The sequence below is a fragment of the Macaca thibetana genome, chromosome 11, assembly GCF_024542745.1.
Source record: "Macaca thibetana thibetana isolate TM-01 chromosome 11, ASM2454274v1, whole genome shotgun sequence".
Classification (NCBI taxonomy): domain Eukaryota; kingdom Metazoa; phylum Chordata; class Mammalia; order Primates; family Cercopithecidae; genus Macaca; species Macaca thibetana.
The window spans coordinates 124,126,791-124,198,879 of NC_065588.1; the positions used below are offsets into that span (position 1 = coordinate 124,126,791).

The window sequence follows — 72,089 nt, forward strand, 5'->3', positions numbered from 1 at the left end:
GTCCAAAATGCTCCAAATTTGTGAAATTTTGAGTACCTACATGATACCACAAGTCAAAAAATTCATACGTGACCTCATGTCCAAAACCTTTGTTTCATGCACAAAATTATTGGAAATACATAATTATCTTCAGGCTATGCATATAAGGTGCATATGAAGGACAAATAAATTTTGTGTTTAGACTTAGGTCCTGCCCCCAAGATATCTCATTACGTATATGCAAATATTCTAAAATCCCCACAAATCTGAAATCTGAAACAATTCTAATCCTGAACATTTCAGGCAAGGAATCAACCTGTACTATTAATTAATTATCATTAATGTTTTAGAGGCCATAATTCCATTGCAATTGTGTCAAAACGCCATTATTTGTTAGATTTATATGCTAAAACATTTATTATTTAAAATAGAATGGTGTCTGTAATTTGTTTTAAAATACACCAGGAAACGAATGGGTGCATCTATAGATTAAACAAGATGATAATTTAAAAAGTAATTAGCATGTGGGGATTTGTTATACTTTTATCTCAACTTGCAACATTTGCATAATAAATGTCTTAAAATGTGTAAAAAGATATAAAATATTCAATTTCTATTTTAATTGTTTTCTTTTCTTATCTGGGTTGATTTTTCTTCTAGTCACTTCTCACTTCCTGCTGTATAATATAGCTGTTTTTGTTTGTTTGTTTGTTTATATTTTTTCCTTCATAATGTAAGCCCATGGAGACTAGTGCTTGTTTGACGTTCTCACTGTTGAATCAATCTTCAGTACTGAGACCAGGTCCTGGAGCATGGTAGGGGCTTGCCGAGTGTTGTCATTGTTTATTTATTTATTTATTACTTATTTTATTTATTTATTTGAGATAGAGTCTCACTGTTGCCCAGACCAGAGTGCAGTGGCACGATTTTGACTCACTGCAATCTCTGCCTCCCGGGTTCAAACGATTCTCGTGCCTCAGCCTCCGGAGTAGCTGGGGTTACAGGTGTGTGCCACCACTCCCTGATCATTTTTGTATTTTTAGTAGAGACAGATTTTCACCACGTTGGCCAGGCTGGTCTCCAACTCCTGACACCAACTGATCTACCTGCCTCGGCCTCCCAAAATTCTGGGATTACAGGCATGAGCCACCGCGCCTGGCCTGGCATTGTTTATTATTGTGAGTACAAAGTTCTAGTCCAACTCCTGGAGACAGTCTCCAGGTAGCCAACGACTTTGGAGAAACTTGCACTTCATCCCTTCCTCTTAAACACTCGCAAAGCACGTTAATATATTGACATCTCCTTGAAACATCACCTTAAATAAAAATTTGCTTATTTTTGAGGAATAGATTTCTTCTGCCGGAACACTAACATCTCCCAGGATTTGTCTTCACAGAAGACGCTGTGGGGGACGCTGGCTTCCAGCATGAATGCGGTGCTTTGAGAGTCAAGCAGCGGGATCCAGGCTGAGCTGAGGAAGGGGTGGGTGGGGAGCTGGGAAGTGGAGCTTCAGTAAAGTGAGCCTGACTCCCGTTTCTCACGGTCCCCACTCACGAACGTGCGAGTGATTCCTCCAGAGAAACCCCAGCGCCCTCTGACTTCAGGGAGAGAGTGGAGAGGACCCGTGGGACACGAGGGCTGGGAAGAGAACGCTCACGGATAAAGGAGGTCTCTGCGGGGGAAGGCCTGCTGGTGCTCTCAAGGGAGGATCTTCAGACCAAATTCTGCCTGCCTGGGGATGGATTCCAGAGACGCTTTTTAAAAGTCACCACCAGATCCGGAAGATTGTCTCTCTGAAGCTCACACAGAGGTGTCAGATCGAAAGACTCTTTGCCTTGTGTTTCTAGCTCCCCCTGAAATATCCAGAAGTGCTTCCAGAAATGCCTGAATTGGGAAGCTTTTCCATTCCCTAGCCTCCAACCCTGTGCTTACCTCTGGCCTATAGGGAACTCACCTGGAGAAGACAATAAAAAAAGAAAAAAAAGGAAGAAAAACCAAAAGTACAAACAACAGCAAGCAAACACATTAATAGCCGAGCTAGTCTCTCTTAAAATAATAATTTTAAAATTTAATCAATTCATTGCGTTATCTGCTGGTCCCCTTTTAAATATGTTTGAGGGAGAACTCTGCTCAGAAAAACGATACAGATATCTACATTTTCACTGCTGAAGAAATTAAGCGGAATCTCCCCAAAGCGTGGGGTGAATGCAAGCCATCGCACTGTTATGTAATATACAGGCAGGACCACAGAAAAGCAGCGGCTCCATCTCCATGGTATCAACCCACGGCTGCAGAATGTCACTTTCCATTTGCAAGAGCTGGGACATGCAATGCTCCGGACAACTTGGGGGGCGGGGGGATGATACCAAACACTTCCCAAACCAGGGCCCCACCTCTCATCCTGTCCAATGGCTTTCTGAGATTAGTCCCCACCTGTGAGCAAGAACACGTGGTTAGAAATCAGGCTCTCATTAAGCACCGTTGTCCTTGGCTCACCTTCAAAGCCTGGGTTCCTTCTATCTTGGGTCGTTTGCAAGACATCCCTATTTCTTCCTGGGAAACAAGCTTAATTGATATATTTCCCAGTGTGTCGACTCAGTCCTGCAGGAACCCATGGTACTAAATTAAAAGCTAGGTTTCACATTTTGAATGAGATGTTAGTCATGTCTGTATTAAAATTAATGAAAGCAGCAGCCCAAGCCGCAAACTACAGTTTCTTCAAGGCAGCCTGAACATCCTGTCCAAAGTGCCAAAGGAGAAAATGCTGTTTGAGTCAATGACCATATTTTAAACTTTAATAACATTTTGTTTGAAAATAAATAATACAGGTCCCATATGATTTGAATCTTTATATTACATTACATTTTTTTCATTTTGAAAATTATTATCCTGTAATAGCTAATAACTAACCTCACATAGCACTTATTCTTTGCCAAGCGCCCCTCTCAGGACTTTACAATTGTCAAAGTATTTAATTCCCTGAACTGCCCTATGAGGTAGGTGCTATGCTGATCCCTCTTTTACAGACCAGGAAACTGAGGCCAGGCATGTTAAACAACTTGCCCAGTGTTCCATGGTCAATAAGAGGTTTATCCAGGATGCAGATGAAGGCAGATTTACTTGAGTCCAATTTTTTAACTTTATAGCAATGGCCCCCAATTGGTTGTGTGTTTCAGGAGACACCTGGAACACCTTTTAAAAACACCTATACTGAGGCTGATTCCAGAACAATTGTGTAAGAACTTTAAGACCAGGCTGTCACTCTCGAACCCTGGGGTGGGAGTGGGAGTACGGGTATTTAGGTAAAGCATTTAACTTCTCTAACCCTCAGAGGCCTCAGCATTTAACTTCTCTAACCCTCAGAGGCCTCATCTGTAAAATGGGCTAGTACTGGCCCCACCTGGTAAGGTTGTGGTAAGCATTAAATGTGCGGCGTTCACCTGTCCTAGTTTACTTAAACTGAGAGGTTTCCTGGGACTTGGGACCTTCAGTGTTTAAACGGAGACAGGGACAAATGGGGACTATTTGGACACCTTAATTAGATGAGCTGATGCTGTCATATCAATGCACACTTTACCTAGCATGCCTAAGCATAGAGTCAGCAGTCGTGATCCGATTAATGTTTTACACACTTCTATAGTACTTTAAAGCCACCCTTCATGCATACAAAGGGTTTTTAAGACAGGAACAAGCAGTCACGCTTGAAGGTCTGAAGAAGGCAGTGTGGGTGGAGCACATACAACAGGAAGTTGCTTTTGTCAATCTCAGTAGTAAGAAGACAATAAAAAGCCAGAAAACAATGTACAGTGGTGGGGATCCAGTCTGGTCTCATTACTTGCACCACAGCACTGGAGAGTTTGAGATGGGAAGAGTTTGAGATGGGAAGAGGTCGAAATCATTACCACAGAGCAGCCAGTACAAATCACAAGTGTGAGTCCCACTAATGACACCACTTATGAGGACACAGACTCCAAATGCAGTGCTCAGCACACAGAAAGACAGCCCTAACCGGCACTGACTGCAGCTCTGTTCAACCCTAATGAACACAGTCATGGAAGAGAGGTGCAAAGATAAGGTCAGCATTGGAGGGCAAAGGTGCTAACTTCTGACACTTGGCCTTTACTGATCCTTAAAATGTTATCGGTGTGTCTTTACCTTAGTACTACTAGTGGAGTCAGGACATTTCTAAAGAGTGCTGGGACTGTTACTTGATTGTTTCATGTCTTGTGGGTCAAAATTCTTAGGGCGGAAGTTCAAAACCAACAAACAAAAATGCTTACCTTTTGCTCATGGCTTTTGTTCCGTTTCTTTTGTATTTCCTTTTATGAATTTATCTGTCACATTCAATAATAAGTAAATTTGAAAAAAGTTATAACACTGAAATTCTGGCAGAGAGCTAATTTCTCGTAAGTTGAACATCATATGAATGAGGGGGGCTTTTTGAAACAGCAAGCGGGAAGCAATGCAAAATCCCTTCACTCCCAGATGTCTTTGCCTCTTGCATGTCTACTGTTTTCCATTGACCCTGGGATTGCAAAACCCAGAGCCTTCACTGACCAGGCAGGTAATAGACATGAGCAATGTAGGCCTGGACCAGGAAAACCAAGAGTGCCGATGGGACCATGAAGGGCCTGTTACACCCTTATGAGTGTTAGAGCCAGGAGAGGGAGGCCATCCTCTTACAATGTAGCTCAGACTCCAGAATCATCAGCCTGGTCCCCCCTCTCAGAGTAAAGACCAAAGTTCTTATGGCCATGAATGATCGCACCTCCCTTCCCCGCTGCCCAGACCTTCCTCCATTCGTTTTAGATCTCTGCTCCTGTTTCCTGTGCTCCAGCCAAGCTGGCCTCTGAGCTGAACTTGGGAGATACGAGGTGGGTCTCAGCCTCAGGACCTTTGCCCACGCTGTTTCCAGAGAACCATGTCACTGAATCCCTTCCCTTTTTCAGATCTTCACCGAAATGTGAGTTTCTCAGTGAGATTTTCCTTGGCCATTCTTTTAAAGATTGCATCTCTTATCTCCTGCATTGTTGCTCTTCCTTGTTTTGGTTTTTCTTTTGAGCATTTGCCATTGCCTGACACAGGACATATTTAATTATTTTATTTGCTGCCTCTCCCATTCAAAAATGTAAGCTCCATAAGGGCAGGGATTCTGTTATTTTACACACATATAATTACACATATATATTTTTAATATATATGTTTTACACATAATATATAACATATTATATTTAATATTTTTAATATATATTATATATGTTATATATTATATATGTTTTATGTACTATATAATATGTATGTTTTATATATAATATATACTATATATTTAATATGTATTTTAAATATATATTAAATATATATTATATATATATGTTATGTTATTATTCAGTATATATATTAAATATATTAAAATTCAGTGCCTAGAATACTTGGCAATATAGCACTTGACAAATATTTGTTGAATAATGCACAAATTAAAGATGAATCCTCAAACAAGAACTACACCTCTGCTTAAAGGGAGAGAGTATAGTGAGGATGTGGCGAATAAAATACGTTGGTGGGTAGAGTGGATCCTGGTGGCAGCCAGTTTGCCAAGTTTCCATCACCATTTCATTGAGTCAATTTATTTTTTTTTGAGATGGAGTCTCGATCTGTCACCCAGGCTGGAATGCAGTGGCACCATCTCGGCTCACTGCAACCTCTGCCTCCTGGGTTCAAGCAATTTTCCTGCCTCAGCCTTCCAAGTGGCTGGGATTACAGGTGTCCACAACCACACCCAGCTAATTTTTGTAGTTTTAGTAGAGATGGGGTTTTGCCATGTTTCCCAGGCTGGTCTTGAACTCCTGACCTCAGGTGATCCACCTGCCTCGGCCTCCCAAAGTGCTGGGATTACAGATGTGTCTGGCCCAATTTACTTTTTTATTAGCACACAGGACCTTTCTATACCTTGTCATGGAGAGAAGTGCATGAGAAGTAGAGACAGGAAATAAAGGCAAAGGTGAGGAAACAGAAAGAAACGCAAGAGACTTTTAGACTAAGTCGGGCATGATGACATGGTGGCCCAAAGACTAGTTGGCATCAAGAAACAACTTTGGTGGACTCATATAGGATTAAAACAAAAATAAAAACTTTTTCTTTTTTTGAGACGGAGTTTCGCTCTTTTTGCCCAGGCTGGAGTGCAATGGCACTATCTCAGCTCACCGCAACCTCTGCCACCCGGGTTCAAGCGATTCTCCTGCCTCAGCCTCTCGAGTAGCTGGGATTACAGGCATGCGACACCACACCTGGCTAATTTTTGTGTTTTTAGTAGAGACTGGGTTTCTCCATGTTGGTCAGGCTGGTCTTGAACTCCCGACCTCAGGTGATCCACCCGCCTCAGCCTCCCAAAGTGCTGGGATTACAGGCGTGAGCCACCGCGCCCAGCCAAAAAAGAAACATCTTAAAACTAAGGATACTTCAGTTTAAAACAGAGATATCTGGCTTCTCTAGAACAATTGGAGACCTGTCAAAGGAGACCCTCTGTTTCTGCAGGACAAGGATTGGCCGACCCTGAGAGACACCTGTTCCATTTCTTTTCCATTCCCTATAGAGGCCCTGGAGACCCTGAAGCTCATCTGTAGGGTTAGCACATGCAGATGAGGAGAAATAAGGGCCAGGGTGGTCTGCAGTGGTCAGGGAGGGCTGCCTGCAGGAGGAGAAAGTGGAGGAAACAGAGCTGAGCCTGGAGGCATAGGCAATGCTCCCTTCAAAGCATCCTTTGGCTACAGGAATCCTGTCCTTCAACCAGTTACAAAGTTGGAATTTTGATTCAGGAAACTTTGTAGGGAACTGAAATTTTCATTAATTAGAATTCACTTATCGTTTACTTTAAAATTGCAACTGGTATTGTAGGAAAATGTTAATTCCTTTAAGCTGTATATTGTGTGTGATTTTTTCTTATTAATTTGCTTTTCTGATTTCACTTATTTCAAGGACCTGATTGCAGAAAATACAATTGTTCTTTGGCCTCATGGATCTGTGTTCAAACATTTGCCAGTGGAAACCCAGTGCTGCATCCTGCTCTCAATGACCTCCAGCCAAAGCCAGAAGAAGGTACCTGAAGTTGAACAGGCCACACTGATTTCTCTTTGCACTTCATGGGGAACTGAGGAGCTTTCTTATTCAAAGGATGTTAGAAAGAGCCTAGTATAGGATTCAGAGACAGGCATTGGGTGATTTGGGAGGGTTCAAAGAAGCAGGGATTTAAAAAAAAATTGTGGATACATAGTAGGTGTATGTGTTTCTGAATAAAGTACATGAGATGTTTTGATACAGGCATGCAATGTGAAATAAGCACATCATGGAGAATGGGGTATCCATTCCCCCAAGGATTTGTCCTTTGTGTTACAAACAATTCAATTTTACTCTTTTAGTAATTTTTAAATGTGCGATTCAGTTATAATTGACTATAGTCACTCTGTTGTGCTATCAAATAGTAGGTCTTAGTCATTCTTTTTTCTTTTTCCACCCATTAGAAGCAAGAATTTAAGCTTCAGTCACTCCTATTACCTGGGGCAAGAAAATGTTTGGAATTTTGTATTTCGGCAAATGTTTTTGTCTTGCCTGTGTTCAGACAAGATTGTGGGATGATCCTACCGTTGTCTTAATCCATCATGGTCACAAAGTGGGCTTCTATGATATCGATATTCTATGAAAATATTCCTATTTTATAAGAGAATAGCAAGGCCTAGCCTATCTCAGATATCAGGGACAACTTTTCTTCTTTCTCACTGGGTTATTACAAAACAAACGAAGGTCCCACCTTACCCTCATTGAGCTTACAATCAGGAAACACAGACAGGGATTAAGCAAAAAGTTAGTCATACAATTAGTTAATTCCTTAACCTTGTGGTAAGGCCAGTGAAGAGTAAATTCTACAAAAGTCTGTGCACTAAGCTCAGCAAACTTATTGTGGGAGAAATGGGTGGTGTGGGATAATGAGCCCCAGAGAACACAGGCTTTTCAGAGGTTGAGAATTATCTATGTCCATGTATACTTTATTTCTATTTGTATGTGGAAAAATAAAGCAAGCATACATAAATTTTTGTATTTTAATGCTTACTATTAAAACACCAATTACACACTCAGGTATAAGGACTGATTTTGAGATAAAGTTGCACGTTCACAAGGGAGCCCCCATATGGGTTTGAAGCCAGAGGTCAAATGCTCCTTTAGCCACCTTCTTATGCTGCTAATCTCATAATATCCCCTGAACACTCCAGTGGCAAGTGGATGTCAACTCAGAAACTTTCAGTGAAAGGGAAATATAAAGGAAGTAAGTCATTGTTAAACACTGGCATCTCCGTCTTCATCCAGGAACTGAAGGGCACAACGGGAGCTGCTGCTTTAAAGATGCTTCCAGGGCTGACTCACAAATGAATCAAAAGGAGTGTGGCTGGCCTCTTCCTTATCCCATGCAAGGGTGAATGGGAATAAATATCCATGCCATTATCACTTTCCATGGTGCACCTTCCTGTCATGCAACTTGGCTTGCCAGTTTCAGGACTGGCCTCAGAATCAATTAACAGTGAATTATTTATATCAGCAGCTGCTGCAAAGTGTTTCCAGCTGTTGTTTTAGGAAAGCCATCTTGTTCTTTTCAAATTGTGCCCTTACCTTTTGTACGTGACCAAATCCATCATCAAAAATGAATGCAGTTTTCTTTTCCTTTTCCAGATACAAAGACACGCTCCCACGCAGCGTCCCTCAGCTCACTCTTGGAAAGTTACGTCAGTCCTTGCTGTGTAATTTTCACTGTCATCTTGCTCGATGGGACTCTTAACGACCACTGTGTTTGATATAATCTGATATGGTTACACATGAGTCCACCAAGTGCAGACACTTGAGAGTCATTTGTAGGTTACCATGCACCACTTCACAAGGGAGAAATTGCAGGATGGTGCCCCACAAGGACCTGCCCCCTTTCTTCCATCATCAAGCACTGCTCAGAAACATAGCTCTCTTTCCCAGTAACAGAGCAAAAGGACATCAGCAAGACAAAATCATAACAACTTCCAAAGTAGTTCATTGAAACCATATGGTCCTTCTATTGCTTTTCATATATACGCAAGTCCATTTCCTTTAGGAAGTTCTTTCACTCTCATGGAAGCAACCAGTCAATAGAGAAACTAATTTGGGAAAATACATTCAGTAAATATTAACATGCTAACCAGATTCAGAAGGGAGGATTTCATTTCTTTATGAGTCTTCTGGGAATTTATAAGGGGTTCTGATGTAAGGATGTCTTGAGGAGCCAGGAGAAGACCTAGAATTAAAGTCTGCATGGGATTAAATTTGCTGACAACTTCGGAGGAGCGATTGCAGGAATTTGGGATGGGGAAGGCTGTCATGAACCCCAAGCGATAAAGCGAGGAGCAGAGTTGAGGAGAGGATTATTTTTTCTCCTAAAGAAGAAAATGCTGGTAATGACTCTAACCCACCAAGGACTGGTGATTTTAACATTATTACGAGATAGCAGCATTGACATGGAATTTGCAGTTCTCTCCATGGGCTGTTAGCAGGGGTAGTGACAGTGCTCTGCTGTGTGACTGTTCGGGTATCAGAACTGGGGGAGATAAAGGCGGAACCTGGCAGTGAACAAGGACTAGCAAGTTGGTGTGTAGGTACCAGGGAGCCTTCTACTTGGGGTTCTGCAGAAAACTAACAATAAACAAAACAAACAAACAAACAGGAAGATGCTTTGAGGACAGCTGGGTTCTTCTTTTAGTAAGTAGAGAGGTAGAATTCATGGAATTTGTGAATAAACAATACTGAATAAACAATACTGAGTACCCTGAATTTGTCACAACTGAGTTGAAAGGGAAAATCGGTATCTGTGTGTATCTGTGTGTGTGTGCATAGCACAAACTCGCCTGTTCCCTACTTTGCAGATGAAAGGTATAAAGGAAATAATTTTAAAATTTTTACTTTCACTGGTTATTTCTAGGAGTTGGGATGATGGACAATTTCTCTTTTCTTATTTACATATTTCTTAAATAAGGTACCAGGAAAACTGAAATTGTAAGGAGTTAAAGATGAACTTTTTTTGAGAGAGTCAACAGAACATAACGTAAAGAATATTGTCTTATGTGGGTTCAGATCCTAGCTCTGCTCCTTGCCATTATAAACCTCAATTTCTTCTCACTTTTAAAGATATTATACTTAATATTGTAAGTGTAATTTAAGATGTCATTTTGTATGTGATAGAGACGTTTTTGTCTGCGACTGACAGAAAACCTGACCACATTAGCTTAAACAAATAAAGATATTTTTAAGAATATAACACAAATTCCAGGAGTAGATAATTTGGACAATTGGTTTAGAAGCTCAGTGCTATCTGGGCCAAGGGCTTTGATTTTTCTGGGCTGCTCTCTCATAGTCACAAGATGCCTGCAGTAGCTCTAGCCATCACAGCTTTGTTCAAAGAAGAAAAAGAGGAGGAGACTGGGTGCAGTGACTCATGCTTGTAATTCTAGCACTTTGGGAGCCTGAGGCAGACAGAATGCCTGAGCCCAGGAGTTTGAGACCATCCTGGGCAACACAGTGAAACTTTGTCTCTACTAAAAATAAAAATAAAAAATGTTAAAATTAGCAGGGCATGGTGGAGCGTGCCTGGAGTCCCAGCTACTGGGGAGGCTGAGGCAAGAGAATTGCTTGAAGCCGGGAGGAGGAGGTTGCAGTGAGCCAAGATTGTGCCATTGCACTGCATGCAGCCTGGGCGACAGAGCAAGACTCTGTCTCAAAAAAAAATAAAATAAATAAAAATTTAAATTTAAAAAAATGTTTAATGAGGAGGAAAGTAGAGGAGAAGATGGTGTATTTCACAAGCAAATGTATTTTCCCCAACCCCGTGGCTGACTTCTGCTTCTGTCTCCCTGGGTAGAATGTGGCAGTGGCATCTGGAAAGCAACCAGGAAAAGCCTGGTTAGAAGGCCGCCAGGAAGAGTGTGGTTAGAAGGCCGCCAGGAGGATCGTGGTTGGAATGCGGCCAGGAGGAGCCTGGTTAGAAGGCCGCGAGGAAAAGCGTGGTTAGAGATTGCGCATCAGGTCATCCAAAGAGCGTGTGATCATCAGAGCCCTGTGCCTGACACACAACGGACAATTATTAATGCCACTCTTATTCTTATCACATTTTTACAGGAATGATCTTTTTTCTTTTTCACAAAGTTTCCTGGAAGTGCCATGCACATCCCTAAGGCATACTTGCACCATCTATCCTTTCCCAGTCGTCAATACACAATGATGAGTAGAGTCACTTGCAACCTGCTCACACAGCAGCTTTTATCAGCTGAAGCCATTTTTCCTAGTCTTGTCTGGCAACGCTGGACATTAGGGATCATTTACTTGGGTCCAAAATGGTTATCAAGGGCTCCCTGGAGAAACACATCCTAGAAAAGCTTCCCTAACCCCAGAGGACTGACCTACCTATGAACAGCGGCTCTCACAGACCCCAGAGGGATGCAGACTGCCTGGAGACTCACCTTCAGCCGCTCTGAAATGACACTGCGCTTCGAAGGCTGAAATACGGCACTTTCCATACAAAGGGCGGAGATCGCTGGCAGTTTTGCTTTCTTATTATCTGCTTAATTTATACTTTTCTGGATTCTTGCCCTCAGACGAACAAGATGGTTTAAACATGCATGATTGGAAAACTCAAAGAATGCTGGTTTCGTTTGTTTGCCTTTTAGCCATACAGCAGAGAGGGGGGGGGGAAAAAAAAGTCATGCTGAGAATATGGAAATCTAAGTTAAAATCCCAGAATTAGGACATATTTTACCCATGTGATCTTTGTCAATAATAATCATGGTTGTGATAACAATAATAATTTATCGAAGGTCTACCATGTAACAGACAACATGCTAAGACATTTACGGTCATTATCCCATTCAACGATTGCAACAACCTTATGAGGAATACTCTGCTTTTTTGTTTTTTTTTCTTCCAAGATGGAGTCTTGCTCTGTCACCCAGGCTGGAGTGCAATGGTGCCACCTCGGCTCACTGCAACCTCCGCCTCCTGGATTCAAGCGATTCTCCTGCCTCAACCTCCCGTGTAGCTAGGATTATAGGCTCCCGCCGTCACACCGAACTAATTTTTGTATTTTTAGTGGAGACAGGGTTTCACCATGTTGGTCAGGCTGGTCTTGAACTCCTGACCTCATGGTCTGCCTGCCTCCACCTCCCAAAGTGCTGGGATTACAGGCATGAGCCACCCTGCCCGGCTGGAATACTCTGCTTTTATCTCCATTTACAAATGAGGAGACTGACACTCTGAGAAGGGAAACAATGGGTCCATTTCCATGCACTGAGAAAGAGATGGACCTGGGCTTTTTAATTCATGTATGTTCTCTGTTTCTCACCATCAGGCCATATTGTGACTGGCCTGTGCCCGTCTTGTAAGCATCTCCTGTACCAACCTCTAATTAAACCCATTAAAAATATTACATTTGCCACATCTCCCTGAGGGTCCAATAAAGTTTCTTATTAATTCTTATTTAACATCGTGCAGCATTTAGCTCAATTCTAGCTCTATGTTCCGATTCTTTCAACCTCAGAGAAATGACTGCAGAACTCAAATACTTCCCGCTCTGTATTATCATCTGGGAGTTTAGCCAAATAATGTCTTTGGAGCTGAGGGAGAAGTGAATCCAAAGATGTCTGTTACTTTGTTTATTTCTACAGAAGACTGAGGTGACTGTTCAAGGAATGTGCCCACCACCGAGGAGGGAAAGGAAGGAGGATTTGAGACAGAGAAAGAGAGAAGAGGAACGAGAGATAGAGGAGAGAGAGGTGGGGAAAAAGGGAGAGCGAGGGAGAAAGAAAGAGAGAGAGAGAGGAGGAAGAGGAGAAGAGAAGGAGAGAAGGAATGATTGAAACACCACAATGGAAAGTACACGGCCACCTGTGTATTTTCACAAATCTTTATCATTAGTCACCCCAATTCACTGACATTAAGGAAGAAGAAAAACGTCAGTGTCTGCAAAGCACATGCAGACAATGAGGAGCGAATGCATGGAGACAATTTGCCATGTGCTGTGCTTCCCTTCCCTTCCCTTCTCCTTCGCTATCTGCCTCATGGGTTCTCTGATTGCACTACTCCTGTCTCCGCGGACAGTCCATGTTTATCCATCAGAAGCAAAGCCTTTAGAGGTGCTCTGTTTACTTTGAAAACTTCTTCTTAGGACACCCCTTGAGAGACCCCACTCTTCCTCTGCCCATGACTTTCTACACTAGTATGTAGCAAAACTAGAGATACGGAATCGAGGGCTGTCCGCACAAATGATGTTTAAAGCCATGGGAACGGGTTAGATTACTTCGAGAGTGATACAGTGCCCCATATTCATACTTAGTAATTGCATCCATGCATTTTCTATTTTCCCCAGGAAGAAAACTTCTCCAGGGTAGCATATCCATCATGCAATCCTGCATACCCTGCAGTGCTTGTCTGAGTCGGGGTCCTCATGGTAGGAAAGAATGTGGAATGGCACGTCTGGGTCTGCCCCTAACCACAGCAAAACATCAGATATGCCCCAGTTGAGGCATAGCTATAAAATACTTGAGCAACACTCTTCAAAACTTCCAAAGTCTTCAAAAACAAAGTCTGAGAAACTCGTAGATAAGGGGAATTGAAGAAGACAGGATGACTAAATGTAATGTGGCCTCCTGGACCCTGGAAGAGAAGGACATTGAGCAAAAAATAAGTCAGAATAAAGTATGCACTTTAGTTAATAATAATGTATCAACATTAGTTCAGTAATTGGGGTGGGCATGGTGGCTCACACCTGTAATCCCAGCACTTTGGGAAGCCGAGGCAGGAGGATTGCTTGAGGCCAGGAGCTCAAGACCAGCCTGGGCAACATACTGGGGCCACATCTCTACAAAAAACAAACCAATAAAAATTAGCTAGGCATGATGGTGTGAGCCTGTGGTATCAACTACTCAGGGAGCTGAGGTGGGAGTATCTCTTGAGCCAGAAAAGTCAAGGCTGCAGTGAGCTACGGTTGCACCACTGCACTCTCCAGCTTGGGTCACAAAGTGAGACCCTGTCTTCAAAATAAATCAATACATAAACAATATTTGTTCAGTAATTGTAACAAATGTACTTTGCTAATGTAAGATGTTAATAATAGGAGCAAACAAGTGCATGGGTATCTTCTAAATTTTCCTATAAATCTAAAACCATTCTAAAAATAAGATATATTATTGGGAGAAAAAAGAAAGCTAGGTCAGTTGGGTCCTGCCTGGGGTTCTGTCCTATCTGGGCACTGAAATATTAGAAATACGATGTGAGGTCGTTCAGATTTTAAACTGCTGCTGGATAATGTAAATGACTTCTGTCCCCATCAAAGCAGACAGAGCCCTCCAGTGGACACTGAAGACGTTTGCAGCAGCACGGGTCTCCGCTCATTTGCGTTTCTATGACACTCACCTGCAGGCTGACTGGAGCCAACACACCCCACAGACACATGAATCAGGCCAGCTGGCCATCACCTGCAGCAAACGTCAACATCTGGTCATCCAAAACCAATCATGACATGGTTTAACAGGAATGAGTTGTTCATTTTACATCAAATTACCAACTTAGCCTTTAAGTGTTCCCCCATTCAATTCTTTACCAAATTCTGCTAGTTGCAGCTTAACTATAGATGTAGATGGTCCACACCTCATCATGTCCATCAGCACCAACCTGGTCCACACGACCATCTACCCTCCTATCTGAACAACTGCGAGAGCCCTAATTGCCCCCAGATCCTCTCATGCCTCTGCCAGAGCAATCCTCTTACAGAATAAATCAGACCTTGCCCCTCCACTTAAATATCTTCAACAACACCCATTGCATCGGGAACAAAATTTACAAATAAAGAATCCCAAGAGTGTGCAATAGACCCCAGCTCGCACACCACCTCCGCCCTCCATCTCCTGCCCCCTTCCTCTTGCTCACTGTGCACAGTCTTGGGGTCACTCATTGGAGACAAAGCAACAGTCAGCCTTCAGGAAAGGGGACCTCGTTTCGACACCTTCACGTAAGAAGGTCCAAAATGCTAGCTGAGCACACAGACTTGATTAGCATTGCTGATTGAGAAGAAGGCAACATTTGAGGAGAAAGCTTGTTTTCAGCCATTTCAGGAAGACACGTGTGGGTCACAGGTAGGACGGCGGTGGCAGCTGCCAGTGCACATGGCATAAGAGCCACCGAGCTGTGACGCTCCTGAGCCATTCATCAGCCCTGGCAGCAGGACGTTGATGTTGATGAAGCAGCAAGCATTGGGGGAGGAATGAAAGATGCTCCCGTGCCTCAGCCTTGGCGCCGTCTTCCCTCCAGACGCCAGGGCAGGGGAGCATCTGCCTCCTCAGGTGACACGGACGCTGATCCCTGGCTGAGAGATGAATTATAAACAGATTGAAGACACTCGCTTTAGGGACTATGCTCTTCCTCACCCCCACCCACAATGCAAAATTCATATGACGAGGGATGAATGCAAATCTCCATTCACATGAAGCAGGAAAGAAGCTTTTAAAATAACATTCATCTGGGAAGGAAGCATCGCATCATGTGGAGATGCTTAATAATCCTCAAGAAAAGCTCCCAAGAGCAGAGAGGAGCACTTGGCAGGGCCCCCGGTGACTCACAGAATGTCCAGGAACAGCCTCCATCGCTGTCCTTTCCTGAGCACTGGGGCTTACCAGCGTGGGGAGGGCCTGGAGGGTGAGCGTGGGCTGCCTCTCCCTTCATACTTTTGACTCCCTCTGCCCTTTGCCAACACCAGGAGGCCTTTCTACCATGTGGTCTCTGACTGGAACACTTTCCCCTCAGAAATCCTTCACATTCTTCTGTTGTTTCTAAATGCCAGCTTCTCAGAGTATCCAATGCTGATTTATTATTGTAATGCTGATGAACTACTATACTGATTTTTTTTCCCTACAAATTTCTTCAGGATTTTCAAATAATACAATTAGATGGGCCATCTAGCATTTGTAATATGGTCAGATAAAAATTAAAACAAGTAAATAATTTTAAAAAACTTATTTTTAGTAATAAGAGACCAAGCCCCCAATTTTTAATGGTTTTGAACTGCTTGACAGGTGAGATTCTTGTTTTAGGATTGGAGTTTACAAAACTCCAAAGAGTCATTTGTAGGCCAGTGTAAATATTAGTATAAATAGTCCTCAAGTAAAGTTTCCAAAAATCCCCTTAAAATAAGCAAGTGTTCTCCCTAAATTGTATACAGAGCTTTTATTTTCACCACTTAAAAACAATGAAGTGGGCTGGGCCAGTGGATCATGCCTGTAATCTCAACACTTTGGGAGGCCGAGGCAGGTGGATCCCTTGAGCTCAGGCATTCAAGACCAGCCTGGGCAACATGGTGAAACCCTGTCTCTACAAAAAAGTACAAAAATTAGCCGGGCCTGGTGCCACACACCTGTAGTCCCAGCTACTCTTGGGAGGTGAGGTGGGAGGATCACTTGAACCAAGGAGGCAGAGGTTGCAGTGAGCCAAGATCACACCACTGCACTTCAACCAGGACAACAGAGCAAGACTCTCTCTCAAAAAAAGCTTCTAACATTAGCTTACATAATATTGGGTACGTACTTACTGTATCAGGCGGTCTATTAAGCATCTTATATGTATTAGTCCATTTAGTTTTCATAATTTTAAGATAAAGCATAGCTTCAGGCCAGGTGCGGTGGCTCACGCCTGTAATCCCAGCACTTTGGGAGACCGAGACGGGCAGATCACGAGGTCAGGAGATTGAGACCATCCTGGCTAACACGGTGAAACCCCTTCTCTACTAAAAATACAAAAAAAGAAAAAAAAATTAGCCGGGCGAGGTGGCGGGCGCCTGTAGTCCCAGCTACTCGGGAGGCTGAGGCAGGACAACAGAGAGAACCCAGGAGGTGGAGCTTGCAGTGAGCCGAGGTCATGCCACTGCTCTCCAGCCTGGGCGACAGAGTGAGACTCTGTTTAAAAAAAAAAAAAAAAAAAGATAAAGCATAGCTTCATATAACATTAAAATGAAGCACACAAGCAAATGAAACAAAACACTTGGCGCCTTCTCTTCCCTGCACCTTGCTCTCCACCCACGACACATTATCTATTGATATTTTTCACAGCAAAACACCTCCAAAGAGCCACCTGTGACACTCTTTGATGGTTGTGTCTCTTATTGCCATTTTGTTCATAAAGATGAGAGTCTTGTAATTTTTCTAAAGTCACCAAAATAATCAGTGCCAGAACTCAAAACTGAGCCTGTCTTCTAAGTAAGCAAGCAATACACTGAATTCCAGCTGGGAAAATTAAACACACACTACACACAGGAAAGCTAAAGTCCTCTTTGGTACCTCTTTCAAAACATCAGGCTGTACATAATAAATATTTACCACTTTCATGTGTTGATTAAAGAATGAATGAACTTTAAAAATAAAGTCCTTTTGACCTCACTTTTTCTTCGTGATTACCCTGAGTTAATCTGTATTGTCATCAGTTTGGCATATTACATAGATATCAATGTGTACAGATACACACAGACATATATGCACATGTATGTATGTGTACTTATGCATGCATGCACACATATATATGCGTGCTGAAAGGTATGGTTTGGGTTTGTGATTTTAAAATATTATGCATTGTATCTATCTGTTGATTATTTAACAATGCATGTCTTTGTCATTTAGCCTAACATTTAGCACAGACCTGCTGCATCCTTTGGGCTCTCTGAGAGTTTTGCTACAGAACACCTATGCCATAAGATTATTTCATTGGTAGGTATCTCATTGCTTCTAAAAGTTCCATTTATTACTGCAATGAACATCTTTTTACATAGGCGTCTTGCTGTGTGTGTCCTCAGCTAACATTTATTATGTGCCGGGGAAGATACATTTTACAAGCATTATATAATTTTCAAACCACCCTTTGAGGAGGTGGATAATCTGGATTCATATCCAGTCCATGGTGCTACAGTGGGAATGCTACCCGCTGCTGGGATGTCCATATTCATGAGTGAGGGGTTCATCAGGCATCATGCTTCTCTTTCTCTCTTTAAGTTTTCCAAATTTTCTGTCAAATTGCATCAATTATTCTAGGTCTAAATAATGTACACTCATACACAAGCATAAATCAACTTCAGGTAAATGTGTGTGTGTGCAAGAGCCCCTAAGTCGACCATGGTTAGAATTAAAAGACAGCAAATTCAGGAGACAGAAAGTAGAAGAGTTCTATGGAACCTAATCCTTAAAGATCACACACTCCACATTTGCTTTTCACCATTCTGAGGGGCTCAGGAAAATCCTAATCAGCCGTTCACAGGCAAGAATGCCTGAAAAAAGACCACCTCCATTGCTCTGAGACTTCTCTTTTTTTGCCTCTTTCTTGACTCTCCCATTGCCCTGAGATTCCAGTGACGTTTTTAATCACCCGTGACATGGCCTCTCCATGCTGGCTTGCCTTTCTGCAAAATGTGGATCAAATGGATGGATAATTCAGATACATCCTTTGTTAATAAATGTATTAATAGATCTAAATGCAGATGTCCTTTTTATTTGGATTGATGTGTTGGCAGTTAAACACTACATCTCACCAAGAACAAAATAATTATTTTTGCTTTTGACACAACCAGGATACATATTTCAATTTATTCACTTATGCAATCACTTTTACCATCAGCCCACTCAGAGAAACTCATAAAACACAGTTTGATTTTTCTTTCTTCAAATGGTGCAGGCAGCCAAGCTTCATGTCCTCAGCTACCTTATTTTATACTCGTGCACTCCAGCATGAGAGGCTGAGCAGAGTCCCTCTCCCCCGGCCAGGAACCCTGGACTTTCTGCCCTCCCCAGCTCCCACCTATACCTGGCATATGAATGTGTTTCTACTTCATGCCTTTGTTCTTCTGATTCTGCCTGGATCCTGTAATAGATCTGAAGTGTGTGCCCTATTTATTTGTCTGGATACAATTATGAACTGATTTCCATTTCCAGAGTGAGGGTCCCTTCCCCTCTGGGTGCATATGTGAGTCTCACAATGCCCAGAGCATTTCACTCAATAAAGTGGTAAATTCACATCTGTCCTTGCAGTTGCCAGAAGAGACCATGAATTGCCTCAATTGGAAAGAAAATGTGGTGGACCCACTGGAAGACTGCCCTCTTCTCACCCCACGTTCAGTTGCAGAAATGTTAAGATTGTCTGATGTCTCTCTCTGAAGATGGGCACAGAAAGCTCCAATTTTCACGCTCCACGAGATGTCATTTGAGCTGGGATAGACGTTTTGTCTCTGGGATCCATCAATCTGCTTGTGCTTCTCCCATTAGCTGAAGATTCCCTGAAGCTCCTGAATATCATCCCTTGAGGTCAGGGAGATGCATTTTCAATTTCCACCTGCAAATTAGACTGGGGCATACTTTTCTGGAAATATTGGAAAGAAAAAAATGTAAAACTCTGGTCCTAATTTTTTTTCACACCAGAGGTGGGGAAGGAATACTGTTTTAAAGACAAAAGCTCAGTGAATTTTGTAAACCTTAGGAAGGATAATTAAAGTCATATTTTGGAGCCTCACTAGGTAGGAGAGAGAGATCCCACCACAGTAAAGCTGCCCTAGGGCTGTTGAGACCAACAGCAAACTTTATTCTTTGACATGTTGGTGACATGCTGGAGTTGACTTCTGTTTCTTTCTTACCTCAACTCACTGTATCCCAAGTCAATCAATAGATGAGTATGGCACAGCTGATCCCTGCTAGCATGTGCTAGATACTACAGGGACCATAAGAAACATATCACATGCCAAACTTCTTTCTAGGAGCTCACAGTCTAACTAGGAGAATGACTGGTTAAAGTTTAGGTCGTATTGAGCTGTAAGTAATATACAACCTGAAAAAGCAGAGCAATGAACAAGTAAGAACACACACAAGACCTCAGGACTTAGACTGTTTAGGAATAGTATGATGATCCCTCATTGCCAATAGAAGCTCACGCTCCTCCCAGTTTCCTGCTCTGCCACCTTACCCATGTGGCTTTATCTCCTCCTAGTCACAAAACGACTGCTTCACCTCCTGTATCACATGCACATTCCCAAGTTAAGAAAGGGATGGACAAAGCAAAAAGACAGACCCAACTAGATAATCATCTTACAGAAGCTTCCTGGAAGCTCTTCCCAGCAACTTCTGTTTATATCTCTAGGGTCAAAATGGTGACTCATAGCCTCCTCTAGCTGCAGGTAGCCTAGTGGAAAATAGTGTTTTTCCTCAACATGAAAATAAAATCTAGGTTATTAAGGAAGAAAGGTGAAACAGGTATGAGTATGTGAAGGGTGCTTGTCGCAGGCAAAAAATAAAGATGGAAAGGTAATTGTTAATGGAGGGCGGCAGGTAGGAAGGTGTTTGAGGATTCAGGAAGGTGGCTCTCAAGAATCCTCAGAGGGGAACTTGATCCCACAGGAATCCTGGTCCTCATTAGGATCATGAGTTAGATGCCGATGGTAACAAATATAGACTTCTGTTTCCCGGAAGACTGCCTGCCGTGTCTTACCTGGAGTAGTGGGAAATAGGTGTGAATGGGTGGCCTTCAGAAACTGGTAGTTCAATCACCGGGTGCAGTTCCTGGAAGAATGCAAAGCAAGAGGACGGGATTTTTAAGTAGCCCCTGTGATCTGGTTCTGTCCTTTCTTACAAAGCGTGAAGGCCTTGTTCTCTCACACTTGGTTTCCCTCTGGCACCCCCTACATCAATCTCTGCAGACCCTTCATTTTAGGTTAGCTGTTCTGAATCCATGCTACACATTAGAATAATGTGCATAACTTAAAAAAATACAAATGTGCAGGCTCCACCCCAGAGAAATTAAATCAGGATCTCTAGAGCATGGGGAAAGGGAATATTTTTCAAATTACTAGATTTAATTTTAGAGCAGTTTTAGTTTTATAGAAAAATTGAGTAGAAAGTACAGAGAGTTCCCACATACCTCCTTCCCCCAGAATAAAACAGCACTCCCTGGTCTCAATATCTTGGATCACTGCGGTACGATGGTTAAGTTGATGAGCCAATTCGAATATTGGCACATTATTAACTAAAGTCCATAGCTTTCATTAGGGTTCACTGTTTGTGTTGTAATGTTCTACAGGGTTTGACAAATGCATTCATCATTTCAAGAATTTTCAGAAAGTCCCGTATCCACCATTTCAGTATGAAACAGAATAACCTCATGTCGCAAAAGTCCTCTTTGTTCTACCTATTCATCCCTCACTCTCCCCTAATTCCTGGTAACCACTGGCCTTTATTTTTTTCTATTTCCATAGTTTTGCCTTTCCCAGAATATGACATAGTTAGAATAATTAGGTATATAGTTATAGCAGAAATCAGTATAGTTTGAAGGTCTCCAGGAAATTCTAATATACAACAGCATTGGAAACCATTAGGCTATAATATAGAACGATGTTCTAGTAATGTACCTGTAAGTTTTTTTTAACATATTCAAAGTGCAATCCTCCCATTTGACAGACAAAATGTATGTTCTGAAAGGGGAAGTGACTTGACCAGGGTCACGTGTGAATATGAAGACTCTAAGTGTATCACATTGTTGTTCTCAGATAAATTGGCTAATGCAAATTAAAGTGTTTTCTCTCTTAGGGTTGTCTTTCTTCTAACATCCATGTATTGCACAGATATTTATTGAGAAACATTTCTGAGTCAAGCAGCATCCCTGGTGCAGTAGCTACAACCATATATCTGAAACCACTGTTGATCCCACAGGCCTCGGGTTCGTGGAGGTTATGGACAAGTGAACAGCAGTGTAAGGTAGAATGGTGATATAATGGCCATCCCTGAATACTGCTCTAGGTCCTTTACCATTAACTCCCTTCATGCTCATAAGAGCCCCTTGATGTAAGTGTCATTATAACCTAATTTTATGGATGAGGTTACAGAAACTGAGGCACAGAAAAAAAAAAAGTGCTTTGTCTAGGGTTATATAAAATACAGATGGCAAAGTCAACATGTAAATGCAGGAGGGACCGCCCCATGCATTAGACGGTTTCCTGAGAATTTTTCCTGTGTTCTGCAGTATTTTACACTTCCATACTGTGGCCTCGGGGTTCTGAAAGTCTCCTTCTCTGTCAACAACCCTGTGACACACGATTCTGGAGGTGACTGTTGAAGCAGAGCACATTCCATATGGCGTTTCCACGTGGAAGCTGACTGTGTTCACCTGGCAAGCGTTCAATGTCTCCAAAATCCCATTCCTTAGAACAGAAGGGTTGAACATCATTGCATTCAATTGTCTCTCAGAATGAATAGTACCAACTGCCGTGGTTTCAGAGTCGGGTGCTTAAGAATGACGTCATTCGTGGGAGCCTATCTGCTGCTCTGTATTTACCGTTATTGAATAGTTTCACATTGATGAGGGAAATGGCTCTCTTAACCAGGTCATCCCTTATTGGCATTTACAAGTTTTAAATTTAAAATCCAGCCATATGTCATTGCGTTGCAAACAGCACCTAGAATAGCAGTTACTATTAGTAATAGTATCAATATATTATGACTAATACAATCAGTAATAACTAGTATACTGTTAGTATGTTATTACTAAAAACACACATAAAAACGGTATGTTTCTTTTCATTGACTTTGATAAATAATGTAAAGTGGTTAAAAAACAACAACAACAATCTTAAGCAGGAAACATTGGTATGCCAACCACCCATAAGAAGCCACTCAAGAGCTTAACAAATTAGAATAATCCAAAGGTATCTATAAATGCCCTAGGGATGTATTAACAAAAGTAGGATATCACAAATGCTGTGAACAGGAGCATTAAAGAAACTCTTGGGCATCACTTAACAGAGATGGCAGCTCATGATCTGCAACTCATGAATTTCCTATCCATAATCTTTTAGTAGAAGATGCTACCAAAGAGGTTGGAAATGCAAGCACCACCCCAGAGTTAAGTCTCTTTGCCCTCTTTCAGGTTCCATGATGATTGCAGAGGCAATTACCATGGGAAGGGAAACACAATGCACTGACTGGCGGAGCTTTGGACCCTTAACCAGAGCTATTGCCAGAAGCTCACGGCCTCTGCTAACAGCAGAGTGTCAAAGTGGAGAACAGGTGTTGTCCTACGAAATCAGTATTCCATTACCTGGAGAAGGGGGTGGGGATGAATATGGGTCAAAAACAGCCAAGGATGTTCCTTGAGATGTGCATTTATTTACCTGCTCCAGGGCACCATGCTAACCATGCTAAACACTTGGTAATGTCATTGTGGCTGCTCCTGTTATTTAAGATGAGGTCCTTTGTGGATAATGATGATGACGATGATGATGATGATGATGATTAAACAGCTATCACTTATTGAGTGCTTATTAAATTTCAGGCATGATACTAAATTGCATTTATCACTCAACTTTAGACAAAGACCCTGTAAAATATGCATTATTATTTTTGTTAATACATCACATTTGCAGAGGAGGGAAATGAGCATCTGTCTAAGTCACCATGAGTGTTCTTTTTTTTGTTGTTGTTGTTGAGACAGAGTTTCGCTCTTGTTGCCCAGGCTGGAGTGCAATGGTGTGATCTTGGCTCACAGCAACCTCTGCCTCCTGGGTTCAAGCAATTCTCCTGCCTCAGCCTCCTGAGTATCTGGGATTACAGGTGTGCGCCACCACACCCAGTTAATTTTGTATTTTTAGTAGAGATTGGGGTTCTCCATGTTGCCCAGGCTGGTCTCGAACTCCTCGAACCTCACGAGATCCACTTGCCTTAGGCTCCCAAACTGCGGGCATTACAGGGGTGAGCCACCGTGCCCAGCCACTGTGTGTGTTCTTAACCGCGCTCCATCTCCCTCGGCCCCACAGTTACACTTAGTTGCCAGTAGATCCTGACTGTCCATCCTGCTTGACCATACTCTCACTCATGGCAGTCCACAACGATAAGCAAAAATAAAATAAAATAATCACAACCAAAAACAATAAAAGGCGAAATCTTGAGGGCTGAGTAAAAATTTGACAGCAAACAGGCAACCTGACTCAGCACATCTTTGTAGGAGGCTTTTGATAAAGGGGCTGAGAGAAGGAGAAATGCAGTGGATTTTTTAAAGCCAAAAATATTGTTGAACCGCATCTCTCCTACGGTAGGAAAGCGGCATTCCTGAGTCGGGTTTCTTGCATGGCTACCTCCTCATCTCAACTTCGTGTAAGCCCTGGATCATTATAGAGACCATCTTCTATGTATGTAGGGTTCCTATGTCCAGATTTGGCATCTAGCTGCCTTGTGAAGAGCCTGGGTTGGGCTTTTATCTCTCAGTCATTTTTTAAATTTTAACTTAATATTTAATTTAATTCTTTTTTTTTTGAGATGGAGTCTCGCTCTGTCACCCAGGCTGGAGTGCAGTGGCCCCCGATCTTGGATCACTGCAACCTCTGCCTTCCAGGCTCAAGAGATTTTCCTGCCTCAGCCTCCCAAGTAGCTGTGATTACAGGCGCCCACCAGCAGGCCTGGCTAATTGTTTTGTATTTTTAGTAGAGATGGGGTTTCACCATGTTGGCCAGGCTGGTCTTGAAGCCCTGACCTCAAGTGATCCCCCTGCCTCAGCCTCCCAAAGAGCTGGGATTACAAGCCTGAGCCAGTATGCTCAGTCCAATTTTAATTTTTTAATTGACAAATAATAATTGTACATATTCACGGGGTACATGGTGATGTTTCAATAGATATAATGGATAATGATCAGATCAGAGTAATTAGCATGTTCATCACCTAAAGTATTTATCATTTCTTTGTGTTGGAAACATTCAATCAACTCCTTCTAGCTATTGAAACTAATAATATGTTATTGTTAACTGTAGTCCTACAGGGTCACAGAATACTAGAACTTGTGTATTCCTCTCCCTAGCTGTAATTTGCTTTCTTTTAACAAATCTCTCCCTTTCTTCAACCTCTCCCAGCCTCTAGTATCCTGTCTTCTATGTTTGACTTCTGTGAGATCAACATTTTCAGGCTTCTGCACATGAGCGAATAAAAAACAGGAGTTTTTAATTTTCTGTGTTTGCACAGGTGCCTGAAGATGGGACGGCCAGGTCAGAATTTGTCAATAGACAATAAAAAATGTCCATGGACTGGTTGTGATTCTCTCTAGCTCGATATTTGGCTGATACACAGAGAGATCAAGAAAGGCTTGAAATAACTGTCACCATTATTTCCTTTTCCTCCCCGGTGAGGAATTCTTCTGGACCCTTCTTTGCTCTTTTAAACTCTCCCAGTGGTTCAGGATCATATCATGGGTAAACACACGAGCTCCTGACTGAGTCTGGAAAGACCCACTTCTCTCTGCTTAATAAATATATGAATCCATTGTTAAAAAGCTCGACGGTACTAAGGAGATCCCTCTCTGGACCTGGGCTTTCAGACACACGCTCGACCACACAGGGTGGGATTTCTTGCTGTCGCTGAAGTCAGCATGCAGCGCTAGTGATAGAAATGACACATTTAACCTCCTGACCCTGCGGGGAGGAGATGCCTGATTTGTTAATATACTAGACAATCCTGTGAGTGGGGCAGTCACACAGGGACCTAAGCCTCTGAATTCAAGCCGCAGGCAAACTGTCCCTGCTGTATGTCCCCTGGTTCCTCTCTCAACTTCACTCTTTGTGGTTACATTTTCCAACAGGGCACCTGCACCAAATACGTATGCATATATTTAGCATCAATATTTCAAGAAGTCTCATCCTCACCTGTTTTTGGAGAGAAATATGCTGGGGACACACATGGAACTTGTAGAGCGGGAAAAGGGGGTGCTGCACAGTTGAGGGATGCTGTGCTTTGGAGTTTATGAGTCTCTGTGGCAAACCGTACACATTATCACAGGGCATACCTTCAAGAAGCCTCCCTGGGCAGGATTTTTAACCTTTCTAAATGTCATGATTCTCACCTACAAATCAGAGATTAATATGAGTGGTCTCGTAGGCTGAGAGGAGAGGGAACTCCTTGGGAGAGGGCTGGAAGCCCTACCCACAGGAGCCTGGTAATGAGTACAAGAGGAGGTAGGAAGTAAGAGCCAGAGGCAAGTAGACTTGGAGGTGGAGGGTTCTGTGATAGCTTAGAGACTGCTTTCCAGCTGCTATGCACAGCTTAGGAGTCCCATGTTTGGGGAGACGAGGTCTCCAGAGAACTGACTAGGGAGTGGAGGTGACTCTGCAATCCAAGAGGTTCCTTCCTCCACAGAAGCAGCACAAAAACACGTCCTGGGGCACAGGACGTGTTTTTGCCAGAAAGAGTCAGGAGAAGCAGCAGCTTGCCACACCAGGCCCACAGCTCCAGGTCTGCCTCCAAGATGGGGACGTGTCCAGATCCACCATATGCCATGGCTTAGAGGAGAGGTGGCGAGAGATCCAGAAACTCCCAATCCTTCTATCTTTAGCTTTATGATGCAGCAGGACCCAGGGTGGGCATCTGAGTCATTTTCTTGGCACAGACATGCAGTGAATTAAAGACACCTCACTCCAAATTCAAACAAGATGCAGCAAAAATGAAAGAGAAAAACAAATCCTAAAGCTGTCAATGTCACCATCTCTTTGATGGCTCCATCTCGAAGCTGTCCAAGGAACCCCCAGGCCCCTTTGGACATAATTCTAGGTGGTGGAATATGGGGAGAGTCACCCCCAGAGGTGCCAGGCAGAGCAGAGGCTGGTGGACCATGCACAGCCAGGAGCCCTCACAACACAGCAACCCTCAAGTCCAGCACATATCATCCAGCAGTTTGTGGGCAAAACCTCAGACAAATCTCAGTCACAAGAACAACCTCAGTCCACTATTACATGGTGTCACGAGGACAATCGCAGTCCAGTAATACATAGTGTCATACCAAGTCACATCAAAACTGTGAAATGTAGGCAAGTTGATGGCACCACCCTACCCCAGCTGGGGCTGCTTCTGGATGAGAACCTACAGTGAAGTTTACAAAGGCAAGCGGGGATGGCTCCTTCTCTCTGGTTTCTTTCCCTCCCCGGTCACTTCTGATTATGGCCCCAGAGTGAGAGGAAGAGGTAAAGGAGCTGAAAATATCCGCCCTGACTGATTCAGTTAGGACCTGACATCAGTGTCCCCTAGACGGAGCCGATACCCAAGTCTGAGTCTTCCTCCCGTGGCATCATCTGAGTTTTGTGGGGCCCACGGCATGGACGTCGCCTGCATTAGCTTGATCCAAGTGACATCTTTTCCTGATGGCCATGAACAGCTCTCCTGTTCATGCCTTGGCTTCAGGCAGTCCACTTCCTCCAGGCAGTTCCCTATACAGTTTGCCTTTGAAGACCACCTTTGACCCGGCTTTCTTGTACCATCCCAAGAAAACATACAGTTCTTTTTCCCTTTGTTGGTAAAAGCACAGCGTCTCCCAACGCATCCCTCTCTGTCTGCGTTCTGTCCCAGCCAGGCCGTTCTGACCCCAGCCTTTCACATTTAGAATTCGCCTGGTTGGACTCAGATCCGAGTTCTTACGCCTCTTGCATGCCAGAGGTCACAGGTCAAACTCTCCGTGTGATTTCTCTGAAGCTCAAATTTATCCAAGTCAGTGTCTCAATCCTGCCCCATCTCAGGCCTGCATTGGGCTTAGAAATCGCAGTGAAGAAAGGAAATGCGACTCACTCACTCTCTTTTGCTTCACCTCTTCTCCAATTGCTAGTTACTAATTACCTCCTTCCTAGTGGTTGCATTAAAGCTACATTCACTGGCTTAGTTGGTGAGAGATGCCAGCACACCAATAACTTCCCTCCAAGTCATCTCAGCACCTCTGATCTTGGCAGGAGCAGGGGATCCGCTGCCGTCGGAGGATCTATGTTCAGTCTTTAGCATGTGCTTCTTCTGTGTTTTCTCTTTAGCCTCTGGGGGACACCTGGTACCTATTTCATGATTCTCATCTCCTGCTTATTAGAAAAATGTAGGGACTTTAATAGATGTTACATTTAATATCTCCACTCCAATTTTTTTTTTCTTTTCAAATTTTAGATTTAGGGGGTACATGTGCAATTTGTTACATGGACATTTTATGGTGGTGAAGTCTGCGCTGTTAGTGCAACCATCACCCAAAAGGTGCACATTGTACCCAGTAATTAATGTCTCCTCCCTCAACCCCTCATTCTCTCACCCTTCCAGTCTCCAACATGTTATTCCACACTCCGCGTTCATGTGTACCCAATATTTACCTCCCACTTATAAATTAGAACATGCAGCATTTGACTTCCTATTTCTGAGTTATTTCATTTAAGGTAATGGTCTCTATCTAGTTCCCTCCAGGTTGCTGCAAAAGACGTGATTCCATTCTTTTTTATGCCTGAGTAGTATTCCATGGTGTATCTGCATATGTGTGTGTGTGTGTGTGTGTGTGTGTGTACATACGTCCACACATTTTCTTTACCCACCCAATCGTCCACTGACAGATACTTTAGTTGATTCCATATCTTTGCTATTGTGAACAGTGCTGTGATAAATACACCAGTACAGGAATCTTTTTGGCATAAAGATTTATTTTATTTTGGGTAGATACCCAGTAGTGGGACTGCTGAATTGAACGATCATTCTATTTTTTGTTCTTTGAGAAATCTCCATACTATTTTCCACAGAGGTTGAATGACTTTACATTCCCACCAACGGTGTCTAAGGCTTCCCTTTTCTCTGCATTCTCACCAACATCTGTTATATTTTGATTTTTTTTTTTTTTTTTTTTTTTTTGAGACGGAATCTTGCTATCTCGCCCAGGCTGGAGTGCAGTGGCGCGATCTCGGCTCACTGCAAGCTCCGCCTCCTGGGTTCATGCCATTCTCCTGCCTCAGCCTCCTGAGTAGCTGGGACTACAGGCGCCCACCACCGTGCCCGGCTAATTTTTTGTATTTTTAGTAGAGATGGAGTTTCACCGTGTTAGCCAGGATTGTCTTGATCTCCTGACCTCGTGGTCCACCTGCCTCTGTCTCCCAAAGTGCCAGGATTGCAGGAGTGAGCCACCACTCCTGGTCGGTGTCAGCTCTTGAGAAGTTTGCAGCCTTCATGTGGTTTCTGAGAACACAGAAGGAACTCAATAGATGTGATTGGTGATTAGTGGGTTATAGGGAAGGAAAATTGGACTGCGATTAGTGAGGGGAACTCTCAAGACTCTGGCTGTGATGGGCCAGGCGTGATGTGAGATGCTCCTCCAGACCTTCCATGCAACACTGGTTTATTTGTGCTGCAAGCACTTCTGACTTTTTCCAGTGCTGCAGCTTGATGGTTCAGTGACATCTATCTTTCCTTTGCCTAGTGTACAGTGGCTTTTACACAAAGCTTCCTTCCATTGAGTGACTTTGTCAATCTCCTTTGTGTAATTCATTGGCATTCCATCTCTTTATGGCAGAGTTTCTTCAGGTAGAGGAGGGTAATTCTCTATTCTTGGTAATAACATCTGCCACCCGAAAAAAAAAAACCACTAAAGAAGACACAGAATAGCCATATCTTTACAAGAAGTGCCTAAATATATTTTGATCATGAGTAAGGCACTAGAAAGTCATAGGAGCGTCCTCTTCTTAGAGACTATGGTGTGATGATCCTAGGAACAGCCGATCTCACGTGTAGATTTAATATGATATGTTTGTAACATCAATTCTGTTCTTCAAACTCCCTTCAGATCCTGGTAAGTTCTCAATATCATCTCAAAACCCTGGGGTTAAAATACTGGTCCTTGCTTTGGACACTGCCTGGTGACTGACTCGGTCAGCGTAAAATCCCTCAGCTCATCATCCATTGCCATCAAGACTCCAGCAGCTGCAGAGCAGGGACCCTCTGCAGAGCTAATGACAGCTCCATCTCTGAACCTACTGGCAAAAGAAGGGATTGGGAGACCATGGAGATGGGCCCAGGTTAGTCCAGCCATAGAGGGGGACAGCTTCCTGAGAAGGCAGCTTCTGCAGGCTGCTGTGTCCAGTCCTCGCTCTGTCATTCCCTTCCCGGGAGATGTCCAGGCCTGAAGAGCATCTCCAGGTGGACCAGTGGGCCACTCTCTTCCCATCAGAGAAGTCCCTTACATCTTCCCCTGCTGCTCAGACCCTCCTTGCACTGCTGATCCCTGTGCATCCGTGGCCTCCACGCCAGTCTGAGGATCTCCTTCTCTGCCATGTGCTCACTCAGGGTCCCTTTCAGAGGAACGAGAAGACAGAAACCCTCCAGTTACAGAAAGTCCCTCTGGAAAACAGGTCCATTCCTATCACTCTGTAAGTGTCTCTCAATGTCAACATCAAACTGTAGCCTGTCTCCATATCTTAAAACCATCCAATTAAAAAACATACAATATATGGCCATTTTAGTTCATGTTTGGCATTATGTTATGGTTTCTGAGAGATTGTGGTTGACAACGTCTAAAAATTAAAGGGAGTGATAAAACTAATGGATACCTCTTTCACTCAGTATTACTTTTCTTTGGTGAAAGTTCTACAGGGACCATGAGCTAATAATGAGACCAGCTCAGGCATACACGTTTAAGCACTGCACATTTTTTCTATTGTCTGAGAGGTACCAACAGTCTGTATTTGTAATTACTCTGTACATTCTACAGAGCATTAATGATTAAATTTGAGAACACTTGCCCCACCCCAAAAGTATCCTATAATATGGCTGCATAAAACCAAAAGCAAAAACAAAACATAAAAAGCAGACATATTACTCTTCAAGAGTTCAGGCTGACATTCATTTTTCCAGTTCTTATTAGTGAAATAAAATGACAACAGCAGCAAAGTAAACACATGCCAATATTCTTTATTCCAAAGCACAGGCTGTCAGCATGTGTGAGCATCTTTCAGGCTTGCATAGCCAGAGTATCATTATTTTCTACTTCAAACATTAGAAACAGTGGAAATGTTGAACTAAAGAAATGTGATATTTACACTTTGGTAGTGTGCATCTTTCCCCAGTGTAGGTTGTCATATTCCTGGGAAATTCACTTGGATTGGTCTCTAGGAGCAAAGATGTGTGAACTTTAATCTGATTGTCTCAGAATATACTGTCCTGGACCCAGTCACCAGTGAAGGAGAGAGTCTCTAAGACACAGTGAGCTCTCTTGAATCCAATGGGGTAACTGTGCATAGGGGGATTTTAGGATGTAATGCCCCAAATTGCCTTCCCTGATAATGTGAATTCCTCATGGGCGGGTAAATGCCTCCACATACGATGAGCTTTAAATGACTGGAAAAGTGCAATTAGAACTTTGTTTCACAGAGTAGGGTAATTTTGACAGATGAATCTCTGACTCATGAGAAAGAAGTAAAACTGAATGTCAAGAAGATGTAGAATACGATAGACACTTAGCATTAAGGCAACTTAAAATACGATAGACACTTAGCATTAAGGCAGCTTAAAATACGATAGACACTTAGCATTAAGGCAACTTAAAATATCGAAAACCAGAAAGAGCTTTTGTGCCCAACCTAACAATAGGAATAACATGGATAATCTATTACATTACAACTTATATTGAACCTATCAGTTCAAAAGGAACCGATTAGATTGAAATTTAAGGGATACAACACGAGTCAGAACCAACTGAGGTCCACGAAAAGGAATAACTGTAAAAAATGTTAAAATGGAATATCAATGACTTTTTTGACCATTCTAAAAGATAATTGTTGAAGAAAGGCCAGCATCATATTGTGTGCATGTACAATGGATGTACATTTTCATATGTGCATATGTACAATATGCATATGTATATGATGTATATGAGCATACACACAATAGCATACATTTGGATCATAAGTAAAACTGAGCTGTATGACAGTTCACAAAAGACGAGAGAAAATAATTGGGAGTATACTGTTCAAGATTCTTGCAATGCATGAATCAGATGATAGTGATATAATATTATCTGACATTTGAATTTGATTATTTAAAGATGTATATTGCAAAGCCAGACAAAATATAAAAATTATGAATTAATTAATATTGAAGACACAAATGATTTGTAAAAATATACAGTTAATTGGAAGCAGGCAGAAGACAGGAAAAAGAGGGAACAGGTAAGAAAATAGAAGACAATTAAAATGGTAGACTTGGCCGGGCGCGGTGGCTCAAGCCTGTAATCCCAGCACTTTGGGAGGCCGAGACGGGCGGATCACGAGGTCAGAAGATCGAGACCATCCTGGCTAACACAGTGAAACCCCGTCTCTACTAAAAAATACAAAAAACTAGCCGGGCGAGGTGGCGGGCACCTGTAGTCCCAGCTACTCGGGAGGCTGAGGCAGGAGAATGGCGTAAACCCAGGAGGCGGAGCTTGCAGTGAGCTGAGATCCGGCCACTGCACTCCAGCCTGGGCGACAGAGCGAGACTCCGTCTCAAAAATAAATAAATAAATAAATAAATAAAATAAAACGGTAGACTTAAATTCAAGGATATCAATTATTAGTACATTCAATGCAAATAGTCTAGGGTCTAGATTACCAATTAAAAGACAGATTGCCAGAATGAACAGAAGACAAGAATCAACTGTATGCTGCAATGAGTATCAAAATAAACAGATGGGCCTGGCACGATAGCTCACGCCTGTGATCCCATAATCCCAGCACTTTGGAATGCCGAGGCAGGCAGATAACTTGAGGCCAGGAATTTGAGACCAGCCTGACCAACATGTAAACATATGCCATGTGAACACTAATCAAAAGAAAGCTGACTGACTCTGGTAAACATAGGCTTCAGAAGAAGGAATGTGTCAGGAATAAAGAAGGAAATTACATAATGATAGCAGGATAAATTCTTCAAAAGACCAAACATCCTCAATGTGCATGTATCTATCAACAGAGTTGCAAAATATATGAAGCAAAACCAGCAAGAAATGATAAGAGAAACAGACAAACTCACAATTGCCATGGGAGACGTAGCACTCCAGTTTTGTTAATAACATCACAAAGAGGCCGGGTGCAGTGGCCCACACCTGTCATCCCAGCACTTTGGGAGGCCAAGACAGGCGTATCACTTGAGCTCAGGAGTTCCAGACCAGTCTGGCCAATATGGTGAAACCCTGTCTCTACAAAAAATATAAAAATTAGCTGAACAAGGTGGCACACTCCTGTAATCCCAGCACTTTGGGAGGCCGAGGCAGGTGGATCACATGAGCTCAGCAGGTCAAGACTAGCCTGGCCAACATGGTGAAACCCCATCTCTACAAACAAATACAAAAATTAGCCTGGAGAGATGGTGCACACCTGTAATCCTAACTACTGAGGAAGTTGAGGTGGAAGGATGGCTTGAGCCAGGGAGGCAGAGGCTGCAGTGAACCAAGATAGTACCACTGCACACCAGCCTGGGGGACAGAGTGAGACCTTGTCTCAAAAAAATAAAATAAAATAAAAAATAAGAAAAATTTAAAAGACCCAACAGTTCAAGGAGGAAAAAAAAATTAGTGTATATATAGTAGACCTTAAAATAAGCTATCAATCCACCAGTGCCAATTGTTATTCATAAAATACTCCACCTAACAGAAGAGCATACCCATTTTCTTCAGTATACTTAGAACATTCACCAAGATAGTTTATCTTCTATTTCATAAACCAACCTTAATAAATTAAAGAAATACAAATCAAAGTATGTTCTTGGACCACTACAGAATTGAATGAGAATCAACAACAGCAAAATACATAAGAAATACTTAAATATTTGGAAATTTAAGGACACACTAAGAAATTTATTCATGGAGCAAATATTAACTCATGGGAGAAACCAGAGAAATTATAAAACTTGTTTTGGTCACGAGGTCAGGAGATCGAGACCATCCTGGCTAATACGGTGAAACCCCGTCTCTACTAAAAATACAAAAAAATTAGCCGGGCGTGGTGGCGGGCGCTTGTAGTCCCAGCTACTCGGGAGGCCGAGTCAGGAGAATGGCGTGAACCTGGGAGGCAGAGCTTGCAGTGAGCCGAGATCACACCACTGCACTCCAGCCTGGGTGACAGAGGAAGACTCCGTCTCAAAAAAAAAAAAAAAAAAGAAATATTTTGGGTGAAGTGAACACCATGAATAACTACATTAGAATGATGCTCTGATATTTAATCCTACTCCACCATCTGACCCCAGGACAAAGGAGATAGAAATCTAAGAAACTGGAACATAATCTGGAAGGATACTTTAATATTTGGCGGGAGACCACATATACTCACAAAGGATGAAAGCCTAAATCAGTAACAGTCTTCACACCTGTGACCCAGAGAGGACAAATATGGTAGATGGTGAATGTGGAATATCTTAGTGATGGGTGTTGTTCTGTATTTTTGTTTGCACTCATATGTCCTGATACTAGTTCTTAATGGTAGTTAAACTCTGTACATGAGCTAGACAGAATTATTATAGGCTTTCTACACGTAACAAAGTTATACTATTGAAGCCATTTTGCAACTCAGACTAGAGAGTTATGAGTAATATAAATGTTACAAAAATGCACATAAACTATTGAAATTATTTAAAAATTAATAAAGTACCTACAGAACCCAGATTCCTATTGCTGAGTGAATTTGTGAAGTCTGTTCACATTTGGGAACATTTTCCAATGACTAGTGTTCTTAGTTAAAGCCCAAGACATCTCTTAAATAATAATCCTTCAGAAAAGAAATGCAAACACAAGTACAACTCATAATAATTTATCACTGCTATGGATAATTGGGGAATTAGTCTTTATCAGGCAGTCCTTGTTTCCATACTCTTATACAAAACCTTCATGTTATTAGAGAGAGTTCATATCTTAAGAATATTAAGTCTTTCAATCCATGAACATGGTACATCTTTCCATTTATTTAGGTCTTAAATTTTTTTCATCAGTGTTTTGATTTGTCATTTTCTGCATACAGCTCTTCCTCATATTTTGTTATATTTGGCTATTTGGTGTTCTTTAAATGGTACTTTTTTCCATTTAAATTCCCAAATATTCATTGTTAATATATAGAAATGCAATTGATTATTGTAAACTGAAACTGTATTCTGCAGTCTTATTAAACTCACGTTTTAATTCTAGTAACTCTTTTGTAGAATTTTCGGATTTCTCTAGGAAGACTGCCATGTCATCTGCAAATAGCAATAACTTTATTTTTTATTTTGTGTTTTGTATGTCTTTTATTGTTTATTCTTTACTTATTATGCTGGCCAAGATCTTCAATATGAGGTTAGGTAAAAAAGGTGAGAGAAAATATTATTTTCATGTTCCTTATCTGAGGGGATTAACATTTAACATTTTGTCATTAAAGGCAATGCTAATTGGACATATTTTGATGTAAGAGATATTCTTTCTGTTCTTACTTGATTACAATTTTTATCATAAATGTGTAATGATTTTTCTCAAATGCTTTTGCTATGTTTATTATAATGAGTGTATGCTTTTTCTTCTTTAGTCTATGTGATGGCTAATACTGAGTGTCAACTTGATTGGATTGAAGGATACAAAGTATTGATTGGCAACACCTATGAGGGTGTTGCCAAAGAAGAGTAACATTTGAGTCAGTGGGCTGGGAAAGGCAGACCCACCCTTAATCTGGGTGGGCACAATCTAATCAGCTGCCAGCAGAGCTAGAATATAAACAGGCAGAAAAACGTGAAAAGAGAGACTGGCCTAGCCTCGCAGCCTCCGTCTTTCTCCCATGCTGGATCCTTCCTGCTCTCGAACATCGGACTCCAAGTTCTTCAGCTTTGGAACTAAAACTAGCCCTCCTTCCTCCTCAGCCTACAGATGGCCTATACTAGAATTTTGTGATCATGTGAATTAATACTTAATAAACTCCCATATATATGTATTCCATTAGTTCTGTCCCTCTAGAGAATCCTAATACAGTCTGCTTATATGTTAAATTATACTGATTGATTTAAGAATGCTGAAACAATCTTGCATTTCTCACATAAATGGAAGTTATTATAATGTAATAGTGTTAATTTATTTTAAATCAGATTTTAAAATAATTTGTTAAGAATTATTGCATTTCTATTTATGAGGAATATTTGTTTCTATTTGCTTTTCTTGTCATATCTTTGTCTGGTGTTTGTATCAGGGTACGGCTAGCTAATAAAATGAACTCAGAAATGTTTTCTCCTCTTCTACTTTCTAAAAGACATATTGTACAATGCATACTATTTTTTATGAAATATTTAATAAATGTAACCAGCATGCCATTGGGTCTGGGTTTTCCTTTCTGAAAAGCTTTTGTTCCCTTGCCCTTTGAATTAAATTTCTTTGAGTTGTTTAGGACTACACAAGTAATATATTTCTGCTTGAGTGGCCTTTCGTAGTTTCTGTCTTTCAGGGGGTTGGTCTATTTCATTTAACTTAGTAATAAAATTGTTGCAGTATTCCATTATTTAACTATCTCAATTTTCTCACAGCTAGTCTACCAAAGGTCGAGAAAAAAATAAAGGAAAAAGTTTAACTCTTAGTGAATTGTTTTTTCCTGTGATTACTGGATGGAACTTCCTAGTAATTAAAATATTTTATATTCCTTTATGAAATTTCTGTAATCAATCAAACATACTTCTTTCAAGACTGTATTGTTGTCTCCAAAATATTGGTATTCATGATACATTTTAACAACTCTACTGAGGTATCATTGACATAAAATACATTGTATATATTTAAATGTACAATTTAATAAGTTATGACATGTTCATATATTCATGAAACCAACCATGATTAAGACACTTTTTTTTGAGACGGAGTCTCATTCTGTCACCCAGGCTGGAGTGGAGTGGTGTGATCTTGGCTCACTGCAACCTCCGCCTCCCGGTTCAAGCGATTCTCCTGCCCCAACCTCCTGAGTAGTTGGGACTACAGGCACATGCTACCACGCCCAGCTAATTTTTGTATTTTTTAGTAGAGACAGGGTTTCACTGTATTGGCCAGGCTGGTCTCGAACTCCTGACCTCAGGATCTGCCCACCTCAGCCTCCCAAAGTGCTGGGATTATAAGCGTGAGCCACCGCACCTGGCCTAAGACAATTTTAACATACGCATCAGCTCCAATGGACTTCTCACGCTCACCATACACCTCTGGCCCTCCAGTCACTCTCACCATGCCCAGACAACATTGATTCATTCCTTTCACTATTAATTATTTTGCATTTCTAAGAATATTATGAAAATGGAAGCATACAATATGACGGTTAATTTTATGCATCAACTTAACTGGGTCATGAGATGCCCAGAGAGTTGTTCAAACATTACTCTGGGTGTGTCTGTGAGAGTGTTTTAAGAAGAAATTTATATTTTAAATGGTAGACAGAATAAAGCAAATTGCCTTTTATAATGTGTGTGAACCTCATCCAGTCAGTTGAGGGTCGGAATGAAAGAAAATTCTGATCCTCCCTCTAGTGAGAAAGGATTCACCTACCCGTCAGCCTTCAACCTGGAACATCAGCTCTACAGATTCGGACTGGCCAGTCTCCATAATCACATGACCCCATTCCTGATAAGCTTTCTCCCTCTGTCTGTCTCACTTTCCACGTGTGTGTGTGTGTGTGTGTGTGTGTGTACACATACCCTTTTGGTTCTGTTGCTTTAGAGAACTCCAACTAATCCATATAGCAAGTAATATTTTCTGGCAGCCTTTTTTCACTCAGTATAATTATTTTGAGATTTACTTCTGTTGTTTTGAATATCAGTAATTCATTCCCTTTTATTACTAGGTGTTTATAATGTATGGATGTACCATAATTTTTATATCAGTTCACCTGTTGGTAGACATTCGGGTTTGACTACTACCTAAGGAACTTTTACGAACATCTGTGCACGAAACTTTACAAACACAAAGGTTTTACTTCTTTTGAACAAAGACCTAAGAGTGCTATGGCTAGATCAACTAGTAGGTGTATGGTTGCCTCTTAAGAAATTGCCAAACTGTTTTACAAAGTGCTTGTAAAAGTGTATGTTTTCTCTAATTGTATGAATGTGCTCAAGACAGAGAAATAGCTGCTTTACAGATTCTACAACTTCCTGACTGCCCACTGTTTTCCTCTTCCTATGTGACTCTTTTAATATTCATCCATCTCCTTTAGTTTTATGTCTTCTATTTCCTTGATCCTTATTAAAATCACCTCTGTTTACTCTTGCTACCTTATATTGGTTTGCACCTTTTTTATATATGAAGTATTACCCAGAGGCTCCCTGTCCTGGGAGAGGAGGCTGCTTTTATACAGAAGAAACGCTGTGTCCTCTGGAGTAGCCAGTCCTTCTGCACAGGCTGTGTATGAATTGTTCCTGTCTGCTCCTTGTTCCTCCAGAGAGGCTTCTCTTTTTCTGTTTTTGATAGAGTTTTAAACACTTCGGTTTACTCAAAATTCACTGTATCCACCCCCCTACTCACATAGGCATAGAAAACTGCATGCTTATTCCTCACGGGAGCGAGACATTTTACACAGCAAGTGTATTTACAAAGATGCAGCTAAGTACCCAGGAGCTCCAGAAACGTGTGATTACAGCATCGTTCCAAGGGCAGGCTGACTTTTAAACACAGGGAGCTGGAGGAGACGGGTGACGTGAGAGTGTGGCTGCTGCACACACTAGTGTAACTGCAGGACCAGTCCAAACTGGGCCTACTCTGTGGATCACAGAATGTCAAGTTACTTTGTAGGTAACAGAGCCAAAACTGCAAGTCATGAAACCCAGGCATGCACAATAGAAAAACGTTTATCCCTAACATTACCTGCAAATAGTAATTCCTCCCTGGGGCACCAAGAAGATTGCATATGATTGGAGCCTGAACCCTTTCAAAAGGAAGGAGACTGTTGGCCCAGATCAGAAGCTAAAGTCCACTTCAACATACCTTGACTACAAATGGTCAAATCTGAAACTCTGCAATCAGAAAAGATAACATTCCTAAATCTTTTCCCTTGCCTCCCAACTCCTTAAAATTTGCCCTAGACCCCAAAACAGAGAGACAGGTTTGAGCCGCATCTCCTGTCTTCTTGCTGTTGGCCTCGCAATAAAGCCTTTCTGTTTCCAAAAGCTGGTGCCATAGCGTTGACTTCTATGTGCATCCAGCAGCAAGCCCACCTGCTCAGTAATACTAGGAAACCTGGAAAGGGAAGGAAATTGGCATGTTGGAAGACAAATGAGGATATATTGTTATCATCTGTAAGATTCCATCACTAAACGGACCGAAGCTGGGCAATTTCCTACCACTAAGAGAGTGAGCCATGTGTGGCATCAGAGCTGAGCTGCTGGAGACAGGAAGGAGCGAAGAAAAATCCATAAAGGTGGAGCCCCTTGCAGAGAGCTGGGCTCAACAGCCAGGGAGGTTCCACCGAAGGCGGAAGATTTGAGGGATGAGGCATTTTGGGTGCAGAGATGACCCTGAAGAAGACCGGAGAAGGAACTCAGCAAAGGAATCATTAGGAGTTGTAAACCAAAAATAAAATTCTAAGCTCCCTCAGCCAACCCTCCTCTCCGACCAGGGTATTAAAAAGAAACCTGATTATGTAGGTCAGGCCATGATGGGAAGGGGTGGTGGGACAGGCCTTATTATATTAGCCTTGCTTTGAAGTCCAGGCGCAAAAGACCAGCATTAACATTAAAACAGAGTTCCTAAGGCTGCCAGAACATACTCTTTGTAGCAGTAAGATGCCAGATTCCAACCTGACTCTGGTATAGCATCATATGACAGACAGTAGGCACTGAAATAAATTGAAGTATTTTACCCCAAAATATTTATTTGATATATTTTGAAATGTCCCTGTAACGCTCTCTCTTGTGGGGAGAATCTACATTCTGTAGAGACTCCTTTTCTTTCCAGGTCTTTTTCTGATCCTGAGGAGATTAACTGAGAGCCTAACAGCTTTTAAAGGACTGAATAGGAAATATTTGCCATCAATTGCCTCTAAGGGTGGCCATCTATAAGGCTCCATCTACATAATGAGAATCTTGGTTTCCACGACTCCTTATTTTACCCAGACGCTCCCTTCTATTGATTCCAGGTCTTTAGATAATAACAACTCTTTCAACCAATTGCCAATCAGAAAATCTTTGAATCCGCCTATGACCTGTAGGCTCCCTGCTTCCAGTTGTCACACCTTTCTGGACCAAACCAATGTACACCTTCCATGGACTGATTAACGTCTTATGTCTCCCTAAAACGTATAAAACCAAGCTGTAATCCAACCTCCTTGGGCACGTGCTCTCAGGACCTGGGGTTGTGTCATGGGTTATGGTCCTCACATTTGGCTCAGGATAAATCTCTTCAAATATTTTAGAGTTTGGCTATTTCATTGACAGGGCCTAGGAATGAAGAACACTCTGACTGTATCTTCAAGGAGACACTGACAAATGATTAGGTTCCAAATATTAGGTTCCAAAAACAAATAGTGCTTTTGTCACTTTGTTCAACATTATACTTCCACAAAGGGAGCATTCTGTTGGCTGCAGATGGATGATACGCTGAGCTAGCAGGCCAGGCCATCTTGATGAACCACACGCAAGAGGGGTGCATAATTCCCCAAAGTAAGTAGGAGTATAAGTTATGTATAACAAAAAGTGAGACGTGCATTCGAGAGACAAAAACAAAACAAAAAACCTGCTATTTTTTAACAGCTTCCTCACCGCTCATTTTTTCCTTCTTCCTATGTGACTACTGTAATACTGTTTTTCATTGAATTGAGAGTTGTTGATCTTATTGAAAAGTGTCTGTCCATGACCTTTGAGCTCTTTTATAATCTGCAAGTTGACAATAACTTATATTTGTTTCCATGGACAAGACAGAATCTTGTTGTCCAGTTGGCAGATTTTACCATGGGAGACCCTCTGCTTTGGCTCCTAGAATTTTAGGTTTCTCATTGCTCCTGCTGTATGAATTGGACCAGCTCTTAGAAGCGGCCCTGTCTGAGACTGAGCCTTCTTATTTTTCTTTTAAAGCTGTGAGCAGATGGAGCGAGCATTTAATTACCAAACCAGTTTCCGGCCAAAGGGAGAATATTCATTCCCTGGGAGGTAAAGGTCCCTGCAACCCAAGACAATCTCAGCTATCATGACCCACGCCAACATGACTGAGTCTCTGAATGCTCTTTTTTTCCCTCTGAATGTAGAATTTAATTAATTCATCATACTCCTTCCAAAAGGGTAGCCAAAATAATACCTGCAACAGCAACCCTTCAAATATAACACCTCAAAAATGTAATTTTCTTACAATATATCCTGGAATATATTTCCTACAATATATCCTTACAATATATTACTGGAATATATTTTCAGTAATGGAACATTTTTTGAAAAACATTACTGTCCCTAGATCTTAAGGTAAAGAGTTTATAACTCAACTGACTTATATTTGTCACTGAAATATTCATACTATTTCACACTACGACTTAAGGACACAGGTTTATTTTTTAGTGCTTTTATTGTGGTAAAATATACCACATTAATTAATAACGGTAATGATAATATAAAATGTACCATTTTAACTACATTTCAGTGTATAGTTGAGTGGCCTGAAATATATTCACTTTGATGTGTAAGGTTGACTTTTGAGAAATGGTCGCTCTGCTGTGTTCTCAAGCTCCAATCTATTTTATTTTCCTCCCAAAAAGGGGCATTGTGAATCCAGCCAATACTCCTGCTAAGAACAGAGTGAATTCTTGTTATTGGCTTTCTAACAAAACTCAAGGTGAGGAGAATTGGCACCACGTGAAATCCTGCAGGGAGGGGAGGATGGGGAGCTGAAGCCCCTTCCTGTGCCAGATCAAAGGCAAACGTCCGGGACAACTGAGACTTGACCTTTGATTGTCAACCCATTTTGGTGCTGCCTTCATGTGTGAAAGCTTATCACCAATTCTAAAAGATCAAGGCTTTCTCCTAGAGGGAGCCCAGCCCGACAGCCCTGTCTACTGCTTTTATTTGCAGTAAAGTCCCTGGGGACCTTTTTCAAACTGCATATTTGATATTTGAATGAAAAGCAAAGTGGCTGCTCCAGAAGATGTGCTTTGCTCCGTGCCTCCAGGGCCCTGAGATGCATTTGGTTGTCTCAGAGGAAATAGCACTTGACCCCATCCACTCATCATATGGTTTCATCTTTTCCTTCTATTCGGTCATTCCCTTTTCCCTTTGTAGAAAAAAGGAAGTGCTTCCGTGGAAAACTATGCATTGTTTAGAGCAGTAGTCAGCACCCACTTTCCATAAAGAACCAGGGAGTAAACACTCAAGGCTTTAGAGACAGCACAGAATTGTACATCGCTTCCGAACTCTGCATTGTGTGAAGGCAGCCGGAGACAATGAGTACACAAATGAGCATGGCTGTGTTCCAATAAACCTTTATGTGCAAAACCTGGAGAGGCTGGATGTGGCCTGCTGCCCTTAAGTTTGCCAACTTCTGGCTTAGTAAGATCATCCTGATTATCTGATTCTGATGCAACTTTGCCTTTGAGCTGTTTTATAATCTGTAAATTGTAGATAACTGATAACGATGCCAAATTATTATTTTCATTTTTTTGTAGATAAGAAAATAAATTCTTTCCAGTGGAGATTCAATTAACTTCTTTCTCCCCCATCGACAAAGTCGGTTTCATATCTGCTTGTAAATTCATTTCGATATAATGTCATTTCATATAAATGTGACTTTATTTGACTTTTCCTTTGAACTGCTCACTGGGTTCTTCATTTAACAATTTATCTGGTCCTTTACGAATGAGTGAAATAATATACTTATTTTATATCTCTATGGAGGTCAGAATTTTATCCTTTTTTTGGGAAAATATCCATTAATACATATTCTATACAGTGTCTGTTGAACAATATCCATTTGTAGATATTAACAGATGATGGAATTTTTACCTTCTCTCATCTTTCTGATGAGTGTCTAAAGCCTCCTTACACTGGGCCCCTCCTTTCTAAAACCAGACTCCTGGGTCCCCAGCCCACCTACCACAGAGTCAGTGAAGACCTGATCCAAAAGCATGTGTTGATCAGGGATAATCGTCACTGAGGATAATTAGGCATTGGTGTGTTCCAGAATCCAGATTGAGTTTTCACATGCATTTTCACATTAAATCCTCACTGTGGCACGACAAGGGACATGTCGCAAAAGGGAAAATGGAGGCTCAGAGAGGTCAAGTAAACTGCTTGTGATCACACAGCCTATGAGTGGCAGAATTTGAACCCTGGTACCAAGCTCTCAAACACAATGTTATCCATCTTTCTTTCTCAGCTCAGCCTCTTTATTCATAAAATGGGTGTTCATTTTGTGGGTTGGGTGGGGCGGTAAAAGGTAACATGGACTGCCACTGACACAAGGATAAGTTGAGTGCTGTGCCCGTGCTGGGACTCCCAACGTGCAGTTCCTGGCACAAGCAGGTGAACACTCCCTATTCGAATATGCGATTTGCACAAAGGTGTCTCACGGTAGGTAGGTGCCTGTTCATTTGAGTCCATAGTGCACAGATAGTGCTCCAAGGCCATGCCAGGTCATGTGCTACCACCGATCCTGTCCGCACACATTTAATCTTTTCATCGATACCATTTTATAGATAAGAAGACTGAGACAAAGAGAGGAGGAATAACTTCCTTTCCCCACGTTCACAAAATGAAAAAAAAAAAAAAAAAAAAAAAAAACTGGAGCCTGGGTTTGCACTAAAACACGTCAGGCTGGGCGTGGTGGCTCACGCCTGTAATCCCAGCACTTTGGGAGGCTGAGGCAGGCGGTTTGCCTGAGCTCAGGAGTTTGAGGCCAGCCTGGGCAACATACCAAAACCCCGTCTCTACTAAGAACATACAAAAAAAAAAGAAAAAAAAATTTAGCCAGGCATGGTGACAGGCGCCTATAATCCCAGTTACTTGGGACGCTGAGGCAGGAGAATCACTTGAACCCTGGAGGCGGAGGTTGCAGTGAGCCGAGATGGTACCACTGCACTCCAGCCTGGGTGACAGGGAGAGATTCTGTCTCCAAAAAAAAAAAAAAAAAAAAAAAAAAAATAAATAAATAAATAAATACATACATACATACAACAGGTCAACCCTGGAGCCCAACCCTAAAACCTCTTTTCCAGGGCACAATAGACTGCAGTTTTCTGCCTTGTGTTTCTTCTCCTTTCCTTCTTCTGTCTCATAAACCAAGCTCCCAGAAGAGGACAATGACAGGAGAAGAGGAGGATAAGGAGTGAGAAAGGGTAGAATGAAAAAAGGGCAGCAGCTTTTCTTCGTGCCCTTCTCCTCACTTTTTCATTTTCTGCTTTGCACCAGGCAATAAACACGGCCACAGAGGAACTTACAGGGTCTGTAGGGGTCCTACTGAGGGTGACCAGCAGCCAACAGTTTCAGCAAGTCCCTGGGGAGACATGGACCCTATTGGTTTCCATTTGCTCTTTCTCCAGCCGGCCCAGTGCAGGCAGAGCCCCGGGGCTCTCTGTTCGTGCTATGCCTTTGGAGGCCAGAGTGGATGCCTGATGATGTAAGAGAGAAAGTAGGAAGAGCATATGGGGGGCTTGCAATTGTCTTTTCACATGGAATTCCTAAAATGGTAAATAGACCCTCAAGAAGAGCTATGACTTACGAGCCCTGGTGTGTAGAACAAGCTGAAATGCTGGTACAAAGCTAGGCCTGATACATTCAGTTCCCAGTATTGTATTCACTATTGCAATCGATCAAGAACCTCACTAGGTCATCTCAAATGCACTGATACATGACAATAATTGGGCCAGGCACAGTGCCTCATGCCTGTAATCCCCGTGTTTAGGAGGTCAAGGCGGGAGAATCACTTGAGCCCAGGAGTTTGAGACTAGCTTGGGCAACATAGAGGTACTCTGTCTCTACAAAAATTAAAAAATAAAAATATTAGTCAGGCATGGTGGCATGTTCCTGTAGTCCCAGCTACTTGAGGGGCTGAGGTGGGAGGGTCTCATGAGCCCAGGATTTCAAGGCTGCAGTGAGCTATGATGGCACCACTGCACTCCAGCCTGGGCAACAGAGCGGGACCTTGTCTCAAAAATAAATAAATAAATAAATAAATAAATAAATACTATTGTTATTAAGTGAAAATGATAATAGTAATAACAACTGAAGCTAGCACTCACTGAGTCCTTAATACCACAACATATCATATCATTTCTCATACATTAACTCACTTTTCTCCACAAAATTCCCATATTCAAGGACTGTTCTTATGGTCCAAGTATAGTGGAATAAATAAAAGGTTTGGAGAGTTTAAATTACCTACCCAAGTTCAAAGAGTAAGCAGGTGGAAGAGCTGAGATTGAAACTTAGACAAAGGTTAATACTCAGGAAAAATGCCCACATCACACTTGCATATTGCTAAAATATATTATGTTCTCAAGCGGGATGCCAGCATATACATGAAGCATTCATGTATCACACTGAGAGGTTAATATTTGTTTTTTCCCTCTGGCATTCTTGTTTAGTTTTGGTTGCTGAGGTTGATAGCTCACATTAAAAATGATTATTTAGTAGCTCTGCCAAAGCGGGGCAGTTTCCAATGTCTGATGCTCCTGGCCAGGTGCTGTGACTGGCATAGAAGTGCCCATGTCCAAATCATGAGCTCTCAGCTCCCAGCGCTCGGCTCCGTTGATGACTTTTCCCTTCGTGGAGGAACACTCTTTGCTCGGTTTTCAGCACAATGCTCCCTTTTAACTTTCATCTCTACTCTAATTACACAATACCCAAAGCAGACTTTCCGGTCTGTGATTTTTATCCTCAGCTTCCAATCTTTTAATTTAGGAGTGTTCCAGGGATCAGGTTCTGTACATAGTCCCTATTAACTCTAAAATGATATTGTATAATGTATACATATATAATTCCTACTATGTATTAGTATGTAATAGTATCCATATGTAATATATGAATATATAGAATTCATATTACTATATTATATATTATTATATAATATAAATTATAAAAATATATAATTATATATATCCATATGTATTCATGGATATATATAATTGGATATATATATTCATATATATCCATGAATATATATAATTCATATTTTACATATGTATATAGATAGGTAAATATATGTATATATTTAATTCATTAATATGATTATATGTGTATATAGATATATACGTATTTTGTTATATATAAAATATGAATTTAGAGTTCATGTTACATATACATATATACACATATAACTTTTAAATTCATATTTGCATAAGATAAATGTATATTATATATAATATGAATATCTGAGTACGTATACACATTCATATTTCATACATATATATATATGACACTACACGCACACACACACCCACATATATACGTTCACAATCAGCCACTAGACATGTCCAGCTTGGGTCTCTCTTCTTAACTTTAGACTCCACAAGATAAATCCCTACTGGGCATCTCTACTCACATAACTAAGACGTTTTTCAAATAAAACATGCCCCAAATGAGTACCCATCCTTCCATCTGCTCCTCACAAGGCCCCTCCTCTCACTCATGCTCTCTCATTCATTCATCAAGTCGGTCTGAAACCCTCTGATTCATCCTTGGCTCCTCTCCATAGCGTGTAACATACATTCGGTTCATCAGAACATGCCATTGCTTTGCCTTCAAAATAGACTTAGAAATGCGTTGCCCACATCTTCAGCTCATCGCCTTGTCCCAGCCACCCTCCTATTCTTGCCATGACTATTGTCCTTGCCTCCTAATTGCTCTCCCTGCCCCTGCCATCACTTTCCCCACCCCAAGGCCCTGCCAGGATGTCAGCACCATAAGAGCTGGGCCTTTGTCCATTTGGCTCATGCCTGTGTCCTGGTGCCTACAAGACTGTTGTCAGTGAGTAGGTATTCAATAAATGTATTATTTATGGAATGAATGAGTTCACATTTATTGACTATTGAATGCATGAATAAATTCTTTACACAGCATATCATGTGATAATTTTTTTCCTAAGGATGATGAAGTATATGGCTGTCTTTCTTTGGCTTTTTCTTTACATCATGCCATTAAGATTCAAGACAGTTTATGTACTTTAAGATCATGAGTCTCTAACACTGTATTAATCTTCCTGGTTCCAAGTATCCAAATATAAAATTAAATTAGTTTAAATGCTGATGTGGAATAAGTTCTGGAAAAGAGTTGTACCTTTTCAAATGATACTGCAAAACATTAACCCTGTCCAGAACCATCAATGGAGAGACCGAATCCAGAGCTAATTCTAGAGCCAGAGCAAAGAACAGGGATCTCTCTTCTTGTTTCTGCTGCCTCCCAGGCCAGCACAGCATGCTTTATAAAACAATACACTTACTCTTGTGATAACAGTCGAGCTGCTAATAAAATACCATGTAAGGACATAGGTGCTCCCTTTCATTTTTATCTCTGGGCAATTATCAAGTGAAGCCACAAGCAAATTACATAGTCTGTCAATCAAAGACAAGCTAACCCATAATGCACTGATGCCTTGCATAATTTCTAGGCATATATTTTATTTATGAAACTAATACCATTTCTATTCCCCCTCCTTTAAAAATTGTCCTGTTTTTCTCTCCTATTGATATGTGTATATTACTTTGAGGACAAAGATGTTATTACTTACGGGGGAACATAAAATGTGTAAGTAGAAGAGAATATGCTTTTCTAAGGTGGTGACTTTTCTTGGCCATACAAATGACTCTCAGCAAGGCCTTGTTAATGACAGGCCCATGGACATGGCATGGAGGTGAGTTTACTGTGCACACCCACAGGCCTTCCGAAGTTAGAAAGAAATGGCCCAGGCTCAAGGTTGCAAGGCTGACTTTTTCAAAAATTCAATACCAGTGAACTGTGATGGATTTCTGGATCCTGCATGACTCAGCTAAGTGTCTGCATTACATCATGCCTGAGCTGTTAAGAGCTGTGCCATTATTTTCAGGCCCAAGATTATGAAACAGGCTATGAATTTATGTTTTTGTTGCTATGGTAATTTATTTTTCTGCTGTTTTAATAACCTCATCAAATGCAAGCAATCAAAAGTAATGTGGCACCTCTACATAATTCAACCCCAAACCATTCATAATGACTTGTGGTACATTTGAAACATTGCATAAGGAAATTAAAAGCAAATAGAAATAAGTCATCTCAACTCTGAAACCTATAAATATTTGAGCTGGGAGCATAAACACTCCAAGAATGATCTTTGATGATAGGAACAGATATTTCTAATAAATGGTGCAAGATTATTAGAGTAGTTTAAAAGAAATAATTTTGAGGTATATTTTTCTCACTTCAAAAGAAAAATAAAAAATTCCTGCTTTCCAATTATTCAGACATATAACATAAAATGATTTTTCACAGGCCTTAGTAATATATTTATAATCCTTGATTATTTGAACATGGATATTAGCTCTGGCATAAACATTGGTATTTAAAAGTTATGATTATTATAGATTGAACTTGTGTCCAAATTTTTATAAGGGGTAAAATTGGAAAGTGTAATATGTCTTAAAGTATAATCAAACTTTGTGTATTCTAACACACACACACACAATCATACTAGACTCACTCCAAATGCATATTATTAAGAAACAACATCAGGGTTTGCTTGCTTGCTCTTTTCTGATTTGTCATTATGGGGTTTAAAGGCTTTGCTTGCCTTCATTCATGGGTAATCCCCACCGTTGTCAGGGAATAGCTATCAGAGACAGCTGTAACCACAGAAGCCTGTCCCTTCTGGAAGACAATTTGTGGTGGTTATGTGGGTCTGGAATGAATTTCAGAGTCAGGAAACGTATTACTCAGGGTTCTCTAGAGGGACAGAATTAATAGGATAGATGTATACAAAAAGGGAAGTTTATTAAGCGGTATTAACTCCCACGATCACAAGGGGAAGTCCCACAACAGGCCGTCTGCAAGCTGAGGAGCCAGGAAGCCAGTCCGAGTCCCAAAACCTCAAAAGTAGGGAAGCCAACTGTGCAGCCTTCAGTCTGTGGTCAAAGGTCCAAGAATCCCCAAGCTGAAGAACATGGAGTCCGATGTTTGAGCACGGAAGCATCCAGCACAGGAGAAAGATGAAGGCCAGAGGATTCAGCAAGTCTAGTCTGTCCACATTCTTCTGCCTGCTCTATTCTAGCCACACTGGCAGCTGATCAGATGGTCCCACCCACATTGAGGGAGGGCCTGCCTTTCCCAGTCCACTTACCTAAATGTTAATCTCCTTTGGCGACACCCTCATAGTCACACCCAGGAACAATACTTTACATCCTTCGATCAAATCAAGTTGACACTCAACATTAACCATTACAGGAAAGAATCCGCTCCTTTTTTGGAAATCATTCTGAAAATGTGGCATTTCTCTAATCTAGACATTGGGCCATGGAAATTGCAGTAGGGTCTAAGATCTAGATGTGTTTTCAGCAGTGTGGGGAACATGTCCCCCTTCTGCCTCCTCTCCTGCACCATGAATGAGTCTTCCTGCAGCTTGATGAGGAGGGTGGGGGGTCTCTTCATAGTGGACCATTAGGGGAACATGAGTAGACAGCCCGGTGACAGTGTCCACAGAATGATGGACTACAGAGTGGGAAGACCAGAGCAGGGGGAAGGTGATAGGAATGGGAATGGGGTTTTGAGAAATGGACTCACTTCTTTCATCTTCTAACTACTGAGCACCTTCTGGGGACCAGGCAGTGGGCCAGGCTTGCAAACTCTAGTGGACATGGTTAGGAGCCTGCCTCGCATCAGAATCCCTTTTCTTCCTAATACAGCTCTGATTTTATTCAGGTGTACTCCTCAGAGGCTTTAGGAAAAACTGACTTTATCCTGAGGTCAAGGAGTAAGGCTCTAACTATATATGATCAAGGCAAACGCTACTGGGGAAAGTATGAACCCATGACCCAGGCTGACACCAGTTCACCTAGGTGCTTCTTAAGAACAGACCAGTTATTAAGAAACACTATCAGTGTTTGCTTGCTTGTCTTCTTAGCCCTTGACTTCATCCTGCTTGGGTCACCCTAGGTCATGGGTTCATACTTCCACTAAGAGCATTTGCCTTGGGAATGACAATTCATATACAATTAAGGCCCTATTCCTTGAGCTGAGGATGGAGTCAGTTGCCTTCATCCTGCTTGGGTCAACCTACAGTGTATAATTGCAGTGAGACTGTAGGTGCATCTCTCTCTCTCTCTCTCTCTCTCTCTCTGTGTGTGTGTGTGTGTGTGTGTGTGTGTGTGTGTGAGAGAGAGAGAGAGAGTATAAGAAAAGCCATAGCTCTGTTTGCTATTAGAAATCATCCTTCAAGGAAGGAGTAGAGAAACTAGAATTTGATTGGAAACTTTGCTATAGGCAGGAGAGCAGATGGAAAAAACCTGGATCCATAATGACATTGATTAGCTCCTCAATCAACCAACTTTGTAGTCTTCCCTAGATCTTAACAGCTCTTCATATGTGAAAAAAAAAATACCCCCATTATCTAAATGACCCTGAGTCAGAGTTTTCAACTGCCTGCTGCTGAAAGCATGGTAATTGCTCTAGCTAGAATCTTTCAGTTGACAGAACTAGCCCACTTCTTCGTCCTGAAGTGAAGCAGCAGGGAAGTCATTTTAGGAATGACGTGATTCTGGCAGCTTTGTTTGCCCCAGTCAAGAGAGAAAGAAGCAGAGTCTTCAAGCAGCTGCTGAAGGGGCACCTCCCCCCACCCCGCCCACCCCTTCACTTGCCACTCACCACGTTTTCCTGATTGTGATGCCTCGGACCATGCTCTGTACATAGGGAATCCTGGATTCCCCACACCATAAAGCATCTGCTCCTTGAATCAACTTCAGGCTACATTTGGATGTTAAGGCCTTCTTTCAAAACATAATGGGAGGGGACCTCTGTTTCAGTCCCCACATGTAAACAGCTTGGAAATCATGACTCCTATCCTTACAACAAAGCAAAGCTGGGAAAACTGAAAATCAGTCACTATTCTTGGACCCATCCGAGAGCTGAGATTTCCAAGCAAACTTCAATCTCCAAATCTGGAGACACAGGTAAACCAAGAGAGCCACAGCCAAGATCTTCCCACCTGGAGCAGAGGCCCCTGAAACCATAAACTGGTAGGATCAGTTCAGAGGGTTTTTTGGTTTTGGTTTTGTTTTTTTGTTTTTGTTTTGTTTTTGAGCCAGGCCTCACTCTGTCACCCAGGCTGAAGTACAGTGATGTGGTCTCGGCTCACTGCAGCCTTCACCTCCCAGGTTTAAGCGATTCTCCCTCCTCAGCCTCCTGAGCAGCTAGGACTGCAGGTGCACGCCAGCATGCCTGGCTATTTTTTGTAATTTTTTGGTAAAGACCGGATTTCACCATGTTGGCCAGGCTGGTTTCGAACTCCTGACCTTAAGTGATTCACCCTCCTCGGCCTCCCAAAGTGCTGAGATTACAGGCATGAGCCACTGCACCCAGCCAGTTTAGTGGTGATTTTGATGAATTGGGGGAATCTGGATGTTGACTAGCAGGAGAGAGAGAAACCCCTGGGGGTCACGGTTTTAGGGAGACCCCACACTTTCATGGGCTTTATCTCCAAAGAACCCCACTAGATTACCATTGTGAGGATCCAGAAAAGACCTGCTATGGCCACAGCTGGGGCAGAGGAAGAGTAACGATTGTGAAACAAGCCTAGAACTATCTCCACAACAAAGGGCTACTCTCCAGATAAAAAGATTATCAGAGCTTTATTCCACCTGGGGAAAGATGTTTCTCCCACCACAGCACCTCTCTTCCTGATTCACCTAGGAGGGGAAAAATGCATAGTCATCAAAGGGCAGGGTCTTCAGAGAAATAGATTGGAAACTCTGCAAGTCATGAAAGGGAGCAGAGCGTAGGAGGAAAACAATAGCCATAGGCTTAAAGAAATACTCATGAATGTTACAGCCGGAAGACACGGGACCACTAAAAGATGGAAATTTAATTGGAAGATGATAGAAGGATTCCCCCGTACAGCCTATCAGCACGCTTATAGGGCTCCAGTACAATAGCAATGCACTACAACTGAAAGAGTTGCAAGCCATAAACCTTTTATGAGATGGAATATTTAGGAAGACCTAGGGTGAAAAGGAGACAGAAGAAAGAACAGAGAAGAACGTAAAGTCTCTGGCACACAGAGCTATGACAAACATTTAACATTTAACATGTTCCAGCGCCTAACCAGACTGACATAAATTGTCATCACAATAAAGGCTTCTTTTCCTCAGTTCCTAGTATTCAACGCAACAAAAATTTACAAGGTATGACAAAAGGTAAGGGAAACATAATCGGAAGAGAAAAACAAATCATCAGAACAAGACTCGAATAGGTAACACATGTTGGAGTAATCAGACAGATAATATCAAATAACTATGAGGAGTGCATTAAGGACTCTAAGAAAATGTGGGCAACACACAGGAACAGGTGGGTCGTATAAGCAGAAAGAAGGAAATAAATAAGCAGAAGAAAATGCTAGAAATAAAAAAATACTATAGCAGAAATGAAGAATTTCTGGACTGGTCTTGCCAGGAGGGTTCACATGACCAAGGAAAAAATCATAGAGCTTGAAAATAGGTCAAGAAATATCAAAAATTGATGTGGAAAAAGAACAATATTAAAACAAAAACAACAAAGAACCTCAGGACACTTAGGAATTGTGCAACTATTTCAAAAATTGTAACATCTGCATGACTGGAATACCAGGAGGGTGTCAAACGGATAGTAGAGCACAATAAATATTTGAAGTAAAAATGGCTTAGAATGTTCCCAAATTTATGATAGGCACCAAATCAGACATCCAGGAACCTCAGACAACACCAAGTAGAATATATATATACACACGCACGTATATACATACATACATGTAGACACATGCATTCATACATATGTAAAATAGACAGATTGTATTTGAATTGCAGAAAACTAAAAATCAAATAAATATTTTTGAAAGAAGCCCAAGTGGGAGGCTGGGCATCTTACCTTACCTATGGAAATACAAGAAAAATAGTTATAGTAGATTTCTCATCAGAAGCCATGCAAGAAAGAAGAAGTTGGTATGAAATATTTACAGTACTGAAAGTAAAACATCATCGATGCAGACTTCTATGTCCAGTGAAAGATTTTTTCAACAGTGAAAGAGAAATAAAGACATTCTCAGACAAACAAACACCTGAGGGAATTCATCGTTGGCACACCTTCCCTGCAAGAAATGGGAAAACGCTTGGCTCAGTCAGAAGGAAAATGTTATAAGGTAGACACTGGGAACTACACAGAAAAATAAATCATATCAGAGGAGGCATATGGGAAGGGAATAAACCATTATTTTTCAGATTATTAATTGATTGAAAATATAACTGTTTAAACCCATAGTAGTAACACTGTAATGGTCGATTACAGGATATAAACGGTAAAATGAATCACATCGGTTTGCTGAAGGATAGGACAGAGAAATTGGGAATACTCTGTTATAAGGTACTTGCATAATATAGGAAGTGGCAGAATGTAATTTGAAAGTGAATTTAGATTACTTAAAACGTATACTGTAAACTGTGGGGTAACCATTAAAAATTGTTTTAAGTATAATTCAGAGGAGATAAAATGGAATCAAATACAATGCAAAGTTAAAACAAGAAAAGGCGAAAAACAGGAGAGGAAACAAGGAACAAATGCCATATATAGAAAATCGTTAAAATGATGGTTTATATTTATCCAGTGGTATCAAAAGTCACTTTAAATGTGAATGATCTCAATGTATTTATTAAATGACAAAATTCATGAGAGTGGATGAAGTAAAAACAAGACCCAAATTGATGACAAGTAACCCACTTTACATAGGAAGACTCAGGTTAAAAGAAAAATGAGAAAGATACAACATGCTAACATGAATCAAAAGAAAACTGTTCCAGCCGTATTAGTTTCAGACAAAGCCGACTTCACAACAAGGATGATTATCAGTGATAAAGAATGATGTTACGTAGAGATTGTGTCCATTCTCCAAGAAGACGTAATAATCCTAAATGTGTATGTACCTAACAAAAGGAGGTTATTCTTTAAATACCGGTTTCCTGTGGTTACCTTCAAAGCTACGAATCATTTTTCTATCACTTTCCTCTCTTTGCTGGTAGGAAAGCAGCCAGACAGTTATTTGTATTTAGCTGCAACGAGCACACCTAGCACCAAGATCTTGACTTTCCAACACAGCTCTTCAATTAAAAAAAAAAAAAAAAAAGCCAAGAGTCCTTGGAGAAATGGCAAATTCTAGGACTGGTGCAGGAAACACAGAAGATGAGCCTCCCCATAAGATGAGTGTTTGAGGTCTCTTGAAATTCACACGCTGACTCCCTCACCCCCAGGGTGATGGTATCAGGATGTAGGGCCTTTGGGAGGTGACCAGATCACGAGGGTGGTGCCCTCTTGAATGAGATTAGCAACCTTATAAAGGAGGACGCAGACAGCTCTCTCCCCCCTTCCTCCATGTGAGGGCACAGCAAGAAAGAGGCCATCTGTGAATGAGGAAGTGAGCCCTCACCATGCACCAAATCTACCAGTGCCCTGGTCTCGGACTTTCAGCTTCCGGGAAGTATGAGAAATAAGTATGTATCAGCCATGCATAAGCCACGCAGTTTATAACATCTGGTGATAGCAGCCTGAACAGAGTAAGACAAGCCTTAAGCATTTTGTAGTTCCAGAAGCTGAGGAAGTGCTCACACACATGAACACACACTTGTGCACGCACACACACACACACATGAACACACACGAACACACACACGAACACACACACATGAACACACACACACACACGCACACGAACACACACACGAACACACGCTCATGAACACACGCACACGCACACACACACAAACACACGCACACGCACACACACACAAACACACGCACACGAACACACACACACACGAACACACACACAAACACACACAATGGGGGCATGTGGGAAGAACACAAAGGCCAATTGAACATGTCCTCAATGTGCAAGACTGGGAACATTTGAAAATAAATATATATTGGAGTATTAGCTACATTATAAAGTAAATGTCTGTGAGTTTATACTGATATAAATATGATTGCATTAATCAATAAATGGGAAAAATAAATCTCCTTAGATCCCACTACTGGGCATATGCCCAAAAGATTATACATTATTCTATATAGAGACATGCACACACATGTTTATAGCAGGATTGCTTACAATAGCAGAGACTTGGAACCAATCCAAACGCCCATCAATGATAGACTGGATAAAGAAAATGTGGCAGAAATACACCATGGAATACTATGCAGCCATAAAAAAGAATGAGTGCATGTCCTTTGCAGGGACATGGATGAAGCTGGAAACCATCATTCTCAGCAAACTAACACAAGGAACAGAAAACCAAACACCGCATGTTCTCACTCATAAGGGGGAGTTGAACAATGAGAACACACGGACACAGGGAGGGGAACATCACACACCAGGGCCTGTTGGAGGGTGGGGGGCAAGGGGAGGGAGAGCATTAGGACAAATACCTAATGCATGCTGGGCTTAAAACCTAGATGCTGGGTTGATAGGTGCAGCAAACCACCATGGCACATGTATATCTATGTAACAAACCTACACGTTCTGCACATATATCCCAGAACTAAAATAAAATAATAAAGAACAGGAGAGAATGAGTCATGCAGACGCTGCATCCTCAAGGTGAAGCATAACTTTTCACTCTGTGTGTGTGGGTTGTTCATAATGACTTGTTTTCCAATTGTAAAGCAGCGGAATTGAGAACAAAGGGTAGCTTTACAGTGGAGAACTAAAGGCTCTTTCAGCCAGGTGGTCAAATCATCATCAACAGTCATCAGTCATAAGTCACATGGACCGTGTAAGAGTGTACACCTTGATATGATGCGATGAGAACGGCACTCTACCTCGGTGATCTTCTTTCTCTGAAACCCATAATGATAAAAAGCCTCAGGGCTTTTTCCCCAATTCAGGGACATTCTATAGTACCTGACCAGTGTTCCTCAAAACTAGTCATCAATCTCAAGAAAAGCCTGACAAACTGTCACACCAAAGAAGAGCCTAAGGAGACAGGGCCATTAAATGAAATGTCGCATTCTGGAAGGAATCCTGGCACACAAAAAAGTCATTAGGTTTAAAAGAGGAGAAAAATGAATGGCCTGCCCATAGTTAACGATACTGTATTGGTATTTGTTCATTATTTTGGATAAATGTATCACTTTAATTTAAAATGCTAATAAAGGGCCAAATTGAGTGTGGAGTTTGTACTATCTTCTCCATTTGTGGTAAAGTTAAAATTGTTACAAAATTAAGTGTTCAAGTAATGTAATAATTTCTATTTACTGGTTTTAGTCCCCTTCCCCCTTTCTACCTTGTAAGAAGCACCAAATGGGGTGTTCCCATGGTTGTGCAGGTCTCGTACATCAAAGCAATAAAGAGTCACAAATAGTCACCATATTCTAGGTGTTGTAGCCACCGGGGTCTAGAAGTCCATCACAAGAGGTACTGCTGTGGAAAGTACCACCTTCCCCTCCCCTGCCCAGACAGTGAGGAGATCATTAGCACAGAGTGCTTTGGAGATACTTACCATTATTTAACATTTATATTTAAAAATAAAACATAGATATTGGGACTTTTCAGGAAGATGAACTATTTCCTATTCCTTCTGCTAAGTGCAAATAAATCTCAGCACTTTGGGAGGCCAAGGCAGGAGGCTCATTTGAGCCCAGGAGTTTGACACCAGCCTGAGCAACATGGCGAAACCCCATCTCTACAGAAAATAGAATTAGCAGGGCATGATGGTGCATGCCTGGAATCCCAGGAGACTGAGGCAGGAGGATCGCTCGAATCCGGGAGGTGGAGGTTGCAGTGAGCTGAGATTGCACCACTGGACTCCAGCCTGGGCAATAGAGCAAGACCATGGAAAAAAAAAAAAAAAAAAACTGAACATGACATAAAACACAAGCACCAGCAGACTCTGAAAGGTGGAGAGAAATGGTAGAGGGGTTAGGAACTGGCGAGCCCAGGGAATGCTGTGGGAGTGAGCTGTCCGTATTTTATTTTTACCTCCTCCATCCCAGAAGCTGAAAAGCTATAAATGTCAAAGGGCACACAAAAAAACAGAGCCCCAGCAAAAGCCTACTCTCTGTAACCAAAAGAATAGGAAAGGGGCAGTTGGCAAGGCAAAAACAAAACTAAACAATAGGACAATAGTCGCTCTACACCAGCCAAACACGGCGGATCACGAGGTCAGGAGATCGAGACCATCCTGGCTAACACGGTGAAACCCCGTCTCTACTAAGAAATACAAAAAATAGCCGGGCGAGGTGGCAACGCCTGTAGTCCCAGCTACTCGGGAGGCTGAGGCCGGAGAATGGCGTGAACCCGGGAGGCGGAGCTTGCAGTGAGCTGAGATCCGGCCAGTGCACTCCAGCCTGGGCGACAGAGCGAGACTCCGTCTCAAAAAAAAAAAACAAAACAGAACTGCAACCACACTCATCCACGCTTCAAAAACCCAACTGGCACCCTGATTTCCAACCTCAGAAGGTATAAAGAGGTATTCCAACTCCCTACCCACCTCATAACCTGGAGTGGTGTCCAGGAATGCTTAGGAGGAAGCTGTCAGTGGAGATTATCTGGGGAGCATGGACTAAGTTACAGAAAAAGACAACAGAAGAGTTCTCCCAGATTCAGAATAGAATCCCCGGGGATTAAGGGGAGCGTGAGTACGTTATAAAAGGGTGACGGAGTGATCCTTGTGGGAATGGAAATACTTATCTTGACTGCATCAATACCAATACCGTGGTGCTGGCATCAATGCTACAGTTTTGCAAAGGATTGCCACTGGGGAAAATCCAAAAGGGCACATGAGATCCTTTTTATTATTTCCAACAAGTGTATGTGAATCTGTAATTATATCAAATAAGTTTAATTGAAAGTTATGTTAGTTACTTTGCAAACACTTCATGGTTACTAACACAATACCTGGGCCATGCATTTTATATTTTTATGCCACAGGATTTTCCTGCGGCTCCAGAGTGGCCTGGGAGTAGCTCAGCCGGAACTGGCCTTGGAGCTAAGAGTCAGAGAAAGTAAGCGGCGTAGATCACCATGAATTAATTACCCAGGGCTGGGGAGATCACGTGTATCTCAGAAGGCGCAACAGAAACAGATGCAACCAGAGGATCAGAGGCCCTTCCTCGTGGACCTTGGAACTGATACGACCTTGAAACATGGTAGAGAAAGAGCTGAGCTGCCTGAGATGAGATGACCTAGAATCAAATGAAATCAAGTTCCTACCACTTAGCACGACGGGGATTTGAAACAGAAACACATTCACTTAGGAAAATAGAAATGTGCATTTCTGGCACCTGATTGTGTAGCCTGAGATTCCCGTCTGCTACAGTGACATCACTGGTGACATTATTAGTGTCCCCACTTTGTCAGCAGCATGCAGTAGCTGGCCTAAGAGTTTCAGGTCACTAACAGTATTCTGGTGGGTTCAGCCAGCACAAAGGTCAAACACCTGATGCATGGCCCTGCCTGGGGAGCAGTATCTGGTTCATCCTCCCTCCTGTCATCGGGGTTAAGAACAGCTGATCCACAGCCCAGGACCCTGGTAGGAAACAGACGGCATACACGAGCTGGGAAAATTAGGGGAAAAATTAACAAATAAAACTATGTGCAAAGGGATGTGCAGGTCAACAGCAAGGACTGGTTACAGCAGGGCACTGTTCCCTTTTCTCAACCTGCAGAGACAGGGGTTTGCAGAGGACATGGGAGCGCAGAGACAGGGAGGGCTGTGCTTAGAAGGCCACCGGAAAGGAACTGGGGCTGCCAGCGAAGGATGCGGCCAGCCTGCAGCAAGAGCACGGTGTGGGGAGCACGCCAGGGAAATCAATGCCTTGACTTCACTCTTCTCCCTTTCTCTGATCCCCTGCTAGTGTGTGCCATTGTCAGACAGCCATACACATTCCAGGGAAAGAAAGCCCTCTGACGTGCAGAACACAGGGCAGGAGGAGAAGGTGGTTAGTAATGCCTACCATAATTCGTCTCTGTTTTCCTCTTTAGGATAAAAAAACTCAATCCTGTGTTTTCACCGCATCCAACATCCCGTGCCCTGTTATCAAGTACTGAATAACAGGAACTCAGCTATGTAGAAGTTCTGGAAAGGAGCACATGCAGGTGAGAGGGTGTAATTCATTTGGTTTTCCTGCCTCCTACTTTTTATTGGTGCTTAGAACGTGGACGTGATAACTGGAGCACCAGCAGCTGTCTTGGGTCATGAAGTCACCTTGACTTTGAGTTATGTCAGCTGAACAGAAAAACAGAAGCAGTTTGGGTCCTTTGCCTCATTGAAGGCACCCCACCAGCCTCAGACTGGCTGACTTCAAATTGCTTTACGAACAGAGAGAGGTGACTTTTATCTTATTCAAGTCACTGACTCTAACCCTAATGAATGGGGCTTCGCATATAAATTGCCTGTAAAGCTCCGGGCCCACAACACCTCCCAGACCCTCCTCACCCCCCGCCCTCACTCACCACACTGTGTCGCAGCCACTCCTGCCGATCCTTACTCCGGCAATAGCTGCACCATCTCTGTTCTCTACCCTTCTTTTTGTCCAAGATTGTACTTTATTTTCCTTCTTCTAGTTCAGTGAAACCCTTTTCTAATGCGGCAGCTATTAAGTAAAAGCGCTCTCATTAGTTTTGAAACTCCCTTGGTTTACCATTTGGGGTGGAAAAAGCCCAACCTCAAAGACACGCAGTAAAAAGAGTCCAGAAAAACAGGGGAATCTCAACTGTGTCTCATGTCGAGGTGACAAAAATTTGCAAATCGAGAATCACAGTTAGAAAGAGCATAAAAATAAAATGGAGCTAAAAAGAAACAGAACTAAGCAACTGGTGACAATGAAGCTGATGGAAAATCTCCAGTGGGGTCATGGCGGGATTGCCTTCTTTTTTAAGGCTGAATAACATTGCACATATATATGGAATTTTATATATGTGTGTGTGTGTAATTTGAGTCATTCAAGGCATTCAAGGTTTCCCACCAATCTCAGATGCCTGACTTTAAATTGCTTTATGAGGCTGGGCACGGTGGCTCATGCCTCATGCCTGTAATTCCAGCACTTTGAGAGGCCGAGGCGGGCGGATCACTTGAGGTCAGGAGTTCAAGATCAGCCTGGCCAAAAACGCGAAACCCCTTCGCTACTAAAAATACAAAAATTAGCTGGGTGTGGTGGCATATGCCTGTAGTCCCAGCTACTCAGGAGGCTGAGGCAGGAGAATCACTTGAACCCGGGAGGCGGAGGTTGCAGAGAGCCGAGATCATGCCACTGCACTCCAGCCGGGGTGACAAAGCAAGACTCTGTCTTAAAAAAATAAATGGATATTTTTTTTAAAAATTGCTTCATTAACAGAGAGATAATTTTTATCTTATTTAAGCCACTGACTCTAATTTTAACTGATAGACCTTCACATATAAATTGTCATATATTATGTGTGTGTGTATATATGTGTATATACACATATACAAATGTGTGTATATACATATATATATGAATATACACATATATACATAAACACACACACACACATATATATATAAAATTTTATCTATTGGTCCATCTGTCCACTGACATTTAGATTGAATCTGTACCTTGGTTATTGAGAACAAAGATGCAATGGACATGAGATGCTGATTTTATTTTTTAGGGGTAAGTATTCAATAGTGGGATTGCTGAATTCTATGGTAATTAGAGAGCAGAATGGTGGTCTCCAGGCGCAGGTGGAGAGTGAGAAATGGAAAAATATTTGTCAAAGAGTACAATGTCTCAGTTCTGGACACCTAACATACAGAAAGGTGACTGTAGTTAGTAATAACATATTGTACACCTGAAATTTGCAAGAGTATGTCTTAAGTCTTAGTACTACACACATATAAAAATGGTAACTTTGCCAGGTGATGTGAATGAGCTTGATGGTGATGGTTTCATGATGTATGCATCTATCAAAATACCACATTGTATACCTTAAATACATACAGTTTTAATTTGTCAATTATACCTCCATAAAGCTTTAAAAAACCTTTAAAAATAAAGACATGATATTAAAGTCGAGGCGAGAAAGAAGAGCAGGAGTCATGTGGGGAAGATACGGTCATGTTCCTGGAAGGTGACTGGGGAAGAGCAAGGTGAACATTTTAGGGGAGGTTTTTCCTGCTGTGAATAGAGCCACGTGCTAAAGGTGCCTTTTGATTGTTTTTGTTTGTTTCATCCTGTTTTTAAAAAAGGATTAAATTTATATACAAATAATTTATGTCCTAGGCTTAGGAAATTAACAAGCAAAATTCTCACAGGGAAGGCTCATTCCACATTCACTCAGCGATGTGGGTGGCGGCTGAGACAGGACTTGGTGCCATGTGGGAGAGTCTCTGAAAGTCGTTAACAAACTTGGGTTCTGACTCTGTTATTTCTGGAACTCGTCAAAGCACAGTGAGGCCAGAGAACTGAAGTGAAATTACCTTTTCTTTCCTCCAAAGATCATGTAATTGACATCAACCATCTGAACCCAGAAGCCAGCAAAGTGTTCTCTTTTTTAATAACTTCTCAGAAAGGCCCAGCAGCCAGGGTCTCTGCATGGCAATTATCCCAGGAACTGTGGACTCCTGGACACGCTGTGCCCCTCCTGGAGAGCATGTGGGTGTAGCCCAGGGAGGTGAGGGCAGAGTGGGCAGCCAGGAGGGGCTGCTGCCAGACTTTTTCTGTCTTATTTCCATTTTGGTAAATGATCTCACTTTTCTTCTTGAACAACCAATCTGTAACAGGAAGATGAACACGGGGAAAAACTGCAAGTAGTGGCTTTAAGCACTGTAGACTAGAAAGACTTGCAAGGCCAGAGACTCAGGCCCTTGGCATGGATCTTACTTCCCCTGGGGAAGTGGGTTCGTTAAGATCTGCGAGGCTGAGGCTTGTTAAGGCTTGCTACGGTCTGTGACCATCATTACTGCTGGTTCGATCCCTTTGGATGCAGAAATAAGAGTTTCTGCAGAACACTCCGTAGATGAGATACCATTTAGACTCCTCCCTGAGCTCCAGGAACACATCAGAGAATCCTCTGATTAAACCTATGTAACCAGGGTCATTTTAACTGAGAGAGAGAAAACATACTAGAACCGGACTTTGAACCTCCGTGCCCACTGAGCTGAGTTGATGTGGAGGGAGGAAAGAGATCATTCCGGCTCTCTTGGTTGGTTTGACTGCCACATCCCGCATCCCGGCCTGTGATTCTTGTACATAGAGTTAACCATCCGCCTTATATTCAGGGGCTTCCATGTAATCCACCTGCTACCGAAACAGACCCAATAGCCCCATAGAACTGATGTTTTGGTTTCCTTTGAATAAACATAGAAGTGGACCCTCCTAGTCTTGAAAGTTGAGAAAGTTGCATTTTTCCTATCTGAGTTCCTTGCTGAGGAAACCAACCATCAGGCCTCCGAGAGCCCAGAGAGTATCAAGGAACTGAAACTCACCAGGTCTCCGCATCTGCATGATGAAACACCAGAGCCCTCGCCCATCGCGACTGCCTAACTGGCCACCTACTTCCTGTTGATCAACTCCTCTTCCTTCCCCTTCCATCATTCCTGTTTACCTGCATGTAGTTACATTTCTACTATGTCAGCCCCTAAAAGTATTCAGTCATGGAGATGGGTTTGAGACTGCTCTCCCGTCTCCTCGGCTGCAGCACCTGATTAAAGCCTTCCTCTATACTCTGGTTTCTCTTCAAATTCTCTTTAAATCTTCTGATTAAAGCCTTCTTCCTTGGCAATAATTGTTGTCTCAGTGATTGGCTTTCTGTGAGGTGAGCAGCAGGACACAGACCAAACCTCTGATGTTTTGGTAACACTGCTTCTGCCCTGTCCCCCACTGGGTGAAGGACCCCATAAAGTGTTTCATCTCCAGGAAAGCAAACACACACAAAAACCTGACTTTTCTAGGGATAATAGATTAGTTCCAATGTTTCGCTTCTAACTTCAGAAAGCAACTCCCCTCTAGCGAGACAATCCCTCTCTAGATTCTGCCAGGCAGCTCCATGGTGCCCTTGGTGATCCCTGTAAGTAAAGTGGGGCTCTCCAGCACTTCTCTTCCTCCTCACCCTCCTACCTGGTGCATCCCCCATCTCCTATATCAGTGACACAAGAAGGATGAGGGGTGACCCACCTGTCAACCCCTCAGGCACCTTTAGCACGTGGCTCTATTCACGGCAGGAATAACCTCCCCCAGAATGTTCAGCTTGCTCTTCTCCAATCACCTTCCAGGAACATGACCATTTCTTCCCCACAATGCCCCTTGCCTTCTTCCTTGCCTCAACTTTAATATCTTGTCTTTATTTTTTAACAGTTGTTTAAAGCTTTATTGAGGTATAATTGACAAATCAAAACTGTATGTATTTAAGGAATAAAATGTGGTATTTTGATAGATGGATACACTGTGAAACCATCACCACCATCAAGCTCATTCACATCACTTGGCAAAGTAGCCATTTTTATGTGCGTATAGTACCCACATTTAAGATCTACTCTCCTGACAAATTTCAAGTGTACAATATGTTATTGTCAACTACAGTCACCTTGCTGTATGTTAGATGTCCAGAACTGAGACACTGTACTCTTTGACAAGCATTTTTCCATGTCTCACTCTCTACCTGCACCTGGAAACCACCATTCTACTCTGTTACTACCATAGAATCCAGCAATCCTACTACTGAGTGCGCGCGCGCGCGCACACACTCACACACAATATGTTATATGGCAATTTATATGTGAAGGTCTATCAGTTAAGACCACATGCTAAATGTGCTCCACTCGCTCCATCACACTAGAAGTCCGACGAGAACTTAGAAGACCCCCTCCTCACTGCTCTGACCCAGCCTCCATTTTACATTCTAACCTTCTCATTCCTTTCATGGGATCCACGCCTTTCCCACTCTCCCCAGTTGTTTCCCTACCAGCTCTGAAACTTGAAACCTCTTTCTGCTCCAGTGGCTTCTGTCCTGGGCTTATCTTTGCTTTCTTTACCTGAGGACTGGGATAGGCTCCTGCTATCCTCTGAAAGTGTCTCCTCTCATTTCATCTATTGAAATCCTAATTCCCAATGAGATGGTATTAGGAAGGAGGCCTTGGGGAAGCGATTAAGTCTCGATGGTGGAACTCCCATGAATGAGATGAGTGCCCTAAGGGGACCCAAGTAGACCTGAGTTCTCCCTTTCCGCCAAGTGAGGAACTAGCGAGAAGACATCCTGTGGATCTGAAAGCGAGTCCTCACCAAGCACCAAGTCGGCTGGTACCACCATCTTGGACTTCCAGCCTCTGTATCTCTGAGAATGGATTTCTGCCATTCATCAGCAGCCCAGTCTGTGGCTTTCTGTTACAGCCACACTCATGGACTAAGACGTCTCCTGCAGCAGTCTCTGCTGTCATTCTTTCAGCATCGCCAAACCGCCCTGGGCACTGCTCCTGAATGATATTCCCCAAAGCACCCATCGGCTCCCTACTCAAAACCATCAAAGACTCCAGCCCTCCACTGCCTGCAGAGTGAAAAGGAGAACACCTAGTGCTCTCTCCTAAGTCCTGCACGCTTGGTTCGTCCCTGACCTTCTAGTCGTTTCTCTCCTCCCCACTTGCAGCTCCCTCACGTCCCCAGTGTGTCTGGAATTGGTTCCTACCAGTGGGTTCTTGGTGTTGCTGACTTCAACAATGAAGCTGCGGACCCCTGCAGCATTAGTTCTTAAAGATGGTGTGTCAGGAGTCTGTTCCTTCGCATGTTCAGATGTGTCTGGAGTTTCTTCCATCTGGGGTGTTCGTGGTCGTGGTGACTTCAGGAGTGAAGACACTGACCTTCACAGTGAGTGTTACAGCTGATGAAGGCAGTGCAGACCCCAACAGCGAACAACAGCAATACTCACTGCAAAGAGCAAAAGGAAGAGCGAAAAAACTCACCTCCCGCACCTCAGAAGAACGCCCAAGTGGGTTGCACCTGCTGGCTCGGGTCGCCTGCTTTTAGTCCCTTATTTGGCCCCACCCACATCCTGCTGATTGGTCCATTTTGCAGAGAGCTGATTGGTCCGTTTTACAGAGTACTGATTGGTCCATTTTTACAGAGTGCTGATTGGTGCTTTTATAAACCTTTAGCTAGACACAGAGCTCTGATTGGTGCATTTACAATCCTTTAGCTAGACAGAAAAGTTCTCCAAGTCCCCGCCCCACTCAGAAGCGCAGCCGGCTTCCACTCGCACAAGCAGGTGTCCGTCCGTGAGCCGTTCCCTCTGTGCACTTGACCTCCATGAACTGTCTTCCTCACATAGCCCAGGTCCACCAGCCACACCTCCATGCTAAACAAAGGCCTGTTTGTTGGATGAATAAACGAATGTGTAGATAGAGCAACATTTGCCTCTCAGTCATTGAGGCTGGCTGGCGGTACTGGTGTGGGCTGATGGTTTTATTTTGTCTGTTGTATTGGTTCACTTTTGTCTGTTGTATATGTTCACTTTTGCTTTGGTCCATAAGGTGTTTTTTAAAAATCGAATGTGTTGCTGGTAATTGTGAGCTTTCATCAGGCATCATGCAACTTGTTTGTTGGAGCTGAGTCTAACTTTCTTCAAAGTTCCTTCTGAACTCTGCTGCTTTTGCGTAGCCGAGTGCTCAGTTCTATGTCGCTTGCACCACTTGGTTCATGGTAGGTGTTCAGTCAAGTTGTTATATTGCTTTTGTGGAGTCTAAGTTTGCTTTGCTTGTGCTAGACACTCCCTGAAACAGCCAAGACATCCTGTGTGAGCCAATGAAACACGCCTGCAGTGCAGTCTGACCTTAGGGCATTCATTTTGCAACCTGAGCAGGGCTGTCCTAAAGAGATGGCTGCAAGGAAAGGAAGCTTTGATGAGTCTTTTTCCTTCTTTAAAGTCTTTCTTTCGAAGCCGATGTCTCACTCGACTGTTTTCACCAAGGCACGCGAGGGCCCGATAGCAATACTGTGTGGGATTGGAAACAACTGGACTTGAACGACATTAAGATTACTTTGTCAGATTTTACCTCCTTCTGCTCTGTGGCCAGAACCTTCAATAATTCACCTGGTTGATATTTTCTTTAAGTGAAGCAGAGGACGTCTAGGGCTTTCCACACCAGAGAATTAAGGACAAACCTGATATTGACTATCCCTGCTCCAGAAAAGGACAATAAATGACTCAAGGGCTCTCCAGAGAGCATAGACTTCAGACAAGCCAGATGCCTGGGATGTTCAGCACTGACTTTCCTGAATGCAGCAAGGGCCCTAGGTCTGGTCGGGGTGAGAAAAGCCCCATTGTAGGTACCACCTCAAATAGACAGGAAGAAGACTGGGCCAGGTGGCAGGGAGCCCGGCTGCCCCGAATGCATTTGGGATCTTGATGATCATCTCAGCACTCAGAGGAAGAGCTCTGCTCTGCAGGATGGCAGGCCAGGGTTCACCCAGTCCAGGACAGAGTCTAGGATGCCCAGATTGTGCATAGAGTTAACCACCCCCCACTTATACTCAGGGGCTTGAATGTAATCCACCTGCTTGGATGTAATTTAGTTATCTTGTAAAAATAAAATGTGGCTCATCCCAGCTTGATTATCTAAAAACCTGAAAACATAGATTAGCCAGAGAAAAAATGTAAAGCACTCATCCTCCCTGGGATAACCCCTTAACTTTTAACACTCAGATATGCCTACTGCAAACCTTATTTGTACAAGCATACATATATGTGTGTGACTATACATATGCATTACATGTACAAGAAGACACACACATTAGACACGTAGGTAGGCAACAGATATTTAAACAAACACACGTTTTCTCTTAAAGAGATATCATAAGCATCTATGGTAGATTATCTTTTCCTTCTCAATTATTCATTCTCTCTTAGCAATAGAAATAGAAATAAAAATCCATCCCCCCCATTCCACATGACTTCGGAGTATTGGGTCTTTGTCATGGGATATGTTTCATACATGCGATGTTAGCCATGATGCCATGAACAAAGCTCTAAATGTACTTCGTGTGTGTGACTAGCCTTTGTGTCCCTCTGCCAGCCACCATGAGGAAAGCATGTCTCGATACCTGCTGGTCTGAGGAGGAGAAGCAACAGGAGGTATGTGCAGCAGATCTGACCCCTCTCAGTCACCACTAACATGGGCCCTCCACCAAAAAGTACATGCTTTTGGTGGAAGTCACAGCATTACTGTATGCAGCATTATTGTAGCAATAGCTGCCTAATATAGCCTATGCCCTGTCAATTAAAACACTTAAAATATTCTTAAAGCTGTGGATTATTGCATGCATGCATTCACTCAGGCGATACTAACACATTTCTATAAAGAGTGTTAAGTGCTTAGCACAGTGCCAGCCATTGTAAGTGCCCAATTATTGTAGCTATTGCTAAAAGTGATTCTCCTATTTATTTCACCAACCCTTACTGTTCAACATTTAGGTTTTTCCCATATTTTAATACTTTACAACAGCTGTTATAATCTCCTGTTTGGGAATATCGTTGGACACAATCTTAATTATTTCCTTGGGATAAAATCCTATAAGCAAGATTGTTCAAAGAGGATATGCTCTGTTAAGGATGCCTTATTTTTTGAAACTTGGGTGGAGTTGGTGATATCTAGCACTTCTCTCCTATGATGGATGAAGAGGCAGGAGCTAGGAATAGCTCAGCATTGGGAGTGGCCCAAAATTCTGTGACTGGAGAAAAATAAATTATCAGGCTCTTTCCCACACACATGTGCATTGGGCATCGTTCCAATGCCCATTTTAATTGTTGGAGAACCATAGACCAAGCTAATGCAACAAAAAACCCGAGGAGTTCTCCACGTCTGTCTATTAGAAGTGTAGAGGGGTTCCAGTCCCTTCTCTTGAGTAAGTTACACTGAAGAATTTCACCCGAGTCATGTCTTTCTGAGACTCACTCGAGCTTGTGTGTACAAGTATTATTAATGGTTTATTTTTTTAACGAATAAAAATACTGGTAACTAATTTATAACTAAGACAATACCATTCAATTGGTATTAGACCTTGTAATCATGTGTCTCCATTCTGACCATTGTCTGTAATTGTTAAAATGCAAAGGGATGTGGAAATATTTATACCCATGAAGTCCTTGGAATTAGTGCTATGTCAGTAACTGGCCCTGGCATTTTGAAAAAAAGAAAAGGATAATATACGAAGGAAGATATAGTTCCTAAGGTAATAAAGTCATTTGGAACTCGGACTAATGACATTGTTTTGTAGGAAAGATTTGTTTATAGATATAAAAGAAAATGTTGGCTTTCAGTTCATCACATTTCGGGGAACAATGGGTTCTTTTTTCAAAGTGAAATGTCATCTGTTTTTCTAAAGAAGAGAAGCTGCTGCAGCTGAGCTGGGAAATTAACTGCTAAAATAGCCGGAGAGAGAGAATTGCTGACAACTGGGACAGATCGGCTGTTCTAGTCCATCCCATGCCTATTTATTTCCACGCAATTGGTGACGGGGTTTCAGCTCAGTCCTGCATCTCCCTTTTTTTTACCTCTTTGGCAATACATAACTGCAGGTCCTCAGTGTGGACTCAAGCCCAGTGGTTGGGGAGTTGATTTCTGAACAGAAAAGGCTGTAACCTGGGAACATTTCCAAATTCACAATTTCATTATATAATTGGATTGGCTCTTTTATTTCCAGACACTCAAGGTAAGGCTTCACTCAGTTCAAATTTTATGGGATGGTTTCCCTTTTTGTTAATTCTTTAACTTATGAATTCAGCAAATATATGTTAAGTATCTTCTGTGCCCTGGTGGTTGTAGGGGGAAGTAAAAGGCCAGGCCCTGGCCTCAAGGGGCTTATAGTCTAAATAAGGAGGCTGACAGTAAATCAGAAGAAAGAAAGTATGATATAATTTCTGGAAGTATCAAGTGTGACCATTTTTAAAATAAATCAATCAAGTTGATGGGACAACGGATATCTGGGAGGAGTGTGTTGCTTTAGACAAAGCATCAAGGAAAGTCCCTCTGAGAAGTGGTATTTGAATAGAGACCTGAAGGAGGTAATGAGACAGCCATGCAGAGATCAAGGGAAACAGTATTTCAGGCAGAGGGCACAGTGAATGCAAAGGCCTGGAGGTGTGAATGAGCTCAGTGCATTCAAAGAACAGCAGGCAGGCCAGATTCACTGGAATATAAGGCCAGGAAGGCCTCCAGGACCAGAAATACAGGACCTTGAAGACTGGCTTGGATTTTACTCAAAGTACAAAGGAAGTTTTGGGGTAGGGGAATAGAATGACGTGGCTACCTTAGAAATACCTGGGCAAGTATTTCTAAGGTAATACCCCGGACAGAGGGGCTATGTCCAGCAGATAGTCACATAGCAAAACTCCATACAGATGATTGGAATCAGATCCATCACACACAATAATGTCATATTTTTAAGAAAACAACCAGCTTGCTTTCTGGATGGAGAACTTTGCCTTTACTGTGTTTAAAAAACTTTTATAAAATTTTTTAAAATGTTAATAAAATGCTCCTAAATGGTTTAATACAATTTTATCATTAATGAAGCAGAGTTTTGGGGAATTTCCCACATTGCTACGTATTGTTTAGACTGTGTGAACCCCACCCCCAAACCCAACTATTCAATATTATGTGGTTTTTTTCCATTCAAAAGTGACAGAAGAATTTTGAAATGCTCCCTGGACTTCACTCCCCTTCTCCCACACACACTGAAAGAAAGCGCACGCGGTCTGTTGGACTTGGGGACTTATACTTCCCAAAGTGACATCCCTGTATAGGGAACATTTGGGATAAAAACGAAATTCTCTGAGCAAAAACCTAAAGCGATAAGAATTACCCCCAAGTCTAGAGAAAACACAGACATGGAGAAGAATGCACAGGGAGGCTATGGGGCCTCCGTGGATTCCTGCTGCCACCCTGCAGGGCATGTGGACCTCTGGGAGCTGCTAGCAGAGAACATCAAACAAATGCACAGTCTTTTAGTCCTGGCGCCACGTTAGAAGCAAAGAGGAGCTAGCTAAAAACTAATGTGCTTATGGGTCCTGCAAGGTTCTGGTTTAGTTCTTCTGGGATAAGTCTCAGGCATTGGTATTTCTTTAAAATTTTCCAGTTAGCTCTCCTAGGCAGCCAGGATTGGACTCTCTGGATCCAGGTGCACAGGACCACATGCGGCACTGCAGAGTGCTTGGAAACCCTCCTATGTACCCTGTCCTTGGAATTCACCCATTCTTGGCCCAGTGGTTTCTTCAAGACCCTTGTCTCCACAAACTCAGATCAATACACTTAGGAGAGCTGGTTTCAGATATAAGCATGAGGGAGAGGAATGCATGATTTAGGCATGAAGTGATATATAGGGAAATATATGATCGACGGAGAAGAATTATGTTGAGAATCATGATAACATAGACACCTACAGACACTGGCGAGGTGAATGGACTGTTTGGAGACAACCTTAATAATAGCTGTCAGGAGAAGGAGATTGGAGATCATCAAAGAATATTTTTAGTAAGTTTTGTTGTGTGATAACAGGTGAAAGGTTCTCATGACATCTTTTTTTCATAAACTTCCACCAAAGAGCTATACTGGTTGTTCAAGGTGTGAGGGACTGGCTTGGTATTTCTTTGAATATACTCTGTATGGAGGCTGGATTACAAATGAGTCAGAGCACTGCATGTTGAATATGTAACTGGAAGATGATGAGATTGTCTATTTCTCCAAAAACAGTAGAGGTAAAGAGTCGACCTTGGGAATAAGTGGGAAAGTCAGAATTGATAACAGGCACTGTGCACTCAACCTACACACGATGCAAACTGTTTGTATTTTTCCTTGCCTAACACCATCATCAAGTACTGTCATCATCTTCACTTTACCGATGAGGAAAGTAAGAGGTTAAATCACGTATCCAAACTCACAAGGCGATAGGGAGAGCTCAATTACAGTATCTGTTTTACCCTGAAGACTGAGGGAGAGCCACATACCATACTACCCCAAAGCCCCAGAACATTGACCCAAGCTCGCTAGCACAGGAAGGAGGCTGTGGTCCCTTGAGTGGAGATGACCCAGGGAACTTGATGTCTTACAGGAATCCTCACTTAAGTTCACAGTTCATTATTTTGCCATATTTTAAATCTCCATTATAAAATATTAGATTAAGCAGAAATTATGGAGATTCAAAACAATATGAGCCGAAATATCTTAGAATCCTATCGTTTTTGATGTGAAATAGGGACAGGGCTCAGCAGTCCAAGGCCTGTAGTGTGGCCCACAGCTTCATCAGGCACCCAGGTTTCTGTCTTTATGTATTCCTATGCAAAGATACTTGAATCTTCGGTGCCTCAGTTTTCTCATGGGTAGGATGAGTCAAATAATAATCCCCACTAACCAGGTTGCTATGAAGATAAAATTAGGTGTAATCCAAACAAAATGCTTATAAGATTGATGTCTAGCAAAACTGTTCAATGAATGTTAGCAATCACCATCATCATCCTCACCATCGTCACTACCATCACTATTGGCATCATAATTACATTTCGTGTAGTCAACTATATATTTTTTTCTTTTATCATCACCATCATCACCACCATTATCATAATTTTCTTCAACACTATCATCACCATCATCACCATCACCACTACCACCGTCATCGTCATTGTCTTCATCACCATCACCATAACCATCACCACCATCACTACCATCATTGTCATCCATCCTCATAATCACTATTTCCATTCAGGCTTAGGAAACATTTCTAGTTCTGCACTAATTCTATTTTGATGACAGACTGGTTGAATAATAAAATTTCTGACTAGGAGTAATCTTTAGCCCATCTAGTGTAACCCATCCCATATGTAAAAATGTTATTACTTTGTCCAATAGTTAATCCCATATTGCTTAAAGCTTTTCTAAAATCGGGAACTCTTTACTTCACAAAAACACCTCTATCATAATTCCCACCTTGATTATTTGCTTGAAATAAATACTAAGAAGTGAAATTAGGAGGACGAATATGACGCTCCCTTCAACCTAAATCCTTACTGCAAAAGTGTTCTTTAAGACACTCTCACTATGCAAGTGCCATTTTAACATATTTTACCAACAGAGGAAATTATGCCTAAAAAGTATTTGTCAGGCTGAGGAG

General features: G+C 42.1%; 1 long non-coding RNA gene across 1 annotated transcript; it reads right to left on the reverse strand.

Annotated features, from left to right (window-relative positions):
- Nucleotides 1-7,876: 7,876 nt before the first annotated feature.
- LOC126930967 (uncharacterized) lies at nt 7,877-16,796 on the reverse strand. The gene is made up of 4 exons (XR_007717735.1): nt 16,613-16,796; nt 13,799-15,394; nt 11,499-13,686; nt 7,877-9,283 (listed from the first exon to the last, which is right to left on the reverse strand). It is a non-coding gene; the product is annotated as an uncharacterized LOC126930967 (long non-coding RNA).
- Nucleotides 16,797-72,089: the final 55,293 nt, after the last annotated feature.